This window comes from Coturnix japonica, chromosome 3 (assembly GCF_001577835.2).
Source record: "Coturnix japonica isolate 7356 chromosome 3, Coturnix japonica 2.1, whole genome shotgun sequence".
NCBI classification, from domain to species: domain Eukaryota; kingdom Metazoa; phylum Chordata; class Aves; order Galliformes; family Phasianidae; genus Coturnix; species Coturnix japonica.
In genome coordinates, this window is record NC_029518.1 from 29,700,001 (window position 1) to 29,772,089 (window position 72,089).

General features: G+C 36.9%; 1 long non-coding RNA gene across 2 annotated transcripts; it reads right to left on the minus strand.

Annotated features, from left to right (window-relative positions):
- Nucleotides 1-12,252: 12,252 nt before the first annotated feature.
- LOC107311356 lies at nt 12,253-41,878 on the minus strand. Of its 2 annotated transcripts, XR_001554013.2 has the most exons (6): nt 41,807-41,878; nt 35,015-35,109; nt 34,070-34,128; nt 31,231-33,957; nt 28,171-28,331; nt 12,253-13,132 (listed from the first exon to the last, which is right to left on the minus strand). It is a non-coding gene; the product is annotated as an uncharacterized LOC107311356 (long non-coding RNA). The 2 variants fall into 2 exon arrangements; XR_004306746.1 differs by lacking the exons at nt 12,253-13,132; nt 28,171-28,331 and having other exon boundaries at nt 30,586-33,957.
- Nucleotides 41,879-72,089: the final 30,211 nt, after the last annotated feature.

The window sequence follows — 72,089 nt, forward strand, 5'->3', positions numbered from 1 at the left end:
GGCATCCCCCACAAGAGTTCATTCAGGATACCTTCATCCTTGAAATGTCTTATTAATGAAAAGTATAGAGTCTTCTTTACACAGCTTAGTTAGAATTTGAGCCCTTGTGCATGTTCCAAGGATTGCTCTGCATCTATTCAGTAAATGCTGTCAATAATAGGCAATAATCCAGCCTTTAGTTCTAGCTTTATTGCATAAATTAATTTCTCAATAAATATTACAATGGAGTTTACTTGGGGCTTTGTCATCCAAAGTACGTAACAAACATGAACTTGACAGTTGCCATCTGGTTCAATTTGATTACAATCAGTAATGAAATAATGTGTAAAAGTATGAAGAGGAAGAAAGCTCTGAGCATCTTGAGTGATGAAATTGTGACTACAAATCACATCAGCAATGTCCTCAGTTAAGCTGCAATATCCACAGCCTCAATAAAAATGTAATTTGATTGGATGCAAGTCAGCATAAAAATAACTCTACTTTCAAAAAAAAAAAAGAAATCACAATGAACTAATTTCATTTATTTTCTGGATAGAAAGGTAATGCGTAGGAGATAGTTTAGATTAATTTTGGCAAAGCAATTACTACAGTATTTCATGAAATATATAACAAAAAATTGTTCAAATTGTTTTGGATGAAAATGTGCAAGAAAAACTAAAACAGGTACCTCCTACACATGCAGATGATGTATGTCTGACTTTATCAGAATATTTATTCTTTGTGTGTTGTAAACATTTCCAAAAGCAAGGTCTACCTAGACTGCATGCTTTGCCCTTGATAATAGACTTCAAATAAATCCTTGTCATGCTTTATAAGGTACGTTAGATTGGATGTCTATTGCCCTGCTCAGCTGGTGATGGCAACTTTCTTGTTTATAATGTCATCTCTGTTTCCCTGCTTTGATTTAAGCATCCCCATCTTTGCTTTCTTATATCCCTGAGCCTTCTGTCAACCAAGCAGAAGGCATGTGAGCATTGACCACAAGTGCTAGCAAATTGATTGCAAATTGGCCAAGGGACTAAGCACTGACGGGCAATGAAAACTGTGACACCAGCCTGAGGTGCCTGAGAATGCTCCGTACTATTTATGGAGATGTTAAATAGAACTGATTGCCTCTTGCAGTATTGCCTGTGGGAGCACCACTGTGATGAGCGCTTGACCAGACCTGGGTTTTTCTGTTAATTATCACATCAAGGAGAAACACAAAGCCCTTTTAATGTACAATGACAGTAAGAGAGGAGAACAGGAAAACTTCTCTGAAGCCAGAGAGCAAGCAATGACTTCATTTTTATCTGTCTTCTCCACACCCTTTTCTTTGCCAAAATCTGTACCAAGTTGTGCACTTGACTGGTGCTAGAGGCTGCAACAAGTACCCCTTGTACATCCCTTTTCAACTCCTACTAGTACTTGGTCCTCAAAAAGACATTCACCATAAGTCACAGCTGTCTCATCTTCCACGAGCCTACAGTTTGTTGATACTGCCTGTTAAATGATTTACGATAAGAAATAATGACTTAATTCCTTATGCAGTCTGGCACAATCACAATATCCCATGTTCTGTTTGATTATCTGTTACTTTTTTTTTTTTTTTTCTCTAAGAAACTTATTCAGCTTACAGTTATTTGAAAATATCTGATCACAGAATTTAGTCTACAGGTCTCTGGCATTTCCATGAATCGTCAAGGTTCACAAACCCCAATTTTTGCCACTCATTTAGAGCTGTGGAAATAGCTTGCAGTTATGTTAATAGGCTTAGATTAAATATTCACTATTTAAATGTTTTTTTCTTAAGTTTTTCCTTTCTCCTTTGTCTATTACGTTGTTTGTGCCCACTTCTCTTTTCACATAAAAGGAGGAAAAATCCCTTCTATACTGACAGATAGAATACCTCTTACTGTGATGCCACTCCCAATCTGTCATTCCCATGCACAAGAAACCTAAGTTTAATCTCTCATGAAGTACACAGCAGTAAGATAAACAACGCAAACTAACTCTTATGTTTGTTTTAAAATATTGACAGTAAAGAACTTGATCAAATTATTGACCATGCAAGCAAGACAATTGTACGGTGACAATAATGAAAAGATGGTAGTAAATACCCAAAAGGTTATTTACAGGAAAAACTCACCCATATGGAAGCCTTCAGTCTGCTGGGAAACACTGAGGCAATCTCCACCAAGGGGCAATCTCCAAAAGATATAGCCTTAGTGGTGGTCGGCCCTTAAATGAGGTCTAGAGGAGATGGAGTCAAGCTCCACCCCTTCCAGGAGCACAGCTAAATTACTCTCACCTGTGCTCCCGCAGCTGACCCAACACTTGCCTCAGCTGATTAATCAGAAGTTCAGGCTGTGATTACCAATTTCCTATACAACAATGTAATCTTTGGAAAATTTTTCTGAAAGTGTAAGTAGAGTACACACACAAAAAATATTAATTGGGGCAAAACAACATCTCCTTTGATTCTGGCAAAGATTAGCAGATGTAAATGATCCCCTTCACTCACAGACACATGATCATGCACACCTTCAGTTGGATGCAGATTGCACTGTTATTGATCTAAAGCTAAATAAGCAGAACTCTAGACCTTCTCTATGTCAGATATCCAAAAGGACCGCATTTTGGGTGCATAAATATATCCTGAATTTCTTGGCAAACTGAAGAAGTGCCACTTCCTGAGTCCTTGATCCTTGACTTTCCTTGATTTCCCCTTGGTCATTTCATTGGTGTATTTAACAAAGGTATTTCTAAGTCAGTCCTCAATAGTGCATACAGAGCAAAAGGTATGTTCTCTTGGTGCAACAGATGTGTTTAGCAGAGGATATAATCCAGATCCGAGTCTTGATAGCATCTCAAGAAATGGAATAATGCTTGTCACATTTTCCTGAATCATACCAGGGCAGATCAAACAGACAGTGAAGCTCTTTAAATTCCTGCTTGGTTTTAGTCAATTTTAGTAGCTCTACATTAAAATAATAATCATTTTAAAAATAATAGTTATCCCCAGGCTAGAAATCTTAGTGCACAATAAATACCATTCTAGAAAGACTTCTCTTGCTGTGAGCTCCTGCTGTAACTAAGCAGAATCATCTTGCTTTTATGGAAAGCATGGTCTTCCGCTTAGTGATTTCAGTATTTCCTTTTGTTCAATAAATTGAAAGATGACATTTAAATTCTAGGCAGTATGTATCTGACAGTAAGTAGTACCCTAACTTGTGCATCTGCATGATAAAATGACTGAACCTTTGACTGCATCTCTGTGTATTTTTTCCTTACTAGGAAGTAAATTAACTACTAAGGATACAAAATATTTACATATTTATTCATATACATATATATATAACATAATTACATACATATATATGTGTTCATGTTTATATAGATACATACAGACACTGGGCATACTGGGATACCTGCCAACATGTGTTGTTTGAACACTTTCCTGAGGGAAAGCCTTGACCCCTGTCTGGAAGCTGAGGCATTTCTCCATGCTGTAATGGCAGAAGTCTAGAGTAATGGAATTTGGGCCACAAATAAAGGTGTGCCCTTCTGTGGGCTGTATTCGCTTGTGTTCCTCCTTTTTTTTTTTTTTACAGTTTTATTTATGCCTCTGTGGATCTGTCAGTACCTCCTACAAGTGCAAAGGCTACCTCCTGAGGTCTATCAATGAAGGACATTGCTGTAGATCTGTGCTTCTTAAATCTGTCCCTTGCTAACCCCATGTGCTTTCAGGCCATTTAATTTGTTGGGTTGAAGAATGTGATATAGGATTTCCCTGCTGCTCAGCTGTAAGACTGCATTTGAACTTAGAATAGTGCAGAGTGGTCTTATCCAAAGCAAGGGATATTCTCACCATTCTACGTGAGAAAAAAGTGATTATAACTAGGATGTATTTCTTAGACATTGTTAGTTATTTTGAGTGATTAAATGAAAACCACTTAGAAATCTGTTTCAAGCTGAAAGACACTTGAAAACACTTTGCTCTGCTTGGTGCCTGCAGTGTTTGTCCTTTCATACTGCTCTGTTCTTCATGTTATGCTATCCATTGATCCATTGCTGCTATCCTGTAACATAACTAACACCTCTGCCTGAACTGGGTCCAGGCCTGTGAGGAGCTTTGAAGGCAGTTGTGCAAACATTTTTAGAAGGAATATGCATGCAAAAAAGCATACATTCCAGAGTGTTCACACTGCTATCTTTTCAAAAGGTTGTTCTCAAGAAAATCATTTCCTTTCAGGAATATGTGCAAGACATAAATAAAAGGGTTAGAGATACCAACATTGTATTTTGTATTCCTTATTTAAACACAGTAATTCTTTCCTGCATCACTCTAGTTTCAAAGTTCATATCATCATGAAAACTGTTCTTAGATTGCAGGCATTCGTTTCTTTCTAAATTGACTGAAATCCGTATCGTGTCTAGCCCTCGAAAAGATCATCCTTTGTTGTTCACAGTGGTTAACATGGACTGTGTGGTACATCTGCAGTATTATTTCAATGGAAATAAGAATTTCATGAATCCAGGTTTTCGTTTGTTTGTTTGTTTGTTTTTTTAAAGATACCCTTCCACAAAGCCATCACAAATTTCAGGAAAGGAACATTAACTTTATGGGTTTTTTAAAAAATTATTTTATTTTTGTTTGATTGTTTCCCACAGTGCTTTTACATTTTAACATAGCTGTCATATTGTCTGTCCCTTACTTATTCCTCTGTAAACCCACAAAATAAAGCTTAAGTTGCTGCTAATTCACCTTCAGCTGAGGATGATGTTTTTGCCTTCTACATGAAGACAGTATCATTTTATACCTGTTAATTCTTTTCCTATACTCATTTCCAGAAAAAACAAATTCAATCAATCTTTTTCCAGGGGGATATGTATTGATGACTAATTTTACTTGACTTCCTACCTCAGAGTGTATCTGCTGTTTCATTTCCTTCTCACTAACGCCTACAAATATGATTCTCTTTATCTGCAGCTCTCTGGGAATGCTTGTGAAATTCAGCTTCTGAAAAGGATTTGTGGTATAATATCTCAGCTGGAGATATTGTAAGATAATACTTCTTCTATAGCAGCAGGGAAGAAAGTAGCCCATATATCCTGTGAGGTTTTATGAAAACAGTTGAGAGGGACAAACTAATTACACTATCTCCTCAGCAGAAAATGGGCAGATTAGAAGAGCTATATCAGTATAAAATGGTCTGGAAAGCTCACAAATGATTACTCCCTCCTTGTAAAAATAAAGTGTTCTGTTAAATTAATAAACCTAACAACATGCTTGGAATCAGTGAATCAGGAAAGGAGTTATGTGGACTTTATAAAATGCATATAAATCATTTGGTCTGCTTATTTGTGCTGGGAAAACACTTACAGGCTTTTTGGAAATTTCCAACCTAAATTATAAGCACTGCAGCCCAGGATGTAATATTTCAAAACACTTTCTTAGTTATGATTACAGTGAGAATTTTCCTGTCTGATGTGCCTGCAATTACTTGCTGTTTGCTAGTGCTTGACAGAATCACTTAAAAGGAATGGGAATTATTGTGAAGTTACTGTTGATATATGTTGGAATTTATGTGTATATTCACTTTCCCTAAATATCCATTCTCCTTCTCTCTCTATGTGTGTATATATATATGTATATATATATATATATATACATATATATATATATATATATATATATATATATATATGTTTGCATACATACACATGCACATAGAGATAGTGGAAAGAAAGCAAGTATAATATGCCCCCATAAGACTGAAAGAAGATTTTATTTTGGTGCAGTCTCTGCACAAGCTTGTAAGAACAGTGAAATCCTGATTCTTCTATGTTAAACACAGGCACATATTTTTTGTTTTTAAATTGAAATCCGAAAAGATCACTGTCTGAGTCCTCTTGCATTTCTCTTTTTCAGTATCATTTTCTTGTGGTGAAGGACATTTGTTTCTAAAAGGACATTTGAGTTTTTGCTGAAATTAATCCAGCTGGATTCTGTCTAATTAGAAGGAATATATATGTTTTCATTTTTGTCTACATCCCTGGTATTACTTAAAAAACACTGCTATTTACATCGGTGAAACCACACTGTTAATAACTGTATGAAGCCCATAATACCAGTGCCTAAAGTGGAGGTCCTCCAAATATCATGAGCTTCTGCTATGGATTTCTTCTCCATGCCATGACATCACAGAACAATTTGAGTGAGAGAAACTGTGGATGTCACCAGGGCCATCTTCAAGCTAGATGCAAATTGGAGCTCAGGGCCTTTGGGACATGTGTAGATGAAGGGGCCTTGCCCAGTGCAGATCCATCCAGGTAGCTTTCATGGTGCTCATTGTTTAGAAGCAAGAGTACTCTGATGTCATTTGCTTAGCCCAAATAAGCACTTTTAAGGAAATGAGTGACAAGTTGAAGAGGAAACTTTTCCAAGATTGCAACCAAATCCCTGAGATAATAAAGATGAACAAAAGTGTAATCACTTAAATGTGTTAATTCACTTTAAATGCACTGAAAATAGGAAATGTTTTTAAGGCAGACTAAGTGTACATTTAATTACTTGGCAGTGAATCAGAAGTGTTATGTTTGCTGCATGTGCTATTTTTCAGATTACAGCATTTCTGTACTTTCAGTTCTATAGACAGTCTCTCTCTCTGCACCTAGCAATTTTTCTTAGAGTATTACTACCAGTACTCAAAGTGTCAATGATCTTTTCTCTTCTGTGTTAATAATCTCTTCAGAAGCCTATTCCTGTGGATATGAACTTGAGCCTTTTTTATTTAGGGTGTTTATTTCTTCATCTCTGAATGCTTCTGAGACATGAAATGGGATTTTATCTTGGCCAGGCCCTGTAAAAATAAATAAATAAATAAAGGTAGCATAAGCCAATATAGCTTTGCTATACCAACATATACTGATATGTGGTGTGTCAGTGGAAGGACAGGCAAGATAGAGAGGGAGACCCTCTCAGGTGGTGGGCAGCATGAGAGAAAGGTGCTGGATTTTGCTGGAAGATGTTTGTGTTACACTGTGTGCTAGACAACAGGCAGTCCAGCAAATGATGTGAGAGGTAAGGAGACACTGGATGAAGTATGCCTTAAAAGTGATACCAAGTACTATGCTGTGATGAAAAAGGGCATTGCGAGCAGACATATGGTATGATCAGAGCAAGACAGTAGAAAATTATTTGCTTCTTCCCAATGTGAATCACTAAATACAATGCTTTGCTTTATCCTAAAATTTGATTTATTCTTTCTTTCGGCTTGCTTTCTATTGTTCCTAGACAAAAAGGTTGTGCATTAAAATTCAACATATTTTTATGTAAGGATCAGAAAATTGAGAAAATAATCTCAGTTATTTATCCAGTACACAGTTATTATAAAGCTTTCTTCTCCAGAGCAGAGAAAAATTATTCCTCCCCTTTCATACCACAGTCTCCTAAGGGTTTACTTTACCTGAGAGAAGAAGTAGCATTTCCATTCCTTCCTTTTGATCCATGAAAAGCCTGGGTCTGTAAAACTGGCAGTAACTTCCAGATAACGGGAGCTTTGACAAAAGTCCAGACCATATGGATTTATTTTACACAGTTTTAGAGAGGCAATTATCAAGTAACACAGCATGCTGTATAAAAGGCTAGGAGCAGAGCCTGCATTTGGCTTTAGGACTTTAGTTTATGTGGAGGTTAGTATATACTTAGAAATTTTGAGTGGCTACTGTAACAAGGATTTGTGTTTTGGATATATCATTCCTGAGATACAATGAGAGAGAAGATAACATAAGGGGGCCATCTAGAAAGAGCTGTACAACAGCACTGCTGAAATGTTCATTTCAGATTCCTTGATAGCACATACTACCAGGTTCTACAAGTTTCATTCTGAACACGCCTCAGTTGAAGATATATGAGGAAAAGAAATCATGATGTGGTCTACAGAAAACCCATCACCAACACTCATTAGCTGGGCAAGGGGTTTTTTTTGGGTCTGATCACAAAATAGCCTCCAGATTCATTTATTTGCATCTGTTCCAATAATACTTGGGAAATGTTACTTCCAAATATGAAATGGTATTTGTGCATCATTTACATGAACTGGAGTTGGTATAGGTATAATGGTTAGGTGTGAGATGTGTGTGCATACCACCCAACACAGGAACTACACATTCCATCCTGGGTCATCCCTACAGCAAAACATACTCCAACAGGCTAATCATACAGTACGGCATTTCCACACAGATGAAACATATGGGACAGGTTTCTAAACTTGTTGGAATGTCCCAGACCAACAGTCTGTTCTGACAGCAAGACAATACAGCTTATTTTTAAAATATTGAGAAAAGAAGATAGATGTCAGACAGAAAGCAGCTGTGAAATGTTATTTGCTATGAAATGACAGACTCCTTTCTACTTTTTGGTCTCCTCACAGTTCTGTCTCAGGTGAGCAGTGGAAATCTACTGTTATTCCCAGCCCACTGTGTTGCCATGGTTTGTCTTTCCCCATAGCCCAGCTGCTGCATGCTGTAGGTACAGCTGTCACTGGTCAGGTGGACATTGTTCCCTGGGACTAAAGAGAAGTTGTGGTGTGGTGCTGTCAGTGTACATACAGCAGTCAAGCACTGCAGCAGAGAAGTGTTATGTGGGGGCCAAAGGCAGGTCTGAGATGTGACAATCTAGGGGCTGAGCAGTTAGGAATAGGAAGAGTGGACATAAATCAGTAGATCCTGGTAAGGGCGGGTATCCACATAGCAGCTCTGCTAATTATTCTGGATCTGGCCCTAAGGTATTTATTGATGTCTTTCCTGAACAGTGGGAAATGATTCATTTAACTTCATTGATAGTAGCCCCCAAATATTCTAAATCCTTGATAACTAACTTATGAGTTTAAAACTGTAGAGAAAGCTTAGTTCTTTTACATTTAAGCAACTCCTGCTGAGAAGACATCCCCTTTGGCATGCAGGCACCAGCTGCTCAGACAACAAGCAGCCAGAGCAGAATCTGGATTTAAGGATACCAGCTTGTTAGATGCATTCTCCCTTTATGTCACTCAGTATGACTCAAACCCTATTAGAAGTTTTATTTTGTCCAAGTTTTGGGCTTGGCAGATTTTATTTTTCTTCCTTGGTGCTCGTTTCATCACTGCTGCTGTCCTGTGTGTTCACAGTATTCATTCAGTCCCAATGTTGCCTATGCAACAACTCCATCCTGCAATGAGCTTCTGCACTTGAAAGACGCAGGAAACTCACTGGAAAGCATCCATTTGTTCTGACCCCTTGCCTTTCCTCTCATGGGGTTGTCTCTGGCACAGGGACCCTGGCTATTGCTGCTTACAAATAACAGAAGGAACAGAAGATGGTCCTCTCTGAATGAGGTCTTCACCAGGTTTAAGAAATAAATAGGTAACTTATTCCCATGAAATGATGAGAACTCATAGGTCTTAAAGACCTATGAAAACAAAACTGGTGATGGGAGATAGGTGCTCAAAAGTGGTAAGCTCTATTTCTTAGTTAACAAAAAGACATAAAAATAAGAGCACATTTATATTATTACATTCCTCTGTGTTTTAATGATTTTTCACCAAGAGAGAGGGAAAAAAACAAAACAAAACAAAACAAATTTTTCTAGAACCTCTTCTGTTCTGTTTGTAGGTTGCTATTTAAATTGACTAACAAATAAAAGCATTCAAACAACATGTAATTTTTTCAAAGTTGATCAAGTATATCTGAAATCCAGCAAAGAACTTAGGGGAAAAAAGTGGTAGATTTCAAAGACAATGCTTTAAACTTGCACCTTGCAAGGTCCCTGGTATCTCAGAATTTAGGACAGAGGTCTTCTCCCCTGAATTTCCACTGATCCCATGCATAGGAATGTGTTACTGAACAGAACTGTGGTGTCAGTTTCAGCCACAGTACAACACTGCTACTTAATGTGTGTTAAATAAAGATGGTTTTCTCTGTTTGGATAAATTCCAAAGATACTTGAATCATTAAGTCTTTTAACCCAATTATTCTTTTAAAGTTCAATTAGTTATATTCTGACCTTTCCACAAATATAATTTGCTTAAGGAAAGAATGTACAGCACTTTGCCTGACAGATTGAAAACTTCCCCGTGTTCTGAAGTGACAATGATGCTATGAAACTAAAAGGGGTACCCAGAGAACTACTTGTCTGCAAATTCATGGACAGGAAGTACGAAAAAAAAAGAAAAAGTTGTAGGTATTGTTTACGCTCACATCAAACATTCTATTAGTATAAAGACCAATTCTCAGGCTATAATCATGTTTTCTACTCCAAATTCTATCAGTAATAGTAAGCTTCCAGGGTACTGTCCTTGAGAGTCTCTATTGAGGTGATGAGTTAGAAGCGCAGTCACTTTCTTAAGGTCTTTTTTTTTACTTTTTTAATCTTTTGTGATGTGGAATAGCCATCATGCAGATGAAAATCTGGCTTCTAGCATAGAGCAGTCAGATCAAAGTCTGTCTTGTCAACCCAGTTGCGTACAATTAAAAGTGGTGAAAATCTCTGGAGATTCCAAGGTCAAAGACAAGGAAATAAGTTGCTAAGTTGCATGCAAATCTGTAGAAAGAAAATAAGTACTTTGTGGTTGAATTTGTTCTAATTTGCTGGTTTTAGACCTCTCTTTTTGTCCTCTGTTTTGTTCTCCCAGCAACATTTATTCCTCACAGAACTGCTCTGCTTAATTTTTGAATAATTTTACAGTTCTACCATAGGTTTTACTGTCTCTTTCTGTCAAACCACCATTGGTCCCATCTACATCTGCATTCCTTTCTTCTAATAACTGTTTTAGAATAGGAATAGATTCATAACCCAAAGGCACCACCGATACCTACTGGGAGTTGCTGCCACATGTTGCCTTCTGGATATTTATGAACTGAAAATCCCACATACCCAAATCATAGCATTTTACTACATTTGCTGGGGTTAATGTGGTGTGATGTGAAAATTAAAATTAGACAATCAGTTTCTCCTGTTTAATATTTAGAATAAAAACTGAAAGTACTTCAGGGTAACACTTCAGCAAGCAGGAAGTAATTTGGTAAATTCCCTTTTGGATATGCTAATCACCTGATATTTTTCTTTCACACTTTGTTCTCATCCTCTTTGATCTCCTCTCACTCCTGTTCCTCTTGCTGAAGAGCAAAAGTATCATTGAGCTGAAAAGCCAGACTTTTCACGTGGAAGCCTGTACCAAGACCCAATTACAAAGTACTTTATTTTGATAACTTTCTGGTAATTAGTAACTCTGCTAGTTTTGAATGTAAGTCAGCTGGGTTTTGATTGCCTAAGACATTTCACTGGCAGACACATACCTTAACAAAAAATTCAAACAAAAATCAGCCAACAGGCTTTAATACAAAAAGTGATTGTATGTATTATTTGCAGCACCTTTCTGTTAACAACTGTTTAACCATTCTGCTAAATTTTTATGTTCTTGTTATTTGCTCTTTGCAATCAACTGAGTGTAAAGAAACGTATAATGAATATAAATACATATATCAAGAGTGAAAAACAAATCTGTAGTGACTTATGTCCATTACATTCATTACCATGAGCACAAGAATATCATCAGTTCATGAATGCTACAGATTTTATGGTTCCATCAGTACTTTATTTAATTCATCTTTTAAGTTTCTATTTTTTTCTTTTCCAAGATGATCTATCATTTCAAATCAAGGAAGGGTTACCTTCAGTACTGATAAGAGAATCTCCAGTAAAACATAGTTTGTAGATATTTGTGCTTAGGGCCATCAGAGAAGTTTAGCTATTCCATCATGATAAGATATGTGGTAAAACACTTGTGTTATGTCATCAGAATATTTACATGCTGGGCATGGTAGAGATTTTTCATAGAATTACACCAGAGAGTTTTCCTTTTACGTATGTCTGAATGAAAAATTGTCAGGGGCTTTTTGGAAAGGTTACTGGCAGTGATGTTCCTTCTGCTAGTTTGTATTATTACCAAATAGTAACATATCAAGTAATGTATAAATGGACTAAATAGTCAATTCATCTATATTATAAATATCATCTTCTCTTTTGCTACCTGAATGAGCTTCTCTCATTCCGGTATGCAGCAGCATTTATTATCTTTTATGCATTATCCAATTTTCCAGTAGATCCTAATAGCTATAAAATGTGTCCCCACAATTTTGTACTGAAATAATTAAAACACATAAATAATTTTAGCTTATTTTATGGTTAAATCAGTAACTTCTGGTCCATTCTGTGTTTCTTTTCTTTTCTTTTTTTTTTTTTTCTTTTCTTTATTTTTTTTTTTTATGCCCATAGTTAATTTTGAGATTTAAAACCTTATTTTCTTGACTCTTGGTTTTGTGCATCTCAGATTTTGCACAGATTATTTATTAGTAATAAATCTGCCTTCCCTTTTCAAACGAACTTGTAACTGAAACAAATGACCCAAAAGCACATTTATCTTTGGAGTCCACTTGAATCTTGCAAAAAGGATGAGGGGTGGTATCTTAAAAAAACATAATAGGCTGTGAGAAATATGCTCAATTCTAATATGGTGTATGAAAGTATACTTTCTTTCAGCTGTGCCAAAAAAGTCAGGGTTACCTTTTTGTTACCTTCACTCAGACTTTTGACTGTCATCTGAAAAGGGAAAAATGATGCTCCCTCTCATTGCAGCATGTCAAGGGAGCAAAGTGAGGCAGTATGGTAGCATGGCTCCACCAAGTCACAAGAGGAGGGCTGGCTTCAGATGCTTATAAGAAGTGACAGTTTGCTTCTGCAGGGTTGATTCTCCTTCGTGGGACCTCTCCTTGGAAGACTCTTTTCCTCAGAGTCATTCCTGGGGCAGTTTTATTATTTAGGAGACATAGAGAGAAGAGGATGGAAATATGTGACTGACAGAGCTTGCCCAGCTTTTATTGTTGCATTTGAAATCCTCAGCTACCCCATTTTTAGTGGATCAGAAGAGAGACATCTCTGAAGAGATTACTGTAGAAATTATATCTTCAAGGCCACTTCATTTTTCAGCAAGTCTGAGACCTTCCATCTGAACAGCGGAAATGATCCAGCATGCTCCCAAACTCACACCGACTTTAAATTGCAGTTGTGGGCCTGTTTTCTTCGTATTTCTTGATCTGTCATGGCACAACTCTGCAAAAGGTGTGTGGCAAATTAAAAATACATGCAGCGATACAGACAGAAGCTATAGAACACAGTGGGATTCACTTCCTTCTTTAGAGACCACATAATTATTTATTTCTGCTAACATTGAGATTTTTCTGAAATAATAGTAATGAAGACATCAAATTTGTGAGAAAAAATGGTCTGCTTTGAGTGTGCTGTAAATGACTGATATCTTTTGTCAATGGAAAGCATCCTTCATTTTCTAATAGTAGCCCATAGCATGTCTACAGGCTACTTTTTCTCTGTGTCTTTATAATCTATATGCTTACCCCTCCCATCATCTGTAGTCCCCTTTCATGTAGCATCAAATCCTAACCCAATTATTAATGTTTGTGCCTGCTGACATTTCTTACGAGAAATTACTGTATGCTCTTCTGCAGCCCATCAAAGTGAAGGTACAAAATAGTATATTGTGTTCTATGCATTTTACTTAGTGGTCTTCTGAAACTTTCTCTTCTGAGAAAAAAAAAAATTAAAAAAAAAAATAAAATGTATTTATAATTGCTCCCATGACTAACTGCTTTTTATTACTACAAATTGCTGTTCTCTATCTGCTTCCTTCTGCTTTGTCCTGACTTTCATCAAATGTCCTAGTGATCATTGGTCCCACGTCCTCAGTTTGTGGAACTGACATCCCTCCACTAATGCCTGTGAAATATGCCCAAAGGGCTACCCAGGTCTCTGTTCTGTCTTAGCTCAAGTTTGGACCCTGCTGAAGTTCCTTCATCCTAGATTCCATGCCTCTCCTTAGTTGTTTTGGTCCCCTGCTTTTCCAGCCAGACAGTCAATAGCAAAGCAAGGGCTGGCACAGTTTTAGACTGATCTCATTATAAACTTTTCTATATTCTTTACTCACACACACTTCAAACACCCATTGACAGGCAACAAGTTTCCTGCTGCCACTTTCAGTTTCACCCTTTTACTCTCAAGTGCTGCTCTTTTTCTCTTAGTATGACTTCTGCAGTTCCCAGCAGGTGCTTGGCTAATGCACCTTTGTCCAGCTTAAAATAGTCAGTTCTCGGTGCTTTTCAAGTCAATAATCAGGTCAGCTGCTGTGACTTCTTCCCTGGAGATGAACTACTTTCAGCTAAGAGCACTGCTGCTGTCCTCTAGTGCCTACTATGCATGTTCTGCTGGTGAGTGAACATGAGCCAAGCCTTGACATCACCTTGCTCATACCTTTCTTCATAGGTGCTCCCAGTATGTGGGCATGAGCTGCTGCCCACACCACTTCCCACTGACCTTCATGAACACATCTCATGCTGGTGTTTTGGGATCCCTGCCGCACCTGCAGGATTCAGGCACTGTCTGCCCTTCCCCTGTGTCTGTATGGAGAGAAACTTCCCTTTGCCCCATAGATGTGGACTGTAGAGCACCATGTGTGTGATTTTCTCTCCTCAGATATTAGGTGCAGGCTTCATTGCTGTTCCTCCCCAGAACAACAAGATACTGAAGACAGCAGAATTAAACTCCTACAGGATTTTATTTATTCTGCGCTTTGCTTAAAAACATATTCTAAGTACATATGCATTCTGCAGGCATGGCTGTGTTTCTCAGATCACGGTGTTACACATTTGCAGTTCAGCTGCCCTTCCAGAGCTAATTGAAAACTATGATGCCTGTTAGAGCTGGCCATTGTCAGGAATAAGGATAGCTCTGACTTGTTTCCACTCCACTGGCAGCTGCTTCTTGTAGATACAATATGAAGCTCTGATTAAACCACATTTCTGGAGTTCAAGCTCTGCTGAGTGTTTTAGTAGCTCTATTTCTCACTCAGACTATTTTCATAGTTCATTTTACTTACGGTACCTGGTGTAATTTGGTAACCATTAAAATTGGGGGGCTGATGGAGTTCTGCCTCATTAGGTGCTTGGAGCCTGTGGCAGGCTTGTCCATGCCCACTGCAGGAGCCTGGAGACCCCACACCACCCCTTCCACAATGCCAGTACAGCAGTTCTTGCGGCCACACAATTACCTGAATGGACCCAAATGAAAAATAATCTGGCAAAAGAAAATGGGTCTATTTCCAGCTGGATCGGTACCCTGAGCCTGTTTTTTCCATAGCCCTCCATTTTTCTGTGCTAGAAAACAGTGGGCTAGTGCAGGGACAAGAAACTGCTTGAAAAAAATTTCCTCCAAAGCAATGCCTATGGATTCAAAAGTCCCAGGAGCTGAGCTCTGCCTGTTCTGAACCACTACAGAATATTAGGGACAGTTATCATCATAGTGCCTTATGCTATGGCCTCTTCCCTACAGGAAAGAGTGCTCGGTGGGGAGCTCTCATAGTGAATAACTGAAATATTGAAGGTCTTGAATTTGGTGAGAGACAGAGTCAGGGGCATGCATGGGGACGCATGTGCCAAGATTTTTGTGGCTGTGATTAAGCTTGCTAGCGGATCCTCAGGACCACACATTTTGGAGGTTTCATTTCCAGCATGTAACTTATAGCTCCTACCAAGTATCTTGGAAATGTTCTATGGAAATTGTGTAAATTTGCCTATGTCACAGTATTTTTCTGTGGAACCCACATAATCGGGCTTTATATTCCTTGTGAAAAGGCAGGGACAGTATTTTAAAAATAGGATTGCAGCACAAAACTATTTCATGTTTATGCCTATGACTACAGGATTTTTTAACTTTCAAAAACTCTACATGAGAAAAGTACAACTGCTGAAAAAGCAATGAATCACTCAACCTGAACTTTAACACCCATTCAACATCTAATTAGTTGAATTAGAACCACTTTGCAAGAGAGTCAATCAATTCTCTAACTTTAGCTGCCCCAGTGGTTCCGAAATTTGATGATGTTATCATTACTTTAGAGGAGACACTCAGTTAGCATTTTAATAAGTGCATTTTCACCCAGCACTTTAGCTCCAAACCAAGAACGATCATAAGTTAAAATATTATCTGCAACATGCAGACTCTCTTGAGCCAGCAACGTGTCCACATTTGAAAACTTTTCTGGTAGAGAACTCTTATTACAAGAATCAAAAGAATTACTATCAGCCGGAGCTTCATGTGGTACAAAATGAGAAGGACAGAGCCTGAAGTGAAGTATGCAACTCAAAATGAATTGTTTAAATTTGCCATTCACTTATGAATAAATGATGAGAAGTACCACCACAAGGTTTACCCTAGACTTGAAATACAAACCAGATGAACAGTGTACTACCAGTTTCCTCCAAGGTAAGCAAACGCATTTGATGATTCACAGAAGTACTGTCAAAGCAAGGACAAAGATTTCTGTAAAGTTGAAGCACATTAGAAAGAAGAATACACATACATACAAGAAAGCTTAAATTGGCTTCTGTTCTTCATTATTCATACTACTTTCTTGGGAAGGGAAGAAAGGTCTCTCATAGCTCTAAAACCACTTGATTTGATTTCTGATCTCTTTTTCTTGCTGAGAAATTAAAGGTGGGCTGCTGGTTCCCTCTTTTTACTGTAAGGCTCAGGAGATGACATCTCATGGGAAGCCATAAGATTTTATGTTGGAAAATGCCTACCAGATTGACTTCACCTTTTATCTTCCTTTCAAACCTTAACCTATTTCTTCTGTTTTCTTGGGCCTGGAGTATCTCCCCTATGAAGAAAGGCTAAGTCTGTTCAGCCTTGAGAAAAGAAGACTGAGAGGGGACCTGATCCAGGTTCATAAATATCTAAGCTGTGGGGGACAAAGTGGCAAGGCCAGACTCTTTTCAGCAGTGTGTGGAGACAGGACAAGGGGAAATGGCCAGAAACTGGAGCATAGGAAGTTCCACACGTGTGGAATGTGTGCAAGAACTTCTGTACAGTGAGGGTGACAGAGCGCTGGAACAGTCTGCCCATGGGGATTGTGGAGTCTCCTTCTCTGGAGATATTCAAGACCCGCCTGAACCACCTACCTGTGTGACCTGGTGTAGGGAACCTGCTTTGGCAGGGGGGTTGGACTTGATGATCTCTGGAGATCCCTTCCAACCCCTACGATTCTGTGATTCTGTGATTAGATAGCTCAAAAGCACCTGAAAGCTTCTTTACTGTTAAGCCCATCTAGAAGAGAAACACTACTGAGAATTTTACTTCTAAAATTTAAAGTTTCAGAAAAACTGATTGGATGAAAACAAAGATTTAAATGTTGCATGTTGTGAGCCAGCACACAGTGGCAATATGCTGTAACAAACATTGGTTGCTGTGCCAGACTGATGCCATTTGCTGGCTGGACAGTTGCAGTGCTCTATCTTCTTCTTTGGGTCTTAATTTTGGGGTTTGACAATACCCTTGTATATGATAGCATTGCATATTAGTCTCCACCACATTCATTTCAATCAAACTGTCTCTCTATGTTTTCCAGACATCTCTCTAATTTTCAGAGCTTCTGGAAAAGAGAACAACCAATCATTTCCCAAAGGTGATAATTATTATCTTACAACACCATCACCATCTCTCTCACCTGTACAGTATTCCTATTTACTTTAAGAGCTGGGTGGTTCAGGGTTTTGCCATACACTAGGAGAGGAAGGGGGGGATAAGTAAGAAAGATGGAAATGTGACAGACCATCCCAGAGGAGGACTGGGAATGTCACCATGATGGGGAGCAGCAGCTTAGTTCTCAGCCACTGCCCGTAGAGAGGAAGATCAAGGCAGAATTCAGTGCACATGTGCTTTGGTTGCTGTTAGGAAACTTATTGCAGCAAAGACAGCCTCCTACTTTCTGTTACAAAACTGGGGAACTCAAGAGACCAAGATATAGTGGAAAATGGTTAGGAAGATTTGCATGGAAATTAGAGCAAATAAAACAATTAGGTCATGCAGCCAGCATGAGAGCAGAGCAGCCAGACAAGGACAGAGGCTGTAGCTTTTGTCAAGCTTTAGAGGGTAATGGTATTCTCTTAATTGCCACAAAGGTATCATTAGAAATGGTTAGTTAGCTAACATAATCACACTTGCTTATGCCTCCTGGAATAGTTAATATTTCCTCAGAAGTAAGGGCCAAACCTAACACAGTTCCATTACCATCTCCATTCATGAAAACGGCACACTGTGTCTTTGGTGTAATTAGCTTTACAATATCTCCATGTAGGAAGCAAAAAGACTTTATCTCTGTTTTCATTTGTCAAATGGAATGTTTAGAAATTTTATGTCCACAAGATATGGGGTGGTATCTGCGGCCTAAGTTAAAGTCAGCAATCTACTGCAGGGCAAATGTTTGAATCTAGGACTCTGGATTATTAAATAACTTCCCTAGCTCCTGACCCATGGCTGCATTTTCTACTTCTTCTGCAAAAAAATGTAAGATCTAATAAGCCACAATAAGCTAATACACCACTGATCCCTGGGCTCTCTTATATTGATCAGCTGCACCCACCTCTTATTGCTGTGTGTCCTAAGGCCCCTCAACATCAGTGTCTACCAGTTATTTTTTACCAAATAAACTGGCATCCTGCGAATCTTGGAGACGAACATGAAAAATGATATTGAAACCATGATAAAAAAAAATAAGTAGAGCTGCTTCTCCAGCCAAAATTAATTTTTCAGACACAACTCTGAACAAAACCACACATTTAGATCTAATTTTCTATACAAAGTTTTTACTTTCCCTCCTAGAAAGTATCAGCTGATATCAGCACAATGACTCCATGTATGCAATGTCCGAGTTTATACGGGCTGAGACCTCATAGTAAAAATATGCCAGTCTCTGGAGAGGAATGAGGACAGCAAATCACAGATGTAGTTCAGCAGAAAATCTAATTCTCTGTGTTAGGCATCTTTATGAATTGTGCTTCACTCAGCTTAATGCATTTGTCCTTCACATTCATGGACACAACTTTTTTGAAGAGGAAGACAGAAAGAGAATAAATGAAAAAGAATTTGAAAGGCATGTGAACAGATAATCTGTTTTCTCTATTTGCGTAGGTATGAGTCTTAGAAGAAAACAACATGACAGACATAAGTTAATTTCCTTCCCATTCTCTTTCCACTAAAGATTATGAAATAGTGAATTATAAACCAGTAAATTTATAGTATACTAAAATCACTTTTCATGCAGAGAATAATAATTGTGTTGAATAGTTTACTGTTTGAAAAGATTTAGATGTAACCCTGGAGGAAATACTTGTACTTAAAGGTATGAGCAAAAGAAATTAATGTGACAGTTTTTTACTCCCTTTTCACATTCCAGTCTCTTCAGGATATTTACATGCCCTGACAGCCAGTCAGAGAAGTCAATGGGCAAGATCCAGAGCTTGTAAAAAATAATGCAGAGGATAGTAGGACTGATTCAGTCTAAACTTGCTGGATACCATGGACCAGGATCTCCTACAAATTAATTATATTCCCTTTTCTTTGTATATTTATAAACATGATAGTTTTGTTTTCTGCAGAGATTTCCTTGTGTGCATTCAGCAACACCCAGTCTGCCTCCTCTTGGGAGGTGATGCTGGGAAGTCTGGATCAGGTATTGCCTGAACACAACTCACTGCCCAAGCAGTGGCTGACGAACACCAAAGTAGTATGCTACTGAATAACATAACCTCAAAAGAGGACATTTCAGTCTTACAATATAACTAAATGCAGTTCCCCCAGGATTGAGGTTTGAAGCAGTCACTCTCAGGTGTCGTTCTGCCCTTGCTTCATGTCTGGAGCCCTGTGAGAGGGTGTAGTGCCCAGTTGCACCTGCTATGCTGAAGAGCAGTGACCAGGCACCTTTCACTTTGGCTTCGTAAAATATGAAATGCTGGATTGCTTGATCAGAATGAAAAGCTCCTTACAATGTCACATGGGCAGCCCCTTCTTAAATCATTCCCTATCCCCCACCCCAAATCCCAGACAACCTCACTTTATTCTGGCTTAAATTTCCTGCAGGTCCCTCTACCAGGCACACAACTCCATCCCAAAAAGTTAGATAGTTAGTTGCTCTCTCCAAGACTTTTAAATAGTTGATGTATAGAAAAATTGGACTGTATGGACTTTAATGTACAAGTATATATTGGAGCTAGAATGAAACAGAGCCTGCAGAGAAAGAGGAAGCTGTATTTTATCAGGGTGAGCTTGGGAGACTTACAGGCTCCAGAAATTAGTGCTATAAACTTGCCAGCATGTGATGTGTAGCTGTAGAATAATCCCTGCACTACCTGTTGTTTCCTTTGGATGAAACATTAAAGAAGAATGGACATTAGCTATGCATGAGATATGCATTAAAACTATATGCTTAAATAACACCCATCCACTGTATTTTCTTATTTCTTTTAAAGTCCTTTTTTTCCAGTGTGGAAATTTGCAGTGAGATGAACAAAAATTTTCTTCCTGTTCCTTATATTTCACTGCTTGCATCATGAGCGCATTAGAGGAAAGGAGATTTTCCATCCTCATAGCAGGACTGAAACATAGAAAGGGCAATCATTTTATGCTTACACTGCACAAGAACACTGACTGCAATATATGCAAGATAATGGAGAATATTTCACTTCTAGGCTTGATTCAAGTCTCAAAATGAGGTGATTTCATTGTGACCTTTTTCTCTTGTCCCCCAAAATGTTGCTATGATATTCTACTAATTCTCCCAGGAGTATCTGAGCCACACAAACAGCCACAGAATCAAATGGAAACATTTCCCTTTCTTAGAGAAAGAATTCAATTTATGCAAACTTATCTGAAAAGAGCCATTTTCAAAATGCTGTAAGTTTTCTGTGTAATTTTTGATGTTTATCGCACATATTCACTTCAACAGCAACAAAATTAATTTAATGGAGGAAAGACGATGGTTTCTATTGATTTTAGTTGGAAAATGCTTCAAAATGCACATCAATACAAGTGAGGATTTTTTGCAAGAGGGTTCCCATGAGATACATTAGATCTAGTTTATGCCTTTTCATTTATCTATCTGTTTTGGTATTGCTTTAAAGTTATTAGTAAAGAAACCTCTGTACCCTCATAAAAATTAAAATTAAATTAAAAAAAATAATAATAACCACAGAGGTTATTTTTTATTTGAGGAAATATTTCTAATCAAGCATTTGAAAAGGTATAGATCTTCAGAGAGAAAATAAAACTCCATAATAAAACATAAAAGAAACAAATGCAATTGCTTTAGGCTTCTTTATCATTTTGAGAATTATGGTGTGAAGGCCGTGGATGATTGCTTTCTGGTGAACAAACTGACCTCTGACAATTGCTGTAAATTTTGCAATGAGGATAAACAGTGTGGCCTGAATTAACATGATAACACTGCGACTTAGAGAAGTCAGTAAAGTAATGGACCTTTCATTTCATGACACGAACAGCTACAGCATTTGTTTGTGAGTTATGATCTCTTTCCTTCTCAGTATCACTGCAACAGCATACCTGAGGAACATGCGAGGGCTGCTCTGAAAGTAATGCCTCCATTTTTTATTCTATTATTTGCTCACAGCATCAGTGGTGAATGTTGGTGGTATGGCAGTAAAGGCTGAACCTTCCCACAAATACCTCGTTACAATTTCTTGCACCCACTGATGTTTGCTGAATGTTTCTGGAGACCAAACAGTGGATGTGAGCACAGTGAGGTGCTGAGTGGTGCATTTCAGAAGTGATGACAGTGACAGTGGGTCATCTCTGCTTGTGCAGTTTTTTTATGAGCAGGGCATGCCAGCTCCTGTTCATCACTGGCACAAATGCATAACTACTGATGGTGAGTATGCTGAAAAATATTGTGTTATAGCTGAGAATTTGCTCTATTAAACAGTATTATTGTGCTCTTGTAGTTTCCTTGGAAATAAAAAGGAAGCATTACTTCTGGAGCAACCTATGTATTTGCCTTGATGTAATCAGCTTTCATGCACAAATCAGCCATGCAACACTTTAGAGGTTTACTGAGGCTGATGGATGTCTCAAGGTTTGCCCTGCAGAAAATATAAATACCTGATGTTTATCTCTCATTTACAGTCATAGTAGATTGTGTATGGCAAGGATAAAAGGACATATTTTTGTTGCCAGGCCAGATTCAAGACACTTCCAGTGTAAATGAGAACCAAACTCATCTGTTTTTAAAGTCTTTCTCAGCTGGACAACCACAGAAGTGATTGTCACTTAGCTGTATCTGTCAAGAGCCACTCTGAAAGTTGACAGCCATGTGCTAACAGATGTCGTACAACTGCTAACAACAGGTAAATCAAACCAGGGCCACTTGTCTGGAGATACTAGTAAGTCTATTTCTATTCTGGAGAGTACAATTGATGTGATAAAAGAGGAAAAATAGTAGTAGCTTGGTTCTTAAAGGAAAAAGTACTGATCTTAGGTTTTCTCCTTTATTGAAATTTTTTCACAAACAACTGTCATCTTGCAGCTAGAGATAAAGGAAAATTACTTTTCTTACATATTCTGTCTTTTATGGATGAGGTAACATTTCTTATATGAACCAGGCTATGAGCAACCTGGTCTGCTAGAAGGTGTTGGAACTAGCTGACCTTCAAGGTCCCTTCCAGCTGAAATGAGAGTTAATGGTAATGTATATTGAAGACATCATCAGAAATACTCTCTAATGTTTAGTTATGTTCAGAAATGAAATATTGAGGAACCTCTTGATCTTGTGTTAAAGGGTCATTGTGTCCAAGAATGTTTGGTGAATTAAAATGACTTTCAGCCTTCTTGATAGAACCTATCAAAAGCAAACCCAAGTTTGCTTTTCTGTAAACAGTCATCCTGTTTTATGATGATACCTCCATGTACTGTCAGAACAAATGTCAGAAGCATAAGTTCTACTGTTGTCTGCATGCAGCTGTCAGGAGTGCATTTCTTGAGAGATCCAAATGTCAGCTGTGGAGATTTGTTGGAAATAGTAGAAACGCACAAAGCAAAATAAAGGGATTAATTCACAATTTGGATAGTGGGAAGAAATAATAAGCTCTTGCCATCAACTGCATTTTTCACTCTTATCTTCTCTTATCCAAGAATGTGTAAAATCCTCCTTAAGAAACATGAAGTCTGAAACAGGGCTGGCTTATTGTGATTTCTAAATGTATATGACCTACAGTCAGCAGTATCATTCCACCCTTAATAATCTAGATGCTAGGACAGCCATTCCCATCTACTGAGAAAATAACCATTCATGGGAGTCTTCCAAGAACTATCAGTTGTTGAAAGTTTTTTGCTGTATTCAGTTATCAGCTCTGTCCAAAACAGCATTTCTGATGTTTTCTTCATCCACCCCACACCTCCTCCCCAAACCTTTTCTTCCTGCAGCATTTAATGGTGGAAAATTGTTCCAAAGATCTTGGAAGAACATATGCTAAACTCTGAGGACTCTGTACACATCTTATAAATGTTAGGAGATGTTTATTTGGAGAAAGACTGTAGATCTGGGTATTTGAAAAGGTGTTAACCCTATGAAGCAAATTGTGGTTTTGCAGTTTGGAAACAGGTTCTCAAGGTTCACTGCACCTCCCAGTGCATTCAATAAAATAGAGGATTTCTGACAGTGATATTACTGACCAGTTAGTAAGTGAATTCTCCTTCTTTTTCTCTCCAAAGACTTTATTTGCTTGCTTCACATCAGTTTTTATCTATTATCTTCTCTCAAACTTCAAGAGGAATTCTTTTTAAAACACCCACGTGGATGGGTGTTTTAAAAAAACTCAGCATTTAGTTGTCTTTGTTTATTTTAGAAATTCCTGACATCTACAGAAATGTTTGCGAGAATTGAAAGGTTTCCCAACAAATTATTTTTGAAAGCAAGTAAGTCAAAACAACAAAAGCAAACTGCTTTCTTGAGGTGTTATGGCTGAGATAGGACGAAGTTAAGAACTACTCAGCATGTAAAAAATAAAGACTAAAAAAATGAAGACAAAAAATAATAATAATTGAAATTAAGATGCTTTATCTGATATGCTCTGTGAACAGCTGTGTTCTAGGACTCTGCTAACTTTTTCTAGCTTTTTATCCTGACTAAAGTTCAGACTTCAAGCGTTGCCTTTGTGGACAAGCATATGCTATGCTTCATTTCACTTGAATTTCAGGCTGGGACCATAAAATAATACAAATCAATTCTCTTATCCTTGAGATGTTAGTTCACTTTATCAAAAATGACATTGAGTTTCCACTGAATCCCAGTAATACAAGCTTCAGATTCTAGTATTTTTCTTCATGTTGACTGAATTTATAAGTATTGGGCTTTTTTTGCCTTGGAATCAAGGAGAAGAAGACAGTAAGTGACCTTGGTGACTGACCTTTGAGCCAGATACACCTAACTGCAGCAGAACTAACGTAATTCTTTGCCTCTTGAATTTTCTGAGAATGGCTTAATATGCATCATTCTGCCTGGTGCACTTTCTGTATCACCTATTTTCTGATTTTTTGGGCTTTCTTTATTCATTTGTTTGAATTGGTTATTCCAGAAGCCCTACATTCTATTTTTTCCATATCACCCACTCTATGACCACCTATACATGTTCTCTGTGTATATTTTGAAACAACTTTTGTTTCCATTAATTTTGCCTCACTTCCTTCTGCTGCAGCTTATTGTTTCTCTGAAACAATGTGTTTCTAATGCATTGTTCTTTGGAGTTTCTTTTAGAGATGTCAGCAAAGTTCCTTGTTACCTTTGACTGCTTGACTTATATTCCATTTTGACTTTCAGTGGTGTTTCTAACCTAAACATAATTTAAAGTCTTTTCCACTGATACTGTACATTCCTTTTTCCAGCTGCCTCCAAGCTCTACAGCATATACAGTCATTTCATTTTCTCTCCTTTTTGTCTTCGCATCATCGCTAAACTTCCTTTTCCATCAGCATTTCACAAATTTAGTGGAAATATTTTGAGTATATCTCAAGCTTAATATATATGTATATAAATGTGTATATGCCTTATTATTAAACAGAGGAGAAGCCTTTAGACAGGAATAACTAAAAACATACTTGGATGCCAAAGCCCTTGCTGCTGTTTCTCCCAGTGTGTTTGTTAGAGAGTATTATAAGAGACTAGCAAGACCTTTAAAATGGAACTTGTTGCCTGAAGTGGGAAACAACACAGAGATTCCAACACCCATCTGCTGCCTGACATAGTCTGGTCTAGAAGCACTGATACCTAGTGAAGCAGACAGTATGAGAGGCCAAATGGTACTCAGAGCGGTCACCTCACTATCTACATTTCATCATGTTCTCAATCAACCCTTTCAAGTAACCCTGTCTTATTTACTTTCACCATTACCCCTCATCCTCTAGTGTTTCCTCATTATAGTTAAAGCTCACGATCCTTGAGATATGCTGTTTCATTGCTGCTTTTCTGGGCACTGCACAATATACATTGAGATCCAGACTGACATCTCCAGCTATTCACCCTGCTTGCCACTCCCACCAACTTTATTCTACTAGCCATCCAAAACTGCAGACATTACTGTTGCTGGGTGCTGCACCTGCCTTGAGCTGGACAGTTTTAAGGAAAGCACACCATAGCACTTCATATCATTCTTTCCAGTAATGATCTCATCGAGCACAGAAAGAACAGGAGAAAGTCTGCAAGAGCAACATGAATTGTCACTCTTCAGCATCTCGCATCTACCTAAGAAAACTCTACACTCTGTCTTTCCAGAGAGATCACTGAACACAAAAAGCCTGCTAATGGAGTGCTCATGTGTGGGTATTACTGAGCTCCTTGTGACACCCTCTGATACTTAAGGTGTCAGACGTGATCTAACTCTCTATTACTTAAACACTGCAACCAAGGAGAGAAGGCAGACTCTCATTAAAGATGCCCAACTCTTTCCCATAGCAGTTTCTACTCAAAATGAAATTGTTAATCTTTAAATTCCTCTCAAAATTTGTGAGTTTGTCAGGAGAAGAACAGGTTGGAAAATTATTACTGCTTCCTTACTGAGTGTTAGCTGCATGATAAGCTTCTGTGTGCTCTGAAGGGGAAAACACATCAAACTTTCCCTGGTGGGTCTGGCCCAACTCTGCCCATGCTGTTAACCAGGCTAGTTTTGACAGGCTCAGAAACAGTGACAAGCATAGTCTATTTTCCACAATCAACCGGGAAAAAAAGCCCAACAAAAACCGAAAGCCACAAGGAAACATGCCATTAACTTAAAGCATCAGAAAATTCATAATTAAACGTGAAGATACACTAGAATCTGAACTTAAAATATTGGATATGGTCCTTTTGGCATGCACTTCTTACTAACAATACGAGCAAAGGATGTTACATACTTAACCACATGTCACATGTTACATCACTACAGAATCTCTCTTTCAGGCCTGGATTTAACAAGGGATTAGGAATACTCTAATTAACTTTTCTTCTATACTTACCACAAAACACCGTGCACTTACCAGGTGACTTAGATTACTCACAGCTGTATTGAATCTTATGCATTCTTCCTGTCTTCAATGTCTTCTTTAGCACCTCTAACCATGGATAAGATGGAAAGATCCTGATCCCAGTATTATTATCTGCCTCCTCACCTTATGACTTTGGACAAGTTTCACATTTCTCAGACTCCCATGACTTTTCTCCTAATACCTCAGATTGGTTTTACTCTACTCTCACCGAATAGTTTTTCCCTCAGTACTATAAACGTCCTACAGGGATTGATACAAATTGTCTGCTGTGGTTCCAGATTGCTATGAAACTGGAGCTATTAGCGCTACTGGAGAATGCTTACATTGGTGTTCCTGACCAATTAACATTTAAGTTTCCATGCACATGTGTTTCTGAGTAGTGTTTATCAGGTAATTTAATGATGGTGACCTTCTTTGTTGTGCAGCATGACCTAAAAGTGGAAAGTCAAGAAGCAAAGAGAGGGGAGGGGAGTAGGTGAGGGTGTTTCTCATGCCAGTTTGCTCCTCAAGCTGAGCACCAAGGTCTGCATCCGCAGGGCTGTGCAGATCCTCAGCACCATCATAAAAGCATAGGAATGCAAGGGAGATCTGCTGACAAAGCTCTAGCATCCCAGGCAACTCGAGTGAAGGGTTGGAAAGCTGCAAACAGCCCGCCTGTAGCATTACAGATGCAGAGGTCCAAAGGTATGTCAGACACCACACACCTTCCTTTGCTCTTTATCTTCTTTATACCACACATAATTTCATAGACCTCTGCTTTCCCACTCCTGTCCATCTCTATTCAGTCTGAGAAGTCTAGTTAGTCATTCATTGTGTAGTCTGTCCCGAATCAGTGATCATGCCTGTCATCCTCCTCTATGCTACTTTCAATCCCACTGCAGTCCTGTGAGAGTACTGCACTGGAATTACACACAATTTTCGAGACACAGTGCATGGAAGTATAGAGTAGCTTGATGATGTTTTCTGTTTTGTTCGTCCTCTCCTAAATAATTTCTCACATTTTTTTTTCCTTTTTCACTGCAACAGAGTAATGCAGTGACCTTTTCAATTTTATAAACCCTGATTTTTGTTCATAGTGAGTACAAATCAATCCTCTAGTTGTGATATACTGTGAATCTTTACCTTTTCAAGGTTTTCTACAGAAATTATACAAACTGCAACAGGATCACTGAAACAGAGTACAGGCATTCTGAAACTCACTAATCTATATGCTTGTAGATATGCAAGAAGTGAAGTTGAAGCGTGATTTTTTTTCAAGTAATTTAGACATGGGATATTTACACATGGCTTGGGAGAAATATCAGCAATTTTGTAGTCACTGGCTCTGTTTGAGAAGAAGACTTGCTGTATTTTAGAATTACTTATATCCTTTGTAGGCTTTTCTTAAGAAATTTGGAAAGATGCTGTTGTCATGTTGTAAGCTACCATGCAGTGACTTTAAGTCAATGACTAAAACTATTTTCCAATAACTATTCATTGTCAAATCTTTTTGATGGACTGCTGTAGAACTAAGCAGAAGTACTAGGACAATGCCACATTTTGTACAACATGTGAATGCACAGAGATTGTTCATTACGTCTGAGCAGTGTTGACTCAAGTTGCCATTTCTGACCCAGCAGCTATAGATTTGTGGTAAATATTAACCCATTTCTGGCTAGGGAGGAGAGAATCACAGCATTAGTAACATCAAGTGGGTGGTAAAGAATTTCACTTACCAAAAAACCATTGAGGACCTGATTTGGAGGTCTGGCTCCCAGGCACTCCAGGAATTTGAATCTGCTTCTGACTGCAATGGAAAACTCATCTGCATATAAATTCTCATTGTAGTAAAATGTTTTGTGTTCCTCATGCAGCAGAGATGGAGTAGAATGGGTTACTGAGGAGAAAAGAAAGTACTTTAATCTCTCAGAAACTTCTGGATGACCTCCATCACCTCCCCCTTTGCTTCCATCACAAGCAGCCTGTTCTACACCAAAATGCCCCTTTGCCTAGAGAGCAGTTTCTCATGACAGTGGGAACAGAACACATGGACCCCAAAACCCTGTACCCTGACCCAGAGGGGAAACTAGCCTCTGTTTAACATTCCAGCTGTTCACATGTCTCCAGTAATGCTTTTCTAACAGCCATAAAGATCACACAATAAAATATCACCACTGTCAATTATAATCACAAACATTCACTTTCTTGATTGTATTCAAAGATAAGCAATTATCAGAGATTCAACTCATAGAGATAGAAACAGTAATATTATTAAAGGAAAATCCAAAAGAACCAGAGGGCAGTGTTATCAATAATTAAATTATATGAATCTGTTTTCATTAATTTTCATCTTTTTTTTAATTACACCTTTCTGATTACTTTCTACTCTTAATCTGGAAAGATTTTCCCACTTCAATCAAAAAAATTTGATTTCTTTCTGTTGAATAAGTAAAAAGTTTGTTAAAATTGAGTAAATCTAGCTATCAGATACACGTGGCTGAATTAGTATTATGTCACGAGGCTATTATGAAGTTTTTATTTCACTGAAGTCTTGATTCAGTGCATGGGAAACTGTAAATCACAGCCTGAACCTCTGATTAAACCATCTGAGGCAAGTGTTGGGTCCGCTGTGGGAGCACAGGTGAAGGTAATTTGGCTGTGCTCCCAGAAGGGGTGGAGCTTGACTCCACCTCTCCTGGATTTCATTTAAGGGCTGACCACCATTAAGGCAGTATCTCTTTCTGGAGATTGCTCCTTTGTGGAGTTCTGGTGGCAATCCTCAACATTTTCCATTCTTGACTGAAGGCCTTAGAGTTAGTGAGTTTTCCCCATAGATGCCCTCTGGCTATCTATTTACAACTATTCTTGTACTATTCTAACTGTACAATTCAGTAAAGCATTTTGAGCAGATATATAAGCCTCAGTATGCCCCTTCTTATTAAAATAATAATAATAGTAATCTTAAACATATATTTAAATATCAACCTATTGTCTTAAGTTAACCTACAGTTTATTTTACCCTTCTACACAATGCAAAGCCAAGACAGGTATTTCACTGCTTCATAATTGTAAAGCTCATCTTTAAATGTACAAAAATTGATGCAAGCAAGATTTAATCCTTTTTGTTGAAAAAACATATCATGGAATTTGTGAATTCAGGCAAATACAACAAATACTTTTGTCAGTATAAAAGCTGCTGCTACTTAAGTAGATATGCTTTGTTCAGAAATAAATTATCAGCCTTATACGTGGAAAAGTCTCCTAGCTAACAGGATAGACTATAAGATGCAAATTAATATGGAAGATCACATTTAAATTAACACAAGCATTAATAAATGAAATCTCCAGAGATTTCTACATACAATTCAAATTGTTGGAGAAAATGACTGCTAGAAAAGCTACTATTCAGTAGAATTATCTGATAAGACAGTCCTGCAAGGTATTACAGGATGATAAATTAAATACTTGAATGAAGTTACAGATATAAGGAATTTGATAAGCTTATAAAGTAGAGAAAATTACAAGACCAAGTGGTCTAGCAATATGAAATTGTTAAAACTCATGACCAAGAAAAATCCATAACTTACTTAAATAACCAAGCCATACCGTGATAAATTTGTCATGAAAGAACAGCTGTACTATAGAAACAATTTGGAATATTGATCTCTGGCAGGTAGAACACATCTCATACTCGCGATTTAAAAAAAAAAAAACCAACAGGGAGATGATATATTGCTTTTAGAATGCAATTCATTAGTAAACTATGAGTTCATGGATGCTCAGACGATAGAAGTGAGGGAATGTCACATGGAGAGACTGAACCACTCACTTTAGATATCTTAAAATCTATCCATCAATACTCTGTATCCTTAGAATAACTTAAACTCTCTCAAAAAGAATGCAACTACAACTGGTTTTCCAATAAAGCTATGTCGTAATATAAATGTCTCTGAATTCTAGAGGTTTCACTTTCTGGTCTTAATAAAACAGAATTAGATTTCAGATTATGCATGCTTGACAGGTCTAATGCCTTTTTACATAAACCTTGAAGCCTTTCTTCTTGTCTTCACTGTAGGTTTTTTCCTATTGTAGACTGTGAGACATGTTCTTGTCTGATATACAAACACAGAAACAAATACCCAGGGGCAGAATTTGTCATAATATCAATTTAATTAAAATATCCAATTAACACACACTTTTGGTAGAATACCTTTGTAGGTGCTGAAATGGAAATATTACATTAACATTTTGCTGCAAGAATTAAAAACAGCGCTATTGGCTCTTCCCCAGATTGTACAAGTGAGACTTCAACACCGAATACAGTGCAAGGTAGATAAGTTTCAGTAGAGTATTAACTTTTCAACAAAACTTATTTTACAACAGCCATTCCTGATTTAGTCACTATAGGCTCTTGGCACATAATTATGCATCTCTTTTTACAGAACTTGAGTTACACAGAAGCAATGCACCATAAACAGACTGAAAATTCAGTGTTAATAAATTGCGGTGTTGTTTAGAATTAGCATTTCCTACAAGTTATACTGCACCTGTTGATATATCAAGATATGTCAGAAATCTGTTAGATTACCTAATCAATATGTAAAAATAGCACCACCACTAGCACCCATTTCGACTGAGATAATAGCATCCCCACAACAGTAAGTGTACTTCACCCTTAATGTAAATAGGTGCTTTAATTTTAGTGAAACTGATGGGGCTTAAGCAACCAAAACTAAATTCTGCTTACAAGCTTCTTAAAAATTTGAGGCAGGACAAAGAGTAGCAGGAATACACACCTTGACAAGAATATTCACATGCAAAGTGGTGTGTGGATGTCCATTTTGAACAACGAAAAAACAAAACAACCAAAGTCTCCAGGAAGTCACTGGATATGACGGATGCTCAGCTGCTATGGAAAATAAAATCTTAGAATGATTAAATATATCTGTTGGTGGCTGTTTTTATTGAAAGTTTCTGCCTTGGAATCAATAAAGGTTATTCTGCTACAATCTGAATTTGATGTAACCAAGTTATTTAGCTTTGTTTATCTAAAATGGTCTTGTGATTTTCTTAGCCATAATGTGGCTTAATGAAAATAACCTGTTTCATCAAATACTGACTGAAAAGTAATTAACATTTGAAAGAGACCTCCCAAAAAATAGTTGTAAGGGTTCTGATAGTATCTTTGTAAATGTATTGTTATATGATGATACTTTCTCATGTTATGGTAACAGGTAATTTATGACCTTGATGCATGCAGAAAGTCATTTAACTTTTCAGGACAAACTGACAAAGAAAGAAAGTGAACTTTTTTCAAGCATACAAATAATCATTTTCTATGTAGAATTATCACCTCAAACACCAGAAATATGATTGTTTCTTGTGTCATGTTGTTCTAGTCCTTAAACCAAAATTAATTACAAAGATTTGTTTCCATAGAAATGCCACCACAGTGGGCCAACTGTAAGTAGTATCATAAAAAGTACAGCTGTATACAGAGAATAAGTGTTCATAAAGAAAATTTGATGTTATCGTCCCTCACTTAGGTCAAATGATACATACACTTCTGATACATATTTGTAAGATCAACCAGATAGTGTTTTCAGTATCAGGAGAAGAGTAATCCTTATCCAAAAATTTGTATTAAAATGTTGTTATAAAACATATATACGTGGGACCTAAGGTATTAGCAAACTAAGTGGTAATAATACAGTTTGCCATTTATGAGCAAATGGTCCTAGGCTGTAATGAGAATGAGAAAATGCAGCAATCCCTTTTGAGCATTAACAATAATTCACGTTTTAACTGCTAAATGAATGAAATAAGTTAACTTATTCTTCACAGTGGGTTTCAGAGCACATAATGCACAAGGACTGGGAAGAGAATAGACAGGATATGTGCTTTCTACATGAAATCTCTCCCTGCTGCAAGATGACAAACATTTCAGCAACAGCAATACACTTTTCTGTGCATATCCTTGACTTTGAGAAAATAGGATAAATTACTACATATGCATAACTTTTGCTTTTCAACAACCAGCTGCAGCAAATTGGTGGATTCTCAGTCTTATCCAGAGCATCTCCCCTCTTACTGAGGAAAAAGGGGGCTCTTTAAGGTCTTCTCCTTGATATAAAAGTGCGAAGTAGTGGTTAAAAGGGATGTCCCTGCTTTATGGTTTACCACAAAATTTTAATGCCTCTTTCTCAAAATGAGGTAAGGCTATTGAGAGCCAGGTTTATTTAAGACCATGCTCTAAAGCTGGATGGGATTAAACAATACAACTTGGTTCCTAAAGAGCTAGTAAGCAAATAAGTATCAGATCTGCAATCTAAAGTTTAACTGAAGTTTTCCTCAAGTATATAATATTTCTCTAATGAATACCACAGCCATGAAGATCACTGTTATTCATAGCATTTTGAAACAACACATACACCAGTAGATAAGTTGTGCAGTTTCCATGCATTGGAATAGTTTTACTGTGCTTCAGCTTTGTAATCTTAGCTTGACCTCACTGCACTCACAGTTCACTCTGACAATTCCCAATTAATGGTCCCAACCTTAACATCAAGTATAAAGCTCCATTTCTTTTAAAGGAGTAAAAAAATAAAGGTTCTACACATACATCATAGAGATACTACAGATCATTGTGAATGTATGTTTTCACCCTTATCATCCACTATACAGATGCTTTTCTACTTTTCATCTCTTATCTCAAAAAGCACCTGAGGACATGCTGAAGAGCTGCCTGTCCACCAGAAGTATTTTCATGGTTTGTAGAGGAAAGATTGAATGCAAAGTGTTGGGGATGAGTGGAGAAGCACTAAAATACTTACTAAATACTTACTCAGATCTAAACAATGATCTCTTTCTCATAAAGCAGCTCTCTGAGAGCATAATACACAAAACTCCACCCTTATTTTTAGACAAATAATTATGGGTAAATTGGACAATATAGCAATTTCCTGTAATGTCTCACTCCATGTTCAACAAATAACTTCTTAATTATCATGAAACTGTTCTGTAATTGGATTGCAAATATATAATAACTCTTGCAATGAAAACTGCCACATTATTATAATTTAGACTCCACATTCCCAGAGATACATTAATTGATCTCATACATTTAGGGATTAAGTGATAACACAGTTTATGCTCAAATTTGAAAGTAAAAAGCTTAGAAATACATATGACAGGGAGAAAGACACTGGCCTCTGATCAGTCCTCTTTAAAATTTACATAAATTAGTTGAATTCAAGACTAGAAAGTCTAATAAGTAGGTTTGTGGATATTAAACTGGGAGGAGCTTCTAATTCCCTTGAGGGTAAAGAGGCCTTGCATAACATGGAGCTGTGTCATGGGAGATTCAAGTCAGGTGTTAGAAAAAGGTTCTTCACCAGGGGGTGTTAGGATGCTGAAACAGCAACGATAATGGCCCAAAGCTGCTGGAGTTCGAGAAGCATTTGCACAATGGTTTCAAATGAATTGAATTTTGGGTCATCCTGTGTAGAACCAGGAGCTGGACTCTGTAATGCAATGGTAAGCACAACAATGACAGCAATGCAGCAGGAGCCCAGGCTGCAGGGAGGGAGAATTCACTCAAACACAACACTAGTAGTCACAGAAACAGATACTTACCTTCAGAAGACCTCAGGTGTGCAGAGATTTCCAGAGGAATACACAGAAATATGGATCTCCTTAACAAAAATAACATGCCTTTTTTCATCAGTTGAACACTTACGTGCTGTACAGATACTGCCAGAATTATAACAAAAAATGAGGAAAATGTTAAGCTGCCTGTGGGCTGCATCATGCAAGTTATGGTACCTTTGCACCTTAGTGATGCCTCACCCTACCAGTGACTTTTCCCTCCCTGACAAATGGTACTTACAAGCAGAATAAGAACTGAGCAGGGGCTGACTTGTTCCTGTAAGTCAGTGAGCACCTTTGCTTTTTTCAGTTACTTTCCCTTTTGACACCAAGAACCAAAGAACCAAATCATTTCAAGAACTGCCTTCCCACATAAGTGATACGTGTCTACATTCATTCCCAGAGGTCTCTTCTGTGAAAGTCACATTAGAAAGTGACTGTATGGTTAACATTAAAATAATGAATGAAGCACCTGATGCACTTTTACATTTGACAGTTTATGGTAGCAATACAAGACATTGGTAATAAAATAGCATGCCACTCTGAAGGAAATAATAACACATACTGCAGTGGAAAGCAGTCCTCAGAGAAGCTACTTTTCATCCTTGCTGTTAAAATCATCCCTGCCCTGGCTGGCAACACAGTGACTATCCTTTCCAAATGCTGTCAGTAGTATTTTACATCACCTAAGCTTTGTACACAACCAGCCAAATTTGTCTACAACCACAGCATCAAATTGCACATCAGAGGCATGCATATAAGCCTCCCCATCATCCTCATAGCAGCTCACAGCAACATGCATGAAGGAGCAAAGGGGATGTCTGCACCCCTGGTCAGCTAGAGGTTGTCAGCAGCACCAGAGGCAGGTTTACACTGGTGTTCCAGCTGTCTCTGTCCCAGACCTGGGGGTACAGTTTTGAAACATGCCCATACCTGAGTAGAAGATGCTCTACACCTCCCCCACAGTCAGGATCACTGAGTTCAGGTCCACTTCTGCTCTAAACTGCACAAAATTCTGAGGACATTAACTGCAATTACATACACAAAAGCAAGGTCATAAAAATATAGTGTACATTTAAATATATCTCAGCCTCATTGGCAACTGAAGTAATTGTCCTGGCAGAGGACAGTCCCTGCAGGCCATAGCTGGAGGACAGCCAGGTTGCCGCACTAAGGACAAAAGGATTGCAGGGGTTGAAATAGCATCAACAAACCTGAAAGAAAGTCTCTCTCTCTCAGGCTGCCCATAGACATGGTTGATGCCCCATCCCTGGAGACTTTCAAGGTGAGGCTAGATCAGGCCCTCAGCTAACTGATCTAGCTGTGGTGTCCCTGTTCATTTCAGGGGAGGTGGACTAGAGCCTTCAGAGGTCCCTTCCAACTCTAAGGATTCCATGATTTTTGTAATTTCTCCAATTACACATTTTACACTTCAGAGCAAAGTTAATATAATTCTGCTCATGCCAGAAATATGCCATTCTTTTTTTTTCTTTTTTTTTTTTTCTTACTATGTAAAATATAAAAAAAAAAATATTTGATTGATACTGGAATGAAGCACTGGAAATCAATTATTCAGTCCAGAAGTCACTGGTTTTATCTATACACTAAAACAAACAAACAAACAAAAAAATCTAGGGACAGATCATTATTTCAGCATTTATTTAAAAAGCAGCATTTTCCTAAAGGCAATAGTCTTAAAAAAAAATCACAGGAAGATCTGTAAATGTTTCAATGCCCCAAATGCTAAAACATTCACTCAGACCATAAGATTTTTAAAACTCATTGCAAGATTAATATTAACATAAGGTAGCACTAAAGAAAGTGTTCCACCATCATTTCATGTCAAGGCTGGCAGCTGTGCCAGGCTTTGCCTTTTAAACCCAGCTGTGTCTCCCCTGAACTGTCTTAATGTAAGTTCTGTTCAAAGATATATTAATCAGGCTGGTTCAACTGCTGGTACTTAATGTTTCCACTACATACTTTTTTATCTAGCCTTATAAACTTTGTATTGAGATATAAATTAAGACTTCAAGTGCTCCTATTTGCTTCTCCAACTCTTTGCCTCAGGCTCCCTTTAATTCTAAGCTGTCTGTTGAGCTATACAAATGATGCATGTGAAAATGCCATCAGCTTTGATATGATGTTTATTTCTTCCTGTTAATGAAAAGATTTCCATTTATTTTTTGCATGTTATGTTGGTCTAAAAAAAAATGCCATCTATGCATTGCTTTAAAGTTCACTATGATGAAATTGCCTTTTATTAAAAACAATATTTTTCTCTAGTCTCAAGATTGGCACTTGCATCCTCTAATTCTGACAGTTTACATTATTTCCCTGTATAATAGGATTGAAGCAGTGGAAGATTAACAGGCAGCAATCTAATTTAATGGTTGCAATTATAGTTGATGAAGGAATTTGTTAATCAGGAAAAAGACAACTGATGAATTCCTATTAGAAAAAAAAAAAAAGCAAAAAAAAGGGAAAAAAAATGAGATTTTTTTTTGTATCCACTTTTGTTCTAGAATCACATTTTAATATGGATATTCTGGCACAAAAATTACATCCTAAAGTACAGGGGCTGTGTCAGCCTGATGGCTCAGCCAATAGAAAATATTGAGGAGTTACTCAAACTTCTTCACTAACATCTGGTCAGTTAGTGATGAATGCATACTTAGATTACTACATCATCTGCTTCATCAGGCCTCATGCCTGAGCAGTGAATGTGATTCATGTGACCACTTTTCCACATCATTTTCCCCCTCAGTGTATATAGATATATATATCTATCTATATACACACAGCAAGAAGAGAGAACTGTACCTGAAAATAGTTGATCATTTTCTAAATGAACAGAAACTTCCATCTGCTAGATACTCTTGATACATAGTGTAGCATGTGGCCAGGAATGGCAGCCTCAGGGACCAGCCATCCTGCTGGTGCCTCAGTGAACCACTGCCTGGTAGACCAGCAGCCCCCAGCCTTGTGTGAGACAGCCACCTTTGTCACTCATGGCTGGGGCTGGGACTGAGGTGATTCTCAACTGTAAACCATTGCTGCATTAGATCAGTCCCCACTATACCAGGCCATTCTCATTGCATAGTGAGATATATTTACACAAAGTCAATCTGGCCAAAAAATTGCATTTCTTTCTCAGGGGAAATTTCAGTGAGTGACTGACATAAGAAAAAGAGAAACATATACTACACTCAAAATGAACAACTCACATAAATATTTGTTATAGAACTGCATATTTTTGAGAATTGATTTTCAGACTATAAAAACTTTTTTTTACCATGTGTTATGTATGCTCTGCTGCACACTTTCAGTGAAGTATAAATCTACAGACCTCTTTCACTGGTTAACAGCCCTCAGCCCTTGCAAGCAGGACAGGCGTCCCTGCTCAACACCTCTCCAAGCTTCCAGAGTATTGCTGCGTAGACTTTGAGTACCCCCAGTTGCCAGCCAGTGGACTGGAAGAAGGAGCAGTAACATGCAAGAAACACAAAAGCATCATAATCTCTTCCTACCAGCCATGCAGAGCAGTGAATCAGTAGGACTGCTGAAGAAAAGGGTTCCAGAAAGAGAAAATAGACCTAGAGCATTATAGTGGTAAAGAAATTGTTTGTTCCACCTTTCTTTAGCATCTTATCTTGGAAATAACACTGTCTCCAAGCAGCAGAGGCCTAAAGATCATAATTCGCTTTTACCATATCTTTGTGCCAGGACTGAAACTCTTTTCGGCAAAATCCAGGAAAAGTCTCATTAAGATGATCTTATCTTTCACAGGACATGAAAGTACTGCTGCCAACACTGAACAACTACTAGTTTTAGAAGTAAAGAGTAATCTGTGAGTCAAAATTTTGACTGTTTATCACTTGCTCTGCTACAAAAATGCTTCTGTCAAATGGTGAAGCTTAATAAGGATTTATGTTTCAAGTGACCAATCACCTATTGCAAACAGACAAGCTGCAGTGAAATGCTCACAGACTGAAGATTTTTATTCAGTGATTTAGTAATTATTTAATGAATAGTTTTGAATAGCAACTACCTTTATATGCTTCATGCTCGGTTCACAAAGAAACAAGCTAAATACACAAGATAATAAATTCATAACAAGTAACTCCTGCAACTCACGCATTACCTGTTTTAAAACTGGATCATATTACCATTTCATAGAAGGGAAGTAGTTGAATATAAACAAGGCTTCAGAAGCTGTGAGCCTGCATTAACAACAGTATCCAGCATTTTCTTCCAATTTGCAGCACTTCGATTCTCCCAGAAGAGAACTACAACCTAGGCCCAGTTTTCTGAAGTGGAACACTTTTGGAAACAAGTTATCTAATGAGCTAATTTCTGGGCCAGGAATGGGTGATGATTTCCAAAGAGGCATAGGAATAAATATACAATAAAGTAGAATCTAAGGTAACATTTCCTTTGGCCTTTGGGTTTTGAAATATCTACAGTCATTAGTCTCTTCACACAGATGAAACATGTATATATGATTTATTATCACCGATGGGGAATCCATTATCCTCCTACCTGTCCTACCCCTTTGAGGTTCTCTAACTTTGAAATTTCTCAAGTCTGTTTTGTGTGCTTGGCTCGCTAACTTCAGCATTTGCTTAACATATTTTTTCTGAGTTCAGATCTTAATTGCTAAAATCCATTCTTAGAGCAGTTCATGCCATGGATGCTTTGAGTTTGAAATATTTGTTGTACTTTCAGGACATCGCATTGAAAAGCAGACTTTGCAAATCCATTATAATGTAGTACCCATTTCCTCTATTCTCCTAGGAAGGCTGTCACATTCCATTCTATTGGGCTGGAAATGAATTTCTCAGTACTAATTTATTAGAAGTACTGATCTGTATTCATTCAAGAGACAGAATAAACAGTGAAAAAAAAAATCACTCATAAATGAATTTTTATATCACAAACAGGCAAGAAGCTGACATTTAAGAAAAGATGGGCTGTGCATATCTCATTTTTTTTTTTAGATGCAGGATATGTTTTTCTTAAAACTTCGCAAGATTAAGTTGAGATTGCTATCCTGTGAGCAATTTTGTGTTTAGGAATTCTTGATTTTTTATTTTTTTTTTTTAATAAGTAAAAGGACAAAAAAGATTCTTTTCTGGAAAAAGAAAAGGATAGCAAATTGATTGCAGAAGTCAAAACGTGCTTTTAAAAGCTTTCAGATACATAGAGGGGAAAAAAAATAAAAGGGCTGTAATGTGTTAGATGAAAGATAGTGGCACATCCTAATATGAATAATGACATGAAAAAAAGAAAGCAAAGAAATGGAAATGAAAGAAATGAACAGAGGATATAAATGTAAAGAGCCATTTGGAACTTTAAAATGAGCTCACTGGAAACAGAAATGGAAAAATCACTGGACTGGAACATTGAATGACAGGGATGGAAGACGAAAGTGTGGAGGAAACCCTCCCTCAGTGCACACACAATTGAAGTGGTTTCAGAAACACTTAAGCATGAGGATATTAGCTGGCTCAACTCAGAAATTATTTTGAGGTACTAAGGAGAACAGAAGAGATGATTATGAAATGGTTCAGCTTTGTGGATATTTAAAAGGTTTCCAGTACTGTAATACATGGAAGGAAAATCTACTGCTATTATGCTAAATAGATTTACATCTACTCAGTGCATAATAAGAGGAAATTTCTCAACAGCCAATGTGGATGGCAAGGAAAGGATCTTGGGGCAGGTACAAAAGCTTGTTAAGGAAGAACTGAGTATTTTACCAAGATGTTTGTCATGTGTTTAGACTAGAATAAAGAACTCCAAACATGTTTGAGGGACAGAAAGAGAAGGAGATGTAAAGGACAAAACAAACACAAAATGAAAAGAAAAAGGAAAAGAAAGCAGAGCTATATCCGAAATAGCTTGTTTGAGAAGCAGAATCTTTTCTACCTCAGTAGTTTCTGACTGAGTTGTTTCTGCTTTCTGTCTTAACCAGGTTCCACCAGGGATAAAGATTCATCTATAAAAGCTACACCTGGGTGGGGCATTTCCCCACTTGGTCTCCCCTTCCTCTGCTCACACTGTATGTTTAGATACCATTTCACTGGCAGAAATTTACTGAGTAAAACTAGTAAGGCTATACCTTAAAAGATATGTTATGTTTGCAGTTATAATTTCATGTAATTTAATCTGTAATTTCTTTTAACTTCCTATCCATATTCTAAAATTTCTAGGCATTATGTAAAACAATACTAATTTCACAAAGTGAGGAAATGAAGAGAGGGGCTACTTCAGGCACAGAGGACCTTGGATACCTACTTATGCACATGATGGGTCATAAAAGAGACAGAGCTGTGCATGCCTTAAGATGCCCAAACAAGACCCACAGCATGACATGAGCTGACATGATCTAGCTGGAATCCTGCTCCCACTGTGCCAGCTGCCATCCTTGGGCTAGAAGTGCTCTGAGAAAAACATGAGGTTCTGAAATAGCACTTTCTGACAGACTTCCTTAGGGAATTTTTTGATCATTTCATGAGAAAATGGAGAGTCCCTTTAGGAAGAACTGGGAAGTGAAGAAAGATTAATGATCTTCGCAATTCTGGGTATCTACAGGAGACATCTCTAAAATTACCTTGCCTTATCTTTAAATGCTGTGTTAGTAATGTTCACATCAGTAGAGATCAAAAGTAATTTCATTCCTAGACTTCATTACTGATGATCAGATGCAGCAGAAATGGCATCCCAGAAAAGAGAAAATGCACTGATGGCATCTGAGCACCAAGCCCTGTACCTCTTCTGCTACAGGTCACCTCACTATACTTGGTTCCACCTTCACCTTCCTCTGCTGACAATGGGACATGGGAACCATGGGACCTGCACCTCCTCCCTGTGGCAGGAACAAGTGTTTCCTATCTCCTTTCCTGGTGGTGGTCCTCTCTCCCAAAGCCCTGATCAGTACTGTGCTGAGACAGCCTCTGGAAAGGCCAGATGTCCAGGACAAATGAGGTCAGGTCATCTTGCCAAACACATGATATGAGAGTATTATCCTATCCACATAACAACCCTGTTACATCTCATTGAAGTTAACATTCCTGTGGTATCTTTTTTGTTAGTTTTGTTCAGGTAGTAAACATTAAGAAAAAATGAAGTGCTGTTGCTGATCACTGCCCAGGTTTAGTTTTCTTCTTTGTTTTGTGGATAGTTTGTGCTTGGAAGTTCCCTAATAATCTATTTATTTGCTATGAAAAATAAAATTGGGGGAGCTATCCAGTTGAATTAGTATATGTATGCAGGGTAAGATATAATTGTGAGCAAGGCACCAAAGAGCTTATCAGACTCTTTGGAATACCTTGTCGCTGTCAAACCCTGGAAGACCAGAGCGTGAGACAAAGAGCAAGCAGTGTCTGTTTGCTTCTCAGGGTGGACAGGAGGTCCCATCAATATGCATTGTTAATCCTGTTATCCTTAAAAAACCTTTCATTCTTTATCACTGCTGTTTGGGAGAAGCTGGGACCAATTAACTGATTAGAGGAACTCTTAGAGGAACAAGAATATATTGCTTGTAAGTGAATGGTAAATAAGATGTACATTGAACACAATAAAGACACAATATCCTGATGCTAGAAGAAACTAAGAGAACTCTCTGACTTGACTGAGCACCAACATATGTAGAGTTTAAATAATACAAGTGTATAATCATAATTACAGAGTAAATAGCCAGAGGGTATCTAAGAAAAGACTCACCAGTGCTGAGGCTTTGAGATGAATGCTCACCAACATTGAGGCTCACCACAAAAACTCCACAAAGAAACAATCTCCAAAAAGAAATGCTACCTTAGTGGTGGTCAGCCCTTAAATGGGATCTAGGAGAGGTGGTGTCAAGCTCCACCCCTTCCAGGAGCACAGCTGAATTACCTTCACCTGCGCTCCTGCAGCTGACTCATTGCTTGCCTCAGATTGTTAATCAGAGATTCAGGTTGTGATAACAGTTTCCCTTACACTATATCCAGTTAGTATGAACATTTTACAAGAACTGGCAGTCTCATACATTTCAGAAAATTTTCATTTTCTGTTTGTTTTCCCGGTTATCTTTTAAACTTTGCATTTTACTAAATAGAGTTTAAGTCATACCTTCAGGGCCCACCTGAAAACGCTAATGTTTAAAAATCTTAGATACTAACTTAGTTATTTTCTAAGCTGAAGCTCTTGGATAAGCTCGATTAAACAATTTTTAACATTAAAATGTAATTCTTTATATGTTAGAAATACTATTTTCAACACAGCAACCCTCAATACCGTACAGCACTTACGGAGTTTGCCTAATGCTTCCTAATGCATTGCAAGTATATAGAGGCCCTTGAGATATTAACAAGCATCCAAACAAATCTTAAAGATTTTCAATTACATCCTTTTTTTCTGACCCCACATTTCATGTATCAACTCAGTCCACATGGCTTGAGTATTCTCTTACAAAACTTACAACAACTTACTTACACTGGTATGTATGTAAAGGAAAAGCTAACAAAGGGCAACACAAAACTTGTAGATGTTTCTCACAGCTCTTGTAACTACAGAGCTATTGGATACTGTGATATTGTGTTCACAGTTATATTTCTGTATTTCTGTTAAGCACACAGACCAGGGCTTTTATAAGATAATGTGATATGATGACGAAATTAATAGCAAAACTGTAATAGACTATTATCATATTTGAGAAGAAAAGGCTTTTGCTTTCATTAAATTTTGAGTGAGCTCAGCCTGTTCATTGTTTATTACTGCAATTCTCCAGTTGTTAGCATAAGAGTTAAATGGGAAAATTGGAAGGGCTCTTTCTTCATACTCAGGTTTTTACTCAGAGTGTGCTATTCGTTCATTTAAGCATTATGATGCATAAATCTTGCCTCTATCAAATCAACTACAGGAGATATTTAAAAGAATTCAGTATTGGCCTAACTAGAGAATACAATGGAAGAATTTTCCAATAACTTCAATGCCTGCAAACCTGGGTCAATGCCAAGTGCTTTATAAATTCCCACATTCATATAATGAATTCATATAATATTCTAATATTTAATGTTTGTGACATGGGTACATACATAGATCTATGAAAGCCAGCCTTTCTTCTGTATATTCAACACAATAACTTATTGAAATACATTTAAATTTATAGTTTATTTCAACTTTCTGCATTTTCAAGTTTCTGTGTGTGGATCTTAAGGGATTTATTTCCTACATAAACCATTCAATGCTGTGACATCCACAGACTTGAAAACATTCTCCAGCCTCTTAAATATAATGAAATTCTACCACCACTAGGCAAGAAGTCTGTCATATACTATCCAGAGCAATAGATTGCATAAATCAGTCAGCTCCTGAGAACTCATATGGAGTTCATACAAATGCTCAGAAATTCTAATCTTTTCTAAAAAGAAAACATAAGTACGCTTTTCATACAGTATGGAAAGTGGAACACCACTTTTCTGCACAGCAGAATTCCAAAGCCTTCTGCTCAGATTTGCTCCCTCCATATAGCTGAATAACAGGTTTTCTCTTCTCTTTTCTTGTCTTTTCTTCTTTTCTATTCTATTCTTTTCTTTTTCTTTTCTTAAGAAAATGAAGAACTCAATGAAATATCTTAACTTTTCTTTAAAAACTAAATGCCCAAAGTCAAATTTTTTATGTTTTCTTTCTACAACATTAATATTTTTCAATGGAAAAATGCTTCAAAGACTAACAGAATAGTTTAATCACTGAATCACAGAATCATAGCATCATTAATGTTGGAAAAAACCACAAAGATCATCTTGTCCAATCGTCAACCCATTACCACCATGACCACTAAATGATGTGTTTCAGTGCTATATCTGTCTTCTTGAAGATAAGCAACACTTCATGGAAACAAAGTTTATTTACTGATGAGCTTTCTCTTAAATTTCTTCCAGAGGTCATCAATTCAAAATCTGAAACAACGAGAAGACTTCCAGTGTCCTAGCCAGATATATTATCTTTGTTCCAGAGTGCTGACCACTGTTAAAGTTTCTCAAAGCAACGTGAAGTAAAATATGTACAAAAAATAAATTTCATAAATCTATGGCAAAAGATGTTTGGTTATTCAATACAAGTAATGGAAGATGCCAAACATTTTTCATACCCTTTTTTACACATTCATTGATCATCTGTGTTTCCAGCTTGATCTAAGAGCTGATTTCCTGATCACACTGAGTAGCTAAAAGAACAATTGTAATGTCCTTTTGACTTCAAAGATAGCTACTATGTGGATGCTTCATAGAAATTACTTAATCTTTGCACAATCAAGAAATAAGGAAAAGAAAAATAGAGGTTTTGTGAAAGAGAATTAAATATAATGTAATGACTCTCATTAAAAAAAAAATAAATTCCCTTCAGATACTGTTCTGTTGCACACAATTGCATTGAATTGCTACCAGCTCTACTCAACCATATTAAAAAATATAATTACTATTTACTCATACACCAGTTATTTGTTTTTCACATTAATATCAAAAGCCTGAAATTGAAATCCTTTTTTTTTCTTAATGATCAGATAAACAACAATATTTGAGAAATGGGAAAATTTGAAAGAACTTCACAAACGTAAGTGATGTGAAAAGGAAAATACATTTTTCCTAGGCCTATTTTTTCTTTCTTTCTATCTATCTATCTATCTATCTATCTATCTATCTATCTATCTATCTATCTATCTATCTATCTATCATCTATCTATCTTTCTACTAAACAGCAGGAAAAATTGATGGACAAACCCTCAGTGTGCTCTTTATGTTCGTCTACATTTAATTTCACTCTAGATGGACTGACAGCATCTTCTCGTAAATCATTGCAAGATAACTCTTTTTTTTTTTCTTTCTTTCTTTTTTTTTTTTTTTTCAGTTGTTATTGATAATTCTTGACATGTTTTCATGAGCAACTTGGTTAGTAAAGCTTTCTTACTATAACTAGCCAGGACATCCATGGTACAGTATGTCCTTTTTGTTTAATATGGCAAATATATTCTCTGCTAAAGACAAGGAAGAGAAATAAATGCCCATAAATCTATTATGTAATCCTCAAGTAGGGACTAATATATTTAACGTATTACGATAATTGAAAATACTGGAAAAACATCTAAAATCCAGGAAAATGGCTTTTTAAAAGATTAGCTGACATCTATTTCCTTATCCTGGTATGTGCTTGACTCCTATTAAAGTTACATGCAAAGGGGAGAGGAGGTCATACCCCTGCAGGATCACTGTATATCATATGACTTCTCTTCCATAAGCTTCATGACTTTTCATATTAAAATTCTGAAAAGATACCTAAATCCAACTAATGTTCTTTTCAATAAATTTTCTTCATGAATTAAAGCTTGTAAATTAATTTATTCCCCTTTTTGGAGGCTACTTATCTTTGAGCAAGATGTTGCTCTCACTGAAACCGAACTGATAAAAGCCAAGTTCTCATTAAAATTTAGAATTATCCTGTGAATTGTTGAAATACCACTTTTATAAGAGGCAGAGAAGGATTTTGGATATTTTTCAGTACTTGGGAGGCTCATCTGTGTCAAAAGTCAGCTGTGGCTAGAAAAGTGGTGATAAGTTTTAAGTAATGGAGAAAGTTGAAAATAAAAAGAGTCTGTTATTTAAGATCTATAGTATATGGACAAATTAAAGTGGATATGTGGCAAAAATTCATAATAAGAAATGCAGAACACTGAAAAGATTATTCTAGGTTTTTCGAAAAGCTAGAATGTGAGAAAGGAATATTGAATCTGTCTGGTTGAGAAATGCCCCTTCCTATATTATAATTTATTATTATGCTTCTTCTGCATAGTAAATTACTTTTCTATTACAAGCTTTAATGTGTCTCTTGCATTCTACCCATATTAGTCACGTGCTGACTTCTTCCAAAAAACGTCTCAAACTTCTCAGATACTGCAATGAGCTGTTACATGCATAGAAGTTTATAATTCATCGGATTTCCATCTTCCTTTGCTCATCCATGATAATGTGTGTAAAAACTGCATTTATGTGCGAGCCAAGCTAATTCTCTTTTAGAACTTACATACACATTTCCTCATTTATTTGTGCTTGCGTTACACAGAAGTATGTCCAGAATTACTTGCAACAAAAATATCATCCAGTCTAAACAGTGAAATTGAGGTCACAACATTTCTGTTTTACTCTAGTGTGGTATATTTTCATCCATTTGTGGGCCTCTGGGCAAGTCTCTGAACTGTTAAGTGATTTGTGAAAGATAGCAGGAGCAATCAAACATCCTTAAACAGTAGATTTCAACTTCCTAGAGGGATCTACAAGGACTGCTTTAGGGTTTCAAGTATTTTAACCCTAGGTTAATATACCTGCAACTTTAAATTTCCTGTGTGAACATTTCAGTGTGAATTTCACTAGATTTTAATACCCAACAGCATCTCATAACTCAACAGGAGGAGACCAATCATGAGACAACAGTATGCTGGGGAAAATGTATGAGAAATTACCTTGCAGCCTAGAACATGACTGGATGAAGGTCTCATTAAATACCAGAAATTTGATGTCAGAAGATGGTTGGGAAATTTTCCAATGGTCCTTATTTCAGCCTGAATCAAAACAGGACTGTAGAATTTGAAAACAAAACTTCCATAATTAACTGAACTTAAAAATAAAAGGGAGGGAGGGGGTTGAGAGGGGATGAAACACTCAAGTAGGTGTTTGTAGCAGCTACATATGAAACCATAAAGCACCTATTGCACTAAGAAAATCTGACGTTAGAGACAAAGAAATGCTTCAAATACCTCCATGAAATGTTCTGTGGATCACTTCTGCTGCACGTGTAAGTGTTCGTTTGAGGATTTCAGGCCCATTTGCAGGATTATTATTAATGGAAAACAAGAGCCCAAATCCTTCCCTGAAACCTGACTGTGCGCCTGACTCACTGAAACTTTCAAGAACACAGAGAGCAGCAAGGATTTCACATCTGCTGAGATAAGTATTAGTAATGGATATATTCTGGGGCAAGAGAGTAATTTTGAAGAAATAACTAACCACCACAACAGTTCTTAAGGGGAAAAAAAAGGGGAAAAAAAAAAAAAGGAAAAAAAAAGGAGAAAAAAAGAAAAAAAAATATTCCTTCTTTGAAACATTATTCTTAAAATACATTACCATTTCTGAGCCACAACTAAGAATTTTTAAGTATGCCAATTAGAACATGCCTTGTTCTTGAGAGATTTTGATTGGAGTTCTGAATAAAATCATGAGGAAACCGTGTTGATTCTCATAAGAAGTTCAAAAAGCTTTAAAAATAATTCTTCAGGTGCATGAAAGTATAATCTAAACAAGAGCTGTGCTTTTGCATCAGGCTTTATTCCTGAGATGTATGAAGTCATACTGCTCATGGCAGTAGTCTATGAAGTTTTAAAGGGTGCTAAGAAGTTTGTTTAACAGGTGGTACCAAACAACAACAGAAGACATTCATTCCTTCTACAAAGCAAACATCAATCTAAAATCTATTTTTACATTTTAGCAGGCATGAGGATGGCTCTTTCCATGGAGAACTGATCTGAAAAACAGCTCTGGAGGTGGCAGGTAGCAGCACCACCAGTCTGCACTGTACTGGACTTCAAGGCACTCTCTGGCCTTGAAAAAAGAAAGCATGCAGCTTATGTACAAGGTGTAAGGAATGTTGCTTGGAAAAGCTGCTAATGATTTGTCTACCAGTATTATATTGAAGTTGTCAGGTCATCTCAGAGCACAATGTTACTTCTTCCTAGCACTTGGGAATAAAATTCACCACAGGGAAAAGAATACCTCAAAGCGGGTACAGAATTATAGTACAATATGAAAGTTGCAAGTACCATAAAGATATAAGGAATTTTATGCTGACATTGTAATAGACGGAGGTCATAAAGTCTTCAGAAGACTATTCCTATGTCTCACACTTTCTCCTTTGAATTACAAAAAGTCACACTAGTAAAACACACACACAAACCTACCCCTTTTACAGACTGTATGAAAACCACTTTCTGTTCACTTGTTCTTACAACAATGAATAACTCCACCTGTCCTAGCAGTCTCACTGACAACTTGCTCCCCTCTATTGCTTCCCTGCTCCCTGTATCTCCTCAGTCTTGGGGCCCACAGGACTGAAGGAGAGTAACCCCATGCTGAGGGGTCTTGCTTTTCATCTATTCTTAGACAATGTCTTCAGAAAGTTCTTATAATTTATATCAAAATTGATATGAAAAGTATATTAGCAAACATTTTACATGCCTTTCTTTGCAGTGCCCTGGTTTCTGAACTGACATAGTAGCCCTGAAAAATACAACACCTTATTCACTCTAGCAGATACGGGATTTTTCCCAGTGAAAGTGTAACTGGCAATTAGGCTGCTATGGACTTCTGAAGAATTACTGGAGTAATTTTATTATCCCATGCAAATATTTAGTTGATACTTGCCTATTTTTTTCTTTAAATTAAACTGTCACTGAAGATTACAGATGGATTTAAATATAATACATTCATCCTACATGGAGGAGACAGAGAAGATAGGAGGCTCTGTCATGTGTTGAGGATAAGTTTCCGAAACGAAAGAGCAGATATCTCATCCCAGAATGATAAAAAAGGCAGCAAAACAAATGGGAGCATTCTGCAGCCCAAACATATGCCCCTATTCGAACCTTGGTTATGCTATGTTTGTCAACACAAAAAAGATCTATTGAAATAAGAGAGCATAAAGCCATCTGACACTCAGTGTGGAAAACGGAGCCTCAAACTGTCTGCATATTCTTAAAAAAACAATAATAATCATTTCTTAGAATCTTTTCATATGTTCTCCATCTGTTTTGTATAAACTTATTTGTACATATAGCTTGACATTATTAAATGTATTTAAAATAATTGTAAGAACTAAATAGAAGCATAGATTTAAACTGATCATGTAAAATGTTATTAATGAATATCTGATATTACGCTTACCTGTGCATTACAAGAGCCTGAAGATATATCTTCCCACCTGTGGTAAAAACATTTTCTTGTGAATACGTAATTATGCTTTATTTATGCTACACAATTTTTCCTGTTACAGAGAAATATATATTTTGATTCTATCCTAAATATTTTGCTCCAGTTAAAAATAAACTGTACTCTTATTTGTCTTTCCCAAAGACCCTGAAGTGGTGTTTTTGTACACTCATCAACTTTCAGTTTTCTCTCACTGCCTACATTTAATTACAAATGTAGTTTTTCTACAGAAGCAAGACCTGAGCCTCTGTTTGTCTCCTTCCCCAGTTTGTTTGAGTTGATTTATGGTTTGTTTAAGGTGACCAACCTGTCCCTGTTAAGGTTTTTGTGAGTGAGTGACTACATGATGTGATGTGTACAGAATTTATTATAGCACTGAAAGAAAGACCAGTTGAAAAACACATATCTTGTACCAAGTTCACCTAATGGCAAAAGTCAGGACTATTTTTTATCTCTTGTGAGATCCAACTCTCTGTGCCAGCTTCTGGGAATTTTACCTTCTCACAGTGACTTTGTTTAAGTGTCCTGGTGGGATGTAACAGTGCCCACGGAGCAGGTTGTCAAAAGAGTATGTCACCACCTGCAGATAGAGGTGATTTACTAAGCACATTTATTTTCTTTACTTCATTATTTCAAACACTGACTGAATGGCTGCCCTGAAAATTAATTCCAGTGCTACAGTTTGCCTGAACAAAGACTAGCTGTGATCGTATCTCTAAGGACCAGGACATGACTTTTTGCATCTTTGTATTTAATGAAGCTGTTTACAGACCTGTCTAATTGTGAAATATTGATAGAGATAATAAGCCCGTTCACATGCTTACCCAAAAAGTTCACTTTCAATCCAAAATTTATTCAAAACAGAACCTGCCAGACAGTCTGTTTTCATGGTTTCCAGTAAATTATATGAATATTTCCAGTGGTTCTTGATTCTGTCCAGGAAACCCTGCAAAAACTGCTTCTCACAAGACTGAAAGTGTCTCATATGTGTGTACTGCTCATGTTTCATTTTTTAACTGGAAAAGTGCTGAACTATAACTTTGTCACTGAACTCTTCTTAATCTTGGGGAAAAAAAAAAAAAAAGAAGAAAAAAAAAAGAAGAAGAAAGAAAAAAAAAGAAAAGAAAAAGAAAAAAAGAAAATGTATTCTCCAAGATGTGCTAATTTGTCTGTAACACAGAACATTGTGAATTCCATTTAGTAATTGTTAGCAATTAGGTACATTTACGAGCTCACTTCATCTTGTGAGAAAATGTATTTTTTATTAGTAAGTATATCCTGAATAATTCAGAAAAACAAAGTCAAAGCACAGTATTAGAAAACAGCTTCAATTTTGGTCACACAAGAAGTGCACTTCTGGTGGTTTCAGCACCTTGAAGTGCATGCAAATGATTTGTAAATGATTCAGATGAAGAGGTACCAGTGTGTAAACAATTTCTATGCTAAATTCTACTTACTACTTTAGATAAAATAGCATTTCATTTCTTTTTCTTTTTTTCTTTGTTTTTGTTCATTTGTTTGTTTTGTCTTAACTGTGAACTAACGTGTGGCAACAAATCCAAAATAACTGAATCATCTCCAGTTTCTTGAATGAGAAATACACTGAGATGTCAATTATGCATAAAGGCTAAGGGAATGTTTGTTGGGAGTTGGTTGGGAGAACAGGGAGGACATGATAGCTTCAAGGGCGTTATGGCCTTGTGAGAAGGCTTGGGGAGAAAGAGGGGCAGTGGGGCAGAGACTAGGCATCGAGGGTCCCGAGTTGTCATGGTGTCAGGGTATTGTTAAACTGTTTAGTTGAGTGGAAGGCAGCCAATCATTTGTTGTGCCATGTCTGGGTTATCCAATCGTATTATGCCACGACTGCAGTTGGGGTATAAAAGGTTGTTTGCAGCATAATAAAGTTGTACTCAGTTGTTAACTCATATTGAGTTGTCTCTGAGTTCCACAATCCCGCTCCCACAAATGTTCACTTAATGTACATTGTTTGAGCCTTTCCAAATGAGGAAATTTATTTCCAGTGCAATTAATGACTTTTTTCTTTTGAAGATTGCAATAGTTAGTAGTTTTAGTTAGTAGATAACTAAAAACAACAAAAAGCATCACTGAAGGAAAGCTGCGGCACTTTTTCACTCTATAGTTCAACAACAGTATAGCATACATGTTCAGACAACACCAACACATTAATAAAACCCATTAATTCCTTTCTCCCTGAGGTCTTTGCTGTCTGTTTGACTGACAAAGCTCAGCTTTTATTCGTTATGACAGATCAGGCTTTGGATTTCATTTCTCTAGGGAAACTTCATACTGTTATTTTAAGGTGAATTGCTCAGTTCAAGTAACAGAACTGCCTTAAGCTCTCAAGACAGTTAACAGAGGGCAGCTTTTTCAGTCAAATAGTTTCACATTTTCTCTGGCACCAAGAACATATTGATTAAGAAGGAAGCGGGATAGGAAGGATGGAATGGACTCCCAGTTTTTCAGTCCAAAAGATGCGGAGGCATGCTGTGTCTCTATCTCCAAAACCCGCTCAGACAAGTTCATCAATTTTCCTTATTCCCTCCCTTTTAGCTTGATTTGTTTTTCTTATTTTTAACACCATTTCTCTGCATTTCTCTGCTTAGGCATCTAGTTGCTATAGAGCAGAACATAAAACCTGGGTAGTCCTCAAAGCTTGTGATATTTCTGTCCTGGGTTTGCTTCCCCCTTGTCTTATGTGGATACCTACAAGCTCACCCAAAGAGTTAGCCCAGAATATTGAGTTGGAGAATTAAAAAAAATAAAAATAAAAAAATCATTTAATTGTGGTTTTCTGAATATCCAGGTAAATAATCATGCTTGCACTATGGAAAGCAGTGATTACCAAAAGCTGCTGCTGGACAGTTTGTTTATCACATGCTAAAGAGAAAGAGATGGAAGTAAGATTGCCTTAGAGACATATAGACTTGTATAATGGCACAGCTCCTTCACAGTTTGTGTCCTGCACTTAACTTTCTATCTGCTGCTGGATTGCTTCTGCAATGAGCAAGGATACCACTGAGCTCTCCACAACCACCACAGTTCATACAGTTAAATTGGAAGGCAATGAAATGCACGAATAACTCAAATTGCTGCTACTGTTGCACATGACAATGGATATACATCAACACTGAATCAGAGCTGGAAACTTTTGGTCTCTTCTTTTTTAACATGTGATTAAATTCCAGTCCACTGTAGCACCAAGTATTTGAAGTACTATTGTGTGCCAGGAAAATTTTAGTATCTCAGGCTCACTACTGTTTTAGTTCACTACTGTGACAATTAAAGTGATATATATACCTTCTACTTACTTATAATCTATGTTTAAAAACTTATTAAACTACTAATTCTGTAGAGCACATTGCCATGCTGTGTCATTATTAAAAGTGGACAGGACATAAGTCCTTTCATATCTGAGACAATTTCCAGGCACTGAGGGTACATTTCTCATCATGGGATCACTTCATAGTCTTTTGACGAACTCTGTCATTGGCTTTAATTCTTCATTTGCACAAACCTTTCTCCCACTAGCATCTATTATTTTCATATGCTCAAAAAATTACAATAGATTAGAGATGGATGGTTTTATCTAAAAAACAAAACTAAACAAAACAAAACAATTCTGCTTTAATTCTGAAGGAACGGATTATCTCTAAAAGTTCAATCATTCCATTTTTAAAGATCAATTTTATTACTGAGATAAGCCTTAGTGCTCTGCAGTTATCAGGAGCAGCAGCTCCATTTTTTCAAAACACATATATAATGCTTTCTAATGCCTTTCATTTAAGGAGGTGAGATGATTTCAATACTGATACACATGATAACAATATACTAGTGTAGTTTATTTATGGGACAACAGAAACGAAGGTGGAAAGCAGTCTGAGAAAAGAGATTTGGAATTGCAAGAGCATGATACTACTCTGTATCAGTGGTGATCACAACGGATTCCAGTCCACTGAGCTCCTCGTGGCTCATCACTGCATGAATTATTTCAGAAGTTCACTAAAATGTTAATTACATTTTTAAAAAGCTTTAGCTGCCTCCTGAATCGGAAAGGTCTTTCAAAGTGATCGTTAACAGGAACAACTTCTTGGGAAAACACAATCCAGGCCAGAAATAATAAAAAAGATGCCCAAACACTATGAATCCTCAAAATTACTCTTCTTCAAAAGTACTTCTAAATAAAATTCGCCATTAGAAAGCTCTATGCAAAATCACAACTAATTCATACTGGTATTGAATCAAGTTGGTACTTGTCCTGTGCTGACATGTTCCATATTGGTCATCTTTGCCATATTTTCCTACTCTAGGACTCAGCAGTGTCACAAAGCTTACACAAAAATATCTGTATTTTTATGCACTATGCCTAAAAAAAGGCTCTCTCAGAAGCATGTGCTTCTCCATTCAGGTGGGCCAGATGTAGGTCCTGAAGGTTAGTTTTCCTCCCATACCCTCAAAGTTCACAACTAGCTCCCCCTGAGAGCAACCAGAGGTGCCAGAATTCAGGGCTCACCTCTTACTCCACAAATAAAGGCTGCAAGAGGCAGAAGCTAGAAAATGTGCACTGTCTTCCTCGAGCACTAGTAAAGGGCAGCCACAGAACCTATTAAAACTGAATCTTCCCAGCAGAGGCAACAATGGCAGTGGCTCTGCACAGCTGTGCACAAGGGACATGTTCTGATACACGCAGGACACTGGTCCTCAAAGTTATGCTCCTCAGACTTGTCCCACACAATGGAAACATTACTATCACCACTATGCTTAGTGCCATCGTTAGCCCTTACTGTTCACTTAGATTGATATGTCAGATTTCACATGGGTTTTGCCCCAGTTAAAATAAGGTGGAACCCAAAGGAATTAATTGGGGTCAAGGAATTCATCACTGGGAATATGAGAGTAATGTGCTGCATCAGGGCTTCCTGTAAAGCTTAGATTGCGGTACATCTGAGAGCAGAAAAATCCCATTCTTGCATGACTGAGGAAAATGTAATCATCAGCAGCACTGGAAAAAATCTTCCCTAATTACATATTTACACAATAGAGAGAAATGGCATTGGAGCTGTTCCAGGCTTTTGGTTACATAACACATGTTCAACAAAACTGTCTAATTATAACTGCACATATTTACTCAAGAGATAGAAAAGGCTTTAGAGGAGATTTTCCAACCTCTGGGAAAGACTTTTTATTGTTTTGGGTTTTTTTTTTTCAAAACAAGTTGAGTCATTTACTATAACTCAAAAATCTACGACTTATAGTTAGAAATATATAAATGGAATATTATTTAATATCTAGCTTTATATGATAGAGATAGTTATATATAAACTTCAAATCTATGAAGTTCCTTTTTTCAACCAATAAAATCTCAGAATTCAAAGTGGTGGATGACATACCTCCTAGAAAAGATAAAAATAAACCACAAAAACAAACAAGCAAACAAACAGAAGTGCCTCAAGTTTCCTTTCTCGAAGGACAACTGTATCAAATGCAGTCTGACCTTTTGTAGCAACAGAATACTTGCACATGTTAACAGCTAGTTCACCCTGTAAAACTCAAAATGACCAACAAACCTCTCCAGAACATCTCATGTCCATGGAAGAAGGGTTTTCTGATATGAGAGCTGCTCTGTCAATGGTTTCTCTCTTTTCTAACCATCTCTAACTCTGTAGACCCTGTAGCACCATTATGTCCTCAGTGTATCAGGCCCCAAGAGAAAGAGGTTCCACTGACTCATGAAATGCAGTGAACAGTATCACAGCATAGCTATAGAAGAAATTCAAGAGAACAAGGGACTCTCCTCCTTACACCTGTCCTGACAGGCTCCAGGACAACCAGCAACTTTGTCACTGCAAAAACATTCTGCAGCTATCAGGATTTCTACAAAGGTGGCTGGACTACACCTTAAATATAAATCCTTCTTCTCCCTTAAAGTGTGCAATACAATAATGTCATCAAACATACTGATGATGAAAGCAGGTATCCAGGCCTGGGACAATGCATTCTGAGTGCCCTCACCACTGAACAGAGGGAAGCTGTGCTCAAAACAGAAAAAAAGCTCCTGCAGGAGCTGCTAGCAAGTCCAGTTTTTATTTTTATATACACACTTCATACCCAATTTTCTTCATTTTTTACACTCCTTTTAAACGGATTAAATATCCAAATGCATTATCAGACAAAAAGGATACTACACAAATGCTGATTTTTTATCTGAAAAATACATTATGTATAAAAGCTTCTTTTTAATATTTCATAATAATCTTCAGTTAATAATTGATCTGAACCTAATTTGTAATGCTTATTACTCGTATGAACTGAAAATGTTTCATCTCACACTGGAGCTCAAACACAGCAAAGCCCAGAGCTGCGGCTGATGCTGTGCTTATCAGGATCTGGAGCCTGAGAGCAGCACAGGTGCAGGACGAGAAACATCCCCTCTCTGGGAATGCTGAAGGATGGAAATTGCTTCTGCCAAGTGGTACTCTGACGTATGCTGAGTGCATGTCAGCAAAGTGAAGGGCATGTCTTGTGCTATCTATTCAATTGCGCTGTCACTGCCAGCTCAAGCATGTCTCTCACTGTGTTGACATGCATGACAAACTGCAGAAGCAGCTCTGACTGCTAATATCTTCCTTCTGCTCCCCAACTTTTGGTGATGGAAAAGTACAGTAAGCATGATGAAAGGTTGCATTCACAAAAGCTTGTTAGATAAGCAATGTTTTCAATATGTATGTAAACTTATGATCTGTAATGGAATAACTGTGCTCCTAATTTTGCGCCTTGTAAGCAGAGCTTTTTGTATTCAGGCTACTGTAATCTTTACCAGCTAAGAAGCAACAGGATATTTTCCTTGCATTTTAATATTATGACATCAACAAAATATTAGTGACTGTAAGGGTCTGTGGTCTGAACCATGCTCAACTGTAGTACATTTATCTCACTGCAATATGTTTCTGTAGCACAAAATAGGCTGCATTCTTTGGATCATGGTAGAGAAGTGTTTGGAGACAGCAACTGAATTATCTAGGGGCTCATAGAAAGAAAAACCCAATTACATCCACAATTAGTCAGATAAAGGTAAGTACTGGTGGACTTACTTCAGTGTGGAGAAACTATGAAAGAAAAATGCAGAAAATATTTGTTAATGTCTGTGAAATCACATTCTTCCAAGAGAAGCACAAATCCTTCCAGCCCTCAGGACATGTTGACAGAAATTTCATCGTCATAGTTTCTATCATTAAGGCAGAATGATTTAGATTAGTGAAATTGTAAGCCCTTAGTTGTATTGACTGATGAGTATTGGTTGGGTTGGAAGAGTCTATCAAGATGATCTTATTAATTATCTTTGTTATATTTCCCAGATGAGGATATGACTGTAAATCAAAAAATGTAAGGAGCAAGATATTTGTGTGGCAGATATCTGATTTCTTCATGGTTATAAGTGTAGTCTTGATGTTCCATGTACTTAGATGTTAGCCTGATGTTCTTATTAAGAAGAGAGTAAGAAGGCAAGGTGGAAGGAAGAGGTTAGTTGCCCAGTGATGGTAAATGAATTTTCTACTGGCTGGGTGCCCACTCAAGTTAGTATGAAATATTTAGCTACTAGGAATCAAAGTAAGATTCAGGAAATGGGGTGGAATGTTACTGCCCGTTGCCTGATTTATGTAAGGAGGAGTTAAAGAATAAGATCAGTATGGAGGTGGCTAGATCTAGGACTCCTTCAAGCTTGGTATTACACATATATGCATGACAAATTCATGAAAATGAAGTGGGAGAATACTCATTTTTTCAGCGCCAAAAATGAACAATCAGGATCAGCAGTGCATAATCCAAACAGTACTGGCACTACTGGCAGTACTTGCTTCTTTTAAGAGGCTAAGCCATATTTTTCCACAAGACATCTCTTCTCTATGTTGAGCATTCATTTTCTTTTGGTCTTAATGTGCCTGTCTGGTATCTTATACTTCACAGATAAAACACAGAGTAAATTCTAGCTGTGATTCGGATTGTCCTACAGTGTCATCAGCACTGGCCTAAGCCAGAAATGAGACCAGTTAATTCCTTCTGTCATCAGCCCATAAACCCCTGGGAACAGCTGAGCAACATATTCTGGGATTTAAATGCCAACAATAATAGGGATGTTTCAGGAGATTTCCAGAATGTCCTGAATTTAAGAATTGGGTGCCTGACTAAACCATTTTGCTAAGCACATTCTTGACCTGGAGCCTGAGTGAGCACTGTAAACATAAAACTTAGAAAGAGAACCAAATCCTCTGCTGAATATATACGAAACATACTTTTTTTCTGTGTGTAGCACGTAGCATTTCCAGACGTCTTTGATACATGCTTAATGTTTATTATGTTTTCTAAAATAATTAGATTGAGTATAACAACTAATTATTACTGACTGTCTAAAAAGAGAAATGAAGCAAAACAAACACACAACCCAAATATTTCAAAAATCTAAGTAACAGGTTGTAATTGCTATTCAGGGATATTTGTTTTCTCCTACAGTATAATATTTTTTATTGTGTGCTCTCCAAGGAGTATGTTGGAAAGCAGCACTCAGAATTAGGTGTTCCTATTTAATGTTTGAATTTTTGGCAAAAAAAGAAATAGGAAGTTAAAAGTCCTTAAAAACAGAGGAGGCAAACAAAGCTCAACAGCCTCCCATAACGAATGCACTCAAGCTATTTTATAAAGTTGATCATTTCCTGATGAGAATGTTTGTTTATTCTTGAGATCTGCTTGTTGATATTTGCAAAACATCTCCAAGGTACCTAAGTGCTCTATTCAGAACATTTCCTGTTTATGTGCCTAGCTGCTCTGGCACTGTGTTGACTTCAGAAAGAGGCAGCAGCTGTCAGCCCTAAGGGGTTTGGTTATTTTATCATTTCTTCATTTAGTACTATGACGTCACACAGTAGTTGCCCCTGTTGAAGGTACAAGTGTAAAAGATAGCTTGAATATTTCATTAAATAAGTTGGAAGCCTGAACTTCATTACAATTCATGTGCAAGCTAAGGTTGGCAAGGTTGGAAAAACCATGTTCTCACATTTTAGCATTCAACATTATCATCTAACTTCTGTGAATTTCAGTGGAATATAGACTTGAAAGTCTTACTGAGGGACTGAGTTTGAAGTCTTGCATCATCTACAAATCAGATTTTAAACGTCTAATTCACCCAAGAGGAAGTGATATCTAAGGCTTAAAGAATCTTAGTCCTACCCATGATCACCAAATATTGTCATAGCCTGTGAAATTACAATGCAAGCTATCAGTTCAAATAAAGGGTGACTGACATTGTGTAAGCTAGAGCTTACTCAAGAAGAAAATTACTCAAGTCTGATAAAAAGAAAAATGGCAATCAAACACTGCTTTGAAATATGACATGAAGCAGGAAACAGTTATTTTGTAATTACAAAAACAATCATCCAAAAATCTGTAAGCTCTAAATCAAATTTCTTTTGCACCTCTCATACTGCACTTGATATTTGAGGCAATGCTCTTTTCATCTACAAAAGCAAAAAGACTATTCAAGAGACTTACATTCACAGATTTATCCATTAAATTTCCATGATCTTAACAAACAGTATGTCTCTCAATGACCCAGCCAGTACACCTCATTTTTTTGATTATGAGTTGGAAATGTTGGCCTTGAAGCATGCCTCCGCAGTGATAAAGTAGCCATCACCATATTTGAGTCCCCATAAAGAAATCAGTGGGAAAAGACTGCAGCTACATATAGATTAATATAGGCAGGGTAAGAATGCTGAGGCAACAAATAGGGGATGTAGTCTGGAATAATGGGCTGTGTCAGAAGACCCCTTTGGGAAGCTCACAGCACAGGTTAGAGAAGATTTCAGAAACGTATCTAACAGCATTTCACACAGCCAGGAGGAAAAGCAAGGCAGAGAAGTTAATTTAAAGCAGGTCCCTCTGAGCTCTTGCTATGCAGTCAAGAGCTGCCAATAATCTCAGCCACTGTATTTAGCTGAGGTCATTAATTATTTGTTCTTGATTTCACCTCCACACCTGAATGTTTTCATAGATTCCAGCACTGAGAAAAGATTTGTTTACAGTTCTCCCTACAGCAAATATTTTATTGCTGCTAATTCTGTGTATAGGAGGAAATGGTTACAAGATTTTGATTGCACATGCTGCATTTTCCTTCCTGTTAGATAGCCCTCAGGGCTGTGCAAACATAGCAACAAAAATTGAAACACTGTACATAGTTAGCAACTCCCTCTCATAATTCTACCACAGAAGCCATATTTCCCCAACTCATCAGTCATTCTGGATGTTCCTACTGTATTAAAAACAAACAAAAAGAATCAGAGGGAAAAAAAAGTTGACGCCGTCTTCTTTAATAGTATCACAAGTAAAATTCTCTATTTCTTGAGTTATTTCCATGAATCAGTGCCAAATGCAAGTGAAGAAACCCAAGGAAAAGAAATAGTCCCATTTATTCAGCTCTTAACTAGAGATATCTACCCTTGCAATACAGTTTAAGATGCAATGAAAAGGCTTTTCAATTTAAGTCATAATTTATATCAAAGTAATGTACAGGGAATTAGCATTTCTCACGTGTCAGTTATCCTATACAGCTCCCATTGCATGATGACTTCCTTTAAGTTACTCTGTTTTTACCTCATAAATGGTTGTAATATATCAAGGTCTTTCAACATGAAAATTGTCCTGTGTGCTTTAATTCTATGTTTGCCCAGTACGTTGGAGAATAGATCAATGCTCAAAGGAAACAGATCTGTCTAAGCAGATGCTGAAAATAAAGTTTGTTCTACAGTGTTTCAGTGAATCAAGATCTACATGTGACACATGCCACTGTTTTAAAGCCACTGGGAAGTAAGCCTTCAATCACTTTTTTTTTTTTCCAAATAGGTTATATCAGAAGTCTGATTTACTGCCTTTTGAAGGATTTTGCCTAAGATTTTTCTTGTTCCTCTAGTTTCTGCAATCTTTCCTATGTGATGGGACCAAAAGCTCATGATTTATCTCACATACTGACCCACCAGTGCTATGTAAGCTACACTATTTCCTTCTATATTCTACAAACGACCCAACACATCTGTCTTCTATTAAGGGTGTGGCATGTTTGTTCTTATCATCACCAGCTGTTTTGTGGCCTTGTTGGTTTCAGGGTATCAGATTTAGAAGATGGCTATTTCTTTCCTCAGTATTTTTCACAACTGTATGTCATGTTCTTGCATTCTGCTGTTGTGACCTTTTTAAGTCTCCTTGTACTGTAACTTTCTTCTGCCAGTTTGCTGATACTTCTTGTTTGATGTAACTGACAAATTCAATCAATGTCAAATGTAATCATTCTTTTAAAATAATCATGAGAGCTTAAATACTAGGGGTCACAATACTGCTCTACGCATTAACCTCAGCTCTCCATCAAAGAGTTTCTAATCCATTATGTGGTACTGGATGCTTTGATTCTGCCATAAATCAATAATACAGCACTACATTGCATTCATTATTTAATTTCCTATGTAAGAAAACCCTTAATTTTTTTTTTTAACTGTATCTATTGGAGTATGTTATATTTTTGACATGCAATAAAAATGTGTGTCTTTTTCTATTTCAGTATGATCATATTATATGTATTCATACAAGACACATTCCAGATCAGTGCACGAGGTTACTAACAAGAGTTATTATGAGTTTATGTGAGTATATGTTATCATATTAGTGGGTTTTTTTCATACACTCAGGCATATGAGGTAAATCTTGCTGTGTCTCTGCATTATACTAGACAGAAATACCTGGGCAAGTTTCTTCAAGCTGTATCAACTACCAAAAGTAACTACGTGAGTGCAATACTTGAGTTAACTCGGTTGAAAAAGGGGTACACATAAGGACATAGTCACACAATCACATATCCGAGAGCTCCATTCGTTACCTTTGACAAGAATTAGTGACCCTGTTTTTCTTTGCACAGAGGCAGACTGGAATCACTCCTGTAATCACATGCTCCATTTCATTTGGTAATGTCACAGCTGGGTCTAAAGTGCCTGTGCTTTTAGCTTATGTGGAGCATCAAAGCAGTTTTAGGTAAATAAGTGTCCTGAAAAGATCTCGTTCAGCTAGTATGACAATGCACATGGCCAAATGTCTGTTTCCATTGCAATCTATACTTCCATGGAGTTTTGTCTTCTGACATTAGCTGCATGTTGTATTGTAAGTAGTTGCCGTACAAGTCCAGATGTGCATAACTTTTGAGAGTTGAAGGGTTAAAGGGGAATAAGCTATCCAGACTTCGTTACTCTCCTGAGAGAAAACTCAAAAGTTCCTTTTGGACCAAAGGATTTTATTCATGCAAGTCCTGCTCTTGAAAATCGCTTCTTTTTGCTAAAACCAGAATGATAGTGGAATAAACAGAAATAAAAGTTCATTTGAAATATCTTATTTATACTACTGAAGCACAAACTCAGACCAGAACTTTTTAATTCAGGTCAACTAGCAATCCCCTAACACCACCAAAAATGATCATCTGAGTGCCAGCATGAGCTTGCTTCTGCAGTCATCCATGCCTCTCCTGCCTTTCATGTAGCTGATAACCACAACAATCTATCAAGGTGAACTTTCCATAACATTTCCACAATAGTATAGGCATTACTATTATTTGTGGTATAAACCATATCATCACTGTCTTCTCACCACTGGGAGTCCTTCTGCCCTCATGTCTTTAGACTGCAGTTATTTTCTTTCAGCATTCACAGAGCCTTGCCACTATATCTTACTCTCCATCCCCAGGAGGTGCAAATCCTTGTCAAAATAATGAGGTATATTATGAGCTCATGCAATGTTTCTATTGCAGATTAATCACAATTTTTGTTAGCTTTAAGGAAAGTGCTATCAGATCACTGTACAATTAAATGTTTTGCAGTTTTCCATTATATTTAAATCAGTATATTTAAATATAATTATACCTGGAGGAAGTTTGGACCATGGTACTGAGTTTTATTCATTTGAAATTTCCTTACTGAACATTCAAATATAAGAATATATACTTTGGACATGATCCTGGGTAGCCTGCTGGGTGGTCACACTTGATCAGGAGTTTGGACCAGTTGACTTCCAGAGGTCCTTTCCAATCTAAACCATTCAGTAACTGTAAAAATTATGTAACTATTTCATTTTAAATTATTTTCATTGAGATAATAATGTCCTTATTAGGGACACTTTGTTTGCCATTCTTTGTCTAATAAACAAGTAGTTCCTTATTCAGCATTTCTTAAACAGTGCAGGATAAACTGTACTTTCTATTCCAGAGCTCAAGGTCTGGGGCAGGACACTGCCGCAGAATGGGTGCCAGAAAAAGAAGGAGTAAAGCCAAGAGGAATAAGTGAAAAGATACACCTCCTCCTGCTGCCAAGGATATCAGAGATCCTGAGGCATTGTCTTTAATGTCTCTTCTACATAGCACAGCCCCTGGGGATAGACTTGAAATGGTGATCTGGAGGTTAGAAGAACTCTAATGAATTGAGTCTCTGAGCTCTTCCAGTCTAATGTAATTGACTTCTCTGCAGCCTCGCTCGTTATCATCAAAATAGCTTTAGCTTACACAATGTCAGCCACCCTTCATGTGAACTGATTGCTTGCAGTGTAATTGCTTAGAAGATAATAATTTTCAGAACTCAGCACTTTTACAGTGTAAGGAAAAGTCAGGTACAGCACGGTCTGAAAAGAAATAAGATTTTTTACAGCAAGTACATTGTTTTCCATCCTTACAAATACAGAATATGGGGAGGGGAACAAGGGGCAGAGAGCAACATGCTTCCACTCAACTATCTCTCCAGACACCAGGTAGAATGCAAACAGGGCACAGAAAGCTACATGACCACTTCCATTGACTGCAGGGGAAGTAGGGACATACGTAGGACAACATGGGAAAGGTTGAATAATTTTCTTTAACTTGTTTATAATGGAAAATATGTGCTGCAGCAAATTTTCTCTCAAGTTCCCCAGAAAGAGCTATGAAAATGAGGAGACAGAATCCTTTAGAAAACCCAAGGTTTTCAGCTCTCTCTGCACCACTCAGGAGTGGCATTATGTGACATTACCTGAGTTAACCCCTTGATTTAGGAGTAAAAATGTTCACCACACAAATCCCAGAGCACTGTCGCACTGTCACACTGAATCACAGACTGGTTTCAATTGAAAGGGACTTTAAAGATCACACAGTTCTAAGACCCCTGCCACAGACAGGGATGTCTTCCAATTGGGATAGATGGAATTAGCTTTTTTACTTACATTTTTTGTTTTGTACACATACATTAAATGAGAGATTTGAACAAGAAATTTCCTCACCCTTTCAATTACAGGAATTAAGTTCTAATAGGAAGATATTTCCAGTAAAAGGAAAAGATACATTGCACTACATAAGCTATCTTGAGAACAAATCTAAGATGTGCTAAATGAAGAAAAGGCTACAGATGATTAGAAAAATCACATCACTTATAATGTTTTTTCTCATATGCACCAAGAAAATGAATTTTCTCCTGTCTCAGCTGTTTCTTAGATGTCTATGCGCTATTGTCATGCAACTACATAAAGCTTTCAGCATGACTTGTCAAAAGCTGTTCACTGAAGGACTGCAAAAATATAGTTAAGTATAAAAGAAACTACTGGAGTAAATGTGACATCATACAATTATGCTGCAGTTGAAGTCAGAAAGGACCTCGAAAGACCATCAAGTCCAAACAAACTAGAGATATACTTGCGGGTATTGGAAAGACAATCTTGGGGTAAACAGAGCAGTAAGGAGTAGAACTGGACAATAAGAAATAATTACTGGTTAGGCAGCTAATCTGTTTTCCAAAGAAGGCACTTGAGTTCAATAGCAGAAAATGGAAACAGAGAAGAAACATACCACAAATATGTTGTTATTATTTCCCTCATAAATGAAAAGTATATTCTCTTAGGCAGTGTCTAGGACTTTCTATGAACAAGGAAGACTTTTGAAGGACACATGTGTCTACAGAAGGAAGTCTGATTTCTATGTAACTGAGAAATGCCAACTCACAATGGAATAGCTAGTTTGACAAGAAGGAAGGAACCTGAACAAAGTAATTGGAATCAACAAAAAAATATTTCCTATCAAAAAATATTTTAAGTTTTTTACTAACATGGTTTAATAAAATTCCAATTTTACACAGAAATTGAGGATCACTTTCTTACCTCTAGAATGTCAATAGATAAAAAGGAATTACTTCTCTTATGTATCTCAATTTATTCAGTAATAAGTTTTTTCTTCACATGTGATATTCAGTACCCATTCACTGAACTTGCAGGAAATATCTAGAGTATTCTTCCTTTGCACTCTATATTTCGGAAACTGTTCCTTAAAAGTTGCCATGACTCTATACGAACTTCAAATAGGTCGCAGCAAAACTTGCTTTTTATATGACAAAATATATTTACCTTCCTAGAAAATAATCATTATTTAAGAGTTTCTGAGACATTGAATAAATGTGTCTTATGGAAGAGCACATTTTATGCTGCTGTATTTTGATATAATCTTTAAAATAAAAACTACAAAGCTTTTTCTTTATCAATAAACCATGCCTTTATATTAGAGAAGACTATGGGCAAAAGAAGCAATGCCACCATAAATGGATCATTTTGAATCTACATCAAAATCAGTCAAAAAAACAAAAAAGGCCTTTCTTCCAGGAAGACTGACAGATTGAGTTTGGATTTTGTAAAATATATGCAGGAACCATCAAATGTTGATGAGTCATCTAAAATGCTTCTTAGGCATCTTTCCTCCTTCTGTCATAGTACTCAATTATGTATTAGAGTATTTTTTACTCATTTCTCCATTTCTGCATCTTTAAGAAGTTAATGAAGTAGCTGCAAAGTTTATAAACCCAGACAAAAAATGCTCGTCTCTGATACCCTGTTTATATAAATCAGTGGAAAGTTTCTTAGACCTCTCAGAGGATAGGGGATCACAGACTGTAGAACTTCACGGTGCCCTTAAGACAATAAAGGATATAATGAAAGTCAGTGAAGCAAGCAGAATTTGTCAAATGAGCCACACAATTTAAACTCATCTAGTAGAAAATCTGATTGAAGTTTTATGATTGTCTTGCACTTTACTATATGACATCTTTACATTTTTAATAAGAATTAGCAGGTAAAAAATACAGCACTGGCAACATTTACCTACTAATGAATTAAAATTTAAATGTACTCACTGTTGTAAATATGTATTTACCAAAGAAACAGACCACTTCACAGACTTCTGGGATATTTAATAACCCAAAGTTTTGCTAATTTCAAAACAATAATAGCCAAGGTTCTCAAGATCTTAAGTTTAAGTTCTTTCTTTCTATTCCATTTCCACATACAATTCAGGCTCCCTAACATGACTCCCACCTTACCATCCTAAATCCTCAGTTTTCTCTACTATCAAGCAAGAAGAGTTAAAAAGGAAAGGAGCTATTAAAACAGTCCACAGCATTATTTGATCTTGGCTGTGGCTCATGAAACATCATGTTCTAATGTAGTAAGATGCACTTATCTGCCAAAAAGAACTATAAAGAAGGTTACTGACACAAATCACAGAACTACAGAATCATAGGGGTTGGAAGTGACCTCCAGAGATCATCGAGTCCAACCCCCCTGCCAAAGCAGGTTCCCTACACCAGGTCACACAGGTAGGTGCCTATGCAGGTCTTGAATATCTCCAGAGAAGGAGACTTTACAAGCCCCCTGGGCATTCTGTTCCAGCGCTCTGTCACCCTCACCATAAAGAAGTTCTTGCAGAATGTAGTCTTCTGAAACCGCCCAGTACCAGAGCAAGTATCAAGAATGCTTATGTCTGCTCTTATTTTTTGCCTTTGTAAAGAAAACTGAGTAAAGTTTCACACAATTCACAGTCAAAAAAGAACTGCGTCCAACATTCATCCGGTAATACATACAGGTGACGGTGCTTACCTGAAGAAGATCCAGATCCCAATAAGACTTCTCTAAGTTTATGAAAATCCCTTGGCTTTCAATGTCAGATTTTGTACTGTATATGTGACCTTAAATATTCACTGAGTTTGTAGAAATTTCATCTCCATTTACATTTACCAAGAAATGTTCATAATATGGCAGTTTCTGTCATGATTCAGACACATTAGTCCAAAAACAGGAAAAAAAATCCTAAAAGATAAAATGACAGCTAGAGTGATGGAATGGAGATAAGTTAATATTTTTAAAGAAACTAACCGTATATCCATAATTTTCCCTTTTAACACCTTATCTTTAGGCCATACATCATTTTATGTGTTGCTGCAGCTCGATGTGAGGTACATAATTTACTGAATGCTGACATTTTTTGAAAGATTTATTTTATTGTTTTGCAAGTCAAGTACAATCTTGCAACTCTATGGCTTACTTGTAAAATAATAAGCTTTGTGTTCACTGAAGCAACCATCAAAACATGAACATTAAATGCCACATCAAGTTTAAAGTATAAATATGAATGTCCAATTTAGGTAAAATCAAATCACTCATGCGGAAGGCATAACATCAAGAAGTTTTGATTAGATATGACAAGGTAGCACAAGGCATTTGATAGGACAGTCAGCATAGGAATACAAACTTGTTTTGCATACCTTGTATGCTTCCTCGTTAATATTTCTACATTATTTTATGAGGTGACAGAGGTAGAGAAAAGGATATTACAAAGATCTAGTTGGAATCTGTACATTTACATTTATCTGTTCAATTTATAATTGTTACCTGTGTTATATAAAGATGGAAAAAGTTACATATTTCTTAATTTCAGAATTCAGTTCCTGTAAGTCATTTCAAAACCAATGACTAGAGATGTTTTTATATTGATAATATGATTAAGAAAAAATTGAAAAAGGTAAGCTTCATGTAATGTTATATATGTCATGTTATAAGGCATATATCAAATTAAATGATGAAAGAGAATTAACAGACAACATTGTAAATCTCAAAAAGAAAGGTTCAAAAATTATTTACAATCTCCAGTGTACTGTGTACCAAAGATCTATTCAGATAAGACTATTTTATAGGTTTGTTATTAATAATGACAGACTAAGTTTAAAGACTGTAAAACTTTCATTCAATGACATCTGTTAAAAAACAACTGCTTCAGTACAGAAAACATCACAGTAAAAAAAAGCTTTATCGGTGCTACTTTAAGCAGCGGTAATATGAAGAACTGGCAAAAGGCATAGAAGACAGCATTACTGTTAATGAAAATGTTATATTCTTAGAAACACAACAACATATTTCTCTGTATTCATCTCTCTCTTCCAGATCTGTCTGCAAAGATATCTACATACTACATCTATCTCAACTAAAGAAACTGTGATTTACACTTCTCCCATCTAACACTATGCTTCTCCCTTCTGACATCGAATACCTGTTCTTCATATAGCACTTGGTATCTATCCTATGCATTGTGATTATGTTTTTTGTGACAGCGTCAAAAGAATATATTTTTTTAAGTTAAAAAGATGGATATTAGGTCATTAGTTTGAAAAAAAAAAAATAGATGTAAGAATCAGTTGGAATGATTTTTGTGAAAACCAAACAAAAACTTTGTTAAAGTCATTCAACACTTTTGTTTATTTTGTTACTGCTTCTTATTATCACAAGAAGCAGTAGGGCTTTTTTTGTGTTTTCTTATCCGTTTTCACAAAGACACCTTTTGATCAACTGATTGTACAATCACTCATTTTTCACAGTTAACAGCTGTGATTTCCATTAGATAGTGGCTTAATGGTTTATTGCGTTACAAACTATCCCCCTTACCCAGAGTGAACTGGTCAAGGCATCAATAACATTACAGTACCTTATTCTAAATATAAAAAAAGAAAGAAGTAGTAAAGAAAAACAGGTGAAAAAAGAAGCTATCTTGACTCATTTTCTCACTGTAATCTGAATATTTAACTCTTTAGAAAAGATCTACAGAATGCTAAACAGCCAAAAACTAATAGGGCTTTCCTCACACAGAAGTTATGATAGACAGAGGCCAATAATGTCAACATGAGTATTTCTTCAAAGCTGGATAACTATCATCTAGTGGCACTGTCTACCTTAATCTTGTATATTTAATTTCAGATCTTAACATTTCCTGAATTTCCAAATGTTCCTTAATAGCTTAGCTCAGGAAACCTTTCATTACTAAGGCATGTTATGTTCAAGTCAGGCAGCCAAAACTGAGTTAGTCAAGAAGTTGTGATTAGCTTTGACATTTCAGCTTAAATAATGAATAATAAGCTTTCTGTAGTGATAGACACACCAAGGATTACATATTATTTAAGTTCATTTAAAATTTAATAAATAAAGTAAATTAACTGTGGTACATATGGACATTGGGGGGGAAAAAAAAAAAAAAAGAAATTAAAAAAGCCCAAACCCAGAAACTTCAGTTACTGGGATTATCCTTTACACAAATGACTTAGAACAGGTATGTGTTTGTAAAACAGACCAGTTGTTTAAAAATATAGTAGCCAAAAGTCCCATGATGAGAATGGAGAAGAAATAAGAAATATCAGTTCAGTTTCAGAGAACAAATTAAAACTGATATTCTTTATTTTCTCCTCTCTTCTTTTTAGCCACAGGTCATGCTTTCCTAGAGACTGATTGTGCCACTAAATACAGCAGTACCTAACAACCTGGATCAAATAATTTTAACAGCTTCATCTGAACATTTCACATACTGTATATTAAATGAAAATATTTCAATATGAATTAGCAAAAAGCATTAGGAAAAAAAACAAAACATTTTTTGTAGGAGACAATGAACATTTAAGCAGCATCATGTTCTACTCCAATTCACTAATGAGGCATAATTAATTGAATCCATATCATTCCTCAGAATGGACATTAACAATGGTCTGCTGAGCTTCACCTATTAATCTTAGATCATAGGCGATGAAGAAATGACCTGAAGCGGTACTTCCATTAACAGGAACTTTTTACAAGCAATAATTAAGATATTGTGTGCTAGGCAGGAGATATTAATGAATTAGTCCTTAAACATTTAGAGGCCCTTCTCTACTTGCTCCATCTATTTACTATTTTTCAGCCAACTAACATGAGTTGCCTATTACAGAGTAATGTTCCACATAACAATTTTGGAGAAAGAAAGATGTCTTTGAGCATCTAGGATCAGAGAAAAATGTTTATTTCTTCAACAAAGAAAAGCACAACAGCTACTTGGGGGGTTTAATATACTCGGTATATTATGCCAAATAAAGTTTTCAGCTTAAAGTGAAAGTACTGCTCTGCAGTGACATGCTACCACAAAGCAGCTGCAGTGCAGAGAAGCTAGGAAACATATGGACAGGTTCTGCCAGCTTTGCTTTTGTCATTTAGTGCCAGGCTGCTTCATTGCTCGATGAAACCAAGGGATTGTACACATAACAAAGTTCTAGTGGCAAAAGCATTTTGCTGTTTTCCAAGAAGAACAGAAATTCTGAATAGTAAAATATTAGCAAATTACCTAAGAATCTTTAAATTATCCTATGATGCTTTTGTCTTTTGACAAATGCTTCAATATATCACTTTTGATATTTCATATTTTTCTAATGCCATCAGCGTAACATTGCATGAAGTATATATGAATCATCTGATGGGCATAATGTACAAACTAGATGTAGTAAAACCAGCCATCTCTGTGGACATTGGCTTGCTTTAGCATAAACCAATTTGCATTGAATTTGAAATTAATGTTGCTCCCCGTTGTGCTGCCACATCACTTAGGGGCCTTCTATAAAGTTTCTGCAAGTGAATGAAGGCATCATTAGAATAAAATCTGTTAGCATTTAAAGGACAATTCTAAGATGATGAATGAGAGTTTCCCTGTAGCGGAAAAAAAGAAAAAAAAAAAAAAAGAAATTAAAAAAAAATAGTGACAAAGGAAGTATTATCATGGGCTTTGTGTGTCAGAACAAGGTAATGACATGAAAGATTAATACTTCTCACATTTGGTAATATTGTTCAGAAGCTCATACTTTGTTACAATTAAACATCAGGCAATGTCACATATTTAAACATACTCAACCTGACAAATTATAGAGCATTAAAACATAGCCATTCTAAAAGCTCCTTGTTCTATTTCCAGCAAGAGCTCAAAGTCCTTAGTACTGCTGAGAACACAGTCATTTTGACCCAGGTGGATGGACAAACTTTTTGTCCTAGATTTCAGTTTGAACTTTTTTTCCCATGCTTGTGGTCCCATTTGGGAGCTAATGTTTTTTGACACATTTGCTGTATTGAACGTAGGGACACAAAAGTGCAAACATAATAATGGATGGTACCTCCGTACAGGAAAACAGGGATGGAATGTGATGCATGCTTTCCTGGTGCACAGAATAATTGGAGGAAATCAGACTTGCCAAAGAAAAGGGTCAGATGTATAAAATAAGCCTATCTGTTTGGGCTGTGTTAGATCAAATAAACAACTCTGAGCAGCCAGGAAATTATTAAAGGGTAACCTGAGTGTTCAGAGCTCATTCTAAGCTAATGCTCTCCTACAAGCAGCAGCAGGAAGCTTCCAGCATTACAGCCCAGGCAGATAGGAACAGAGTATATAGTATGTTGCTGCTTACAGTGTTAGTCAGTAGAGCGAGTCCAGTTTTACACTGATCTCCTACAGTATACTTGGAATAGATTCTCACCACATTTGTTAGATCAGTTCTTGCCAATAGCATATCAGTAGGAGAAGATATTTTCTCATGTGGAGAAATAGTTAAGAGTGATAAGACAATCTGACAGGTACCTGCTTCCTAAAAAGAAATGCTTACCAACTGCAGATGAGTTTGCACTCAGTTCTTATGCGTAAGCTTGTGACTGTGCTTAGCTTCTCTTAACCAAGTGGTTTGAATCCATTTACTCCACAATGCTCAGAAGAACAGATGACAAAAGCCAACATATTCTCCTGCACAGCTGTTTCCCTACCTATGAAGACAGATGATCCACTCTAGATTAAACTAAAGACCACCAGAAGTTAAGTAGATTAAATTATCCCAGATCCAAGCATAAGTCCACATCCTGAGCTTACACATCAGCATAGATTTTGCCTGTGTTTTGACAAAGTTTGTTGAGAGGGTTTAGGCAGATGTGAAGAGCAGCAGCAGCAATTTTAGGAAGAGCTCATTTCAATCATATTTTGCCACTAAATCCATAATTGAAGTACAGAAAAAATATGCTTGGGCTGAAAAAGAATAGTTGGCAGAGAGCATACAGTGGTGAGCTCAGTATGCACTTGCACAGTTCCAAAACACTCCATTTACTCTGTAAACAAGCAGCAAATGTAAGGTGTCATTGATCAACAGCCAAGATATAAATCACCACTGATGCATGTGCCTACCGATTAAATTTATGAAATTCACTGTTAAGGTGCATCTCATTCCATGGAAGAAGCTGACTGTTTGCCAAGTTTGCAGAGTACACATAAAGCTTCCTGGATTGGAAATATCATCACTAGAAGATATACATGAACATATATACATAGCTAAAGTTGTAAGTAGGTATCATGTAAGAAGGAATACCATATTTTACTACATTTACACCATATCCTGGAGAAAACTTCAAAAACCTTCCCTTGCCATTTACATTTCAGAATTTCATACTAACTTAGACTTTTTCTATAGTGAGATTAAAGGCATTTTCTTGCTGTAATGTATGAAAAAAACCTTTATATGCTGTCATTCAGAATATACTTTTTCAACAATTCTTGCTCTTCTCGCAAATATACCATAACCATAAGCTGATGCAAGCCTCTTTGTCAGGAAACAAAACCTTGAGGTAACAAACACTCTGCATAGGTTTCTTTACGTGCCTTCAGACAACTCTGATCTTTTGTGGTGTTTTAATAGTTCGGTGTGTTTTGGTGTTTTTTTTTAAACAACAATTTTTTTAACAGCATTTTAACAGCATTACTTGGGGGAGCGACACTGCAGCCTGCCATGTGAAACACAGTC